At 35.5% G+C, this 72,089-nt stretch overlaps 3 protein-coding genes and 1 long non-coding RNA gene across 4 annotated transcripts; 1 reads left to right on the forward strand and 3 right to left on the reverse strand.

Moving 5' to 3' along the window:
• Positions 1–13,772: 13,772 nt before the first annotated feature.
• LOC149172838 (uncharacterized) lies at positions 13,773–14,502 on the forward strand. The gene is made up of 3 exons (XR_016259650.1): positions 13,773–13,881; positions 13,980–14,048; positions 14,131–14,502. It is a non-coding gene; the product is annotated as an uncharacterized LOC149172838 (long non-coding RNA).
• A 25,640-nt stretch (positions 14,503–40,142) lies between these two features.
• LOC149172839 (trans-Golgi network-localized SYP41-interacting protein 1-like) lies at positions 40,143–42,168 on the reverse strand. Its single transcript, XM_089426486.1, has 2 exons — positions 41,797–42,168; positions 40,143–41,712 (listed from the first exon to the last, which is right to left on the reverse strand). The coding sequence occupies exons 1-2, from the start codon at positions 42,166–42,168 to the stop codon at positions 40,672–40,674; spliced, it is 1,413 nt and encodes a 470-aa protein (XP_089282612.1). The 3' UTR covers positions 40,143–40,671.
• An 873-nt stretch (positions 42,169–43,041) lies between these two features.
• On the reverse strand, positions 43,042–44,988 carry LOC149172840 (uncharacterized). Its single transcript, XM_089426487.1, has 2 exons — positions 44,306–44,988; positions 43,042–44,130 (listed from the first exon to the last, which is right to left on the reverse strand). Exons 1-2 carry the CDS (start codon positions 44,912–44,914, stop codon positions 43,042–43,044), a joined length of 1,698 nt encoding a protein of 565 aa, XP_089282613.1. The 5' UTR covers positions 44,915–44,988.
• A 4,487-nt stretch (positions 44,989–49,475) lies between these two features.
• LOC149172841 (uncharacterized) lies at positions 49,476–52,772 on the reverse strand. The gene is made up of 2 exons (XM_089426488.1): positions 51,409–52,772; positions 49,476–51,093 (listed from the first exon to the last, which is right to left on the reverse strand). The coding sequence occupies exons 1-2, from the start codon at positions 52,770–52,772 to the stop codon at positions 49,476–49,478; spliced, it is 2,982 nt and encodes a 993-aa protein (XP_089282614.1).
• Between the last annotated feature and the right edge of the window lie 19,317 nt (positions 52,773–72,089).

Below are 72,089 nucleotides of genomic sequence, written 5' to 3' on the forward strand. Positions count from 1 at the left end.
CTTACACAGAAGGTTGTATAAAATACCATACAACACTTTGTGATTGATTAAGAAAAAGTGTCACGCAAGAAAGCTACTTTTAAAAAGCATGAAATTAATTTAAACTATTCCAAAAGAAACCTGTTTTGTTTACGAAAAAAATTATGTTGTTTCCTTTTTGGAACTTGAATGGTAAGTAAGTCCCAGGGTCATCCCACTTTTGATTTGCAGGAGTTTACAAAATCTTTTTTATTCCTACAAACGAGAAATATTGATATATGAAAACAACTGCTTTTGATATTTTAGAAAAAAGATTGGTTGAGAAGTTCCAAACAGTAGTAGGACGATCTTTTCTTTTTACATGTAGGAGGCTAAGGAGTTTAGAATCTGTTATTAATGTAGAGTGACAAGATAGATCGAAGACAGCGAAAAACATTAATATCTCAACCTCAATTATGTATTGGCCTCATGGATAATAGTGAGGAAGGACACTATCACCCACCTTGAGGTCAATTACCCATTCTCCAACACTCAACAATTTTGTGTTGAAAAACGACCAACAATTAATCACAAGGAAAAATTTCCCATAAAATGTTATATTTATGGTTGAATAATTAATTTTAAACAAACACAAAATTCTACCAGTTGAGATGGAAAACAAATCTTGTAATCCTATATGTATACTACCTCAAATAGATGAAAAAATGGCCAAATTGTAAAATATGATGAAGATGATCTCACCAACTATTAAAACCATTGACGTTTGTGCCAAAAACATGCCAAGTTAGCTTTAACGAATAGGCCAATAAGTGTAATACTCACTCAACTAAATATATAACATCAAAGAAGTTTGAGTGTATGTGTGAGTAACCAAATCTGATAGGAACATGTGCTTTGATCATTTTGTCTTGGATGTTGGATGTGGGATTTGCATTGTAATTTATGCAGAATAACCATGCTACCTTTGTTGTATCTTAGATTTGTCATTAATTTTTACCATTTCCTGGACTTGGAAGCTCTTCTTTATAACAAAATTAGGCTTTAATCCATTGACACAAAAGGTTTTCCTGAATAGGTCCCAACATTAATGTGATACCTATGTGCAAGCACTCAATTATATTTCCATTCGAGACTATAAGCAAGCTTACTAATACTAAGACCAGGGTTACATTATCATATGATCAAAGTGATCTTGTCATATGATTGCTTGGGAATGGTTTGCAAGATATATTTTCCTTTGCTATTGGTTATTACAATAATTTTCAACCTCTAGTGCCTTATAGTTTGACATATCTATTTGAAAGCCTGAAGCTACACTGGATACTACCTCTAGAACTCATCCTCATACCCTATCATCAATGCTTTTCATCTGGAAATGAAAGTAGAATTGGAACACAAAAGTAAACCTTGGATCTAGTGACAACTTTGTGTCTTAATTCCACCGAAATATAATCTTCATGAATTGAAATTTTGAAAGATGATAAGGTCACCTAGCATATGCCAAGTCAATCTTACATTGAAGGGGGATGGAATAATGTTTGAGAATATTTCTTGTGGCAACCTATCCTAAACCTGTTTATCATCAAACTCACCGATAACACAAGGCTAGAAGAACATGTACAAACAAAATCCACATGTTGCACCATATCTGCAGTAATTCCTTCACACTTGTCCTCATAGAGATGAAGCCAATGTTTAGAAATTCCTTGAATCATTATAAAAGTGGTGATATTTAATTCCCAACAAGATTTTCATAGAATTTAAAACCTTCATCCTCAACAAAATCCATGGAAGTTATGAACATTTTTTTCATTTAGATATCCTCTTGGACAACATTATGTTTTCAAAGAACAACAATAAAAGGACACAATATGAAACAAAGGTGAGTCTTTGAGTTCATGGAGATTTCATATATATTCTCTCCAATATTCATAATAATTTAGATACCCCAGGATTCATGAGAAATAGAAAGGATGAATAAAATATTCTAACAACCATTCCACCTCTAAAGATGTGTTGTATTCAACTCTTTCAACAAAATCACCCGCTCTGGTGTCATCAAAGTAGGTCTCAAGGGATTCTACTATAACAATTATGGTACCTTGATCTTATTCATCTCCACATTGAAAAATATAACCCACATCCTTGTACAATCACCTTGCTCCATAGGAAGAATCGAGATGCAAACACAAGTACGCCCTTCTTCGATTGATATGGCATTGATATCCAACATTTATTAGGCAAAAACAAGGTTTTCCAACTAGGATTTATGTTGAATCATCCTTTTCTCTACATATTCATCATACTCAACATGTAGAGCTCCCACATTATAGCCATGGAAGCCATTGTTGAGGGACGGGATAAATTACAAGTGGCACAAAAAATCTGATGGTTTCTTTAATGTCCCAAACATTCTTGCAACAAGCTACATTGTGATGATCTCCATTATTTAAAACACAACACAAATAATGAGGACTTGATATGTGAAAGAAACTCAAATTTTTGGACCTTTAGTTCATAATTGAGCCCAATCAAAGGAGTAGGTGCAAAACAGAGTCTCAAAAAAATATATAAGTGGATACCAATACCAAAATTGAGTAAATACTTCCATACCAATTATAAGAGTGATGTTGTAATTCTTAGTGGTGGATGACAACTTAATTGAGATATTCTGACCACATACATCTAAAATATTAGAAGCTAAAATTGCACCCATCTTACTCATGGTGTCTTCATGCTTGTCAAGAATGACCTTCTCAAGTTTATGCTTGAAATATGAAATAAAAATGATGTCAGGGTGATAAAAAGGTCTATTGGGGCAAAACCCAGAGTTTGAATGCAATATAATATCACCATCAGTCTGCATAGGATATAATTCTACATTTAAATTCCAACGTTTAGCGTTAGGATATTCTGACACATAGGAAATAGTTAAGTATAACTTGGTCTAGTATAGAGTTAGGTAAAGTGTGTTTCTTTACTATGTGCATTTTGTAACTTACAATCTGAGGGTCACGATATGTAGTGATCCAAGAATTCATTCTCTCCTCGGTATTACCGACACTTGATCCGTGGCTTAACACTCGATTGGTCCATGATCTCTATTTAAAGAGCATGGAGGGTCATTTGTAGGTTAACCGTTCATGAGAGAAGCTTATGTAAATTTTCATTCTTTTATTAATAAATTACCTAAAGTGGCCGCATTGGCTCAGGCCGTGGACTGTTTCCCTCTTTGAGGGTTTTAACCACGTCAAAAGTACTGGTGTATTGATCTGTGATCTGTTTGTGAGCGGTGTCCTTTCGTGTTCTGTCTGAGGAACTTACCGTGTAAATTCTTACATGGTATCAGAGCTATTTGAGGGCCGCGTCCATTGGTGATCCAAATCTGAAGCCGGTAGAACTTCATCCGACTGTCGTTTCCTAGATCTACTGTTTCTGACTGCTTTCGGGCCGAGATGACTGCTTTTTTGTGTTGGGAGCATCTGTTCCAGCGAGGAACCCCTTTCGTTTCACGCGAAAGGGTTTCCGGCAGCCCTAGCTGCGTCATTTTTAAGATCTGGAGGTATACAGTGTTTATTTGCAGTTTACAGTTATTTTCTCTCTGTTTATTTCAGTTTCGGTTTATTTAGCCTTTTTTTATTACCGGATCTATGCCTTTCATTTTTGTGTATGCTCTTTGCCCCGCGAATCTGTGCGATCTGGGCAAATCAGAAATAGAAAGGAAGGATTTTTCTCATGCGTATGCTCTTTTCCGATGTGCCTTAGTGTGATCTCGGAAAATCAGAAACATTGAGGAAAATATTTAGTTTCCGGCTAAAGCTAACTTCGAGCCATAAGGTTCGTTTTTTTTTTGTATGTCCGTGTTGGGTTTTGTGTTTTTTGTTTTGTAGGAAAAAAGAGCTTTCTCAAAGCAAGCACGCAACCCAAAGCTTGAACCTCTCTCTCTCTCTCTCTCTCTCTCTCTCTCTCTCTCTCTCTCTCAAAATTATTGTATAGCTCACTTGGTTCAAAGCTAATTTATGAGAGTAGAGGTCTTGAGTTCAAATCGGGGGCGGATTTTTCATTTCCGCACATTCCCGCACTTCGTCGGCGACTTCATCAAATTTTCTTCAAAAAGCCATAATTTCATTCGGAAGCCATTTTCAGAACCGTTTTTTTTTAAACAGCCTAATCTTTCGAGATCTTTCCATTGGAACACTTAGTTTCAGCATCTATAGCTTCAGAATCTATTAAAATGGAAATTCCATGCCAAGTTATTCTTGACAGAACCAACTATTTCCAATGGTGGTCCTACATTGTGGATTTACTTAGAAGTAAAGGTCTCTACAGAATAGCCACAGGCCAAGAAACCAAACTGAAAGATGAAGATAAGGCAGCTAAATGGGAAAATATGCAAGATCAAGCACGTGGGTTGATAGGGATGTCTATTTCTCCAGATCTTAGATTCCATATTGCAGAACTTGATACTCCTGATGAAGCATTGAAACAAATTACTAAAGTTTTTGGAATAAAAAATGAACTTAGAGCCCATCAACTTGAAAATGAGTTGCTTACATTAGACCCCAATACTTTTTCTTGCATTGAAGATTTTTTGTCCAACTTCAAGACCCTTAGACTTCTCTCGAAGGTGTTAAGGTTAAGAAAGAAGATAGTAACCTTATCTATTCCATTCTTACTAAGTTGGGACCAACCTACTCTTTGTTTGTTTCCACCTTCCATTCTACAAGAGAAGCCTTCATTTGTCAAGGACAAGACTACAAGTCCCCTTCCTTTGATTCTTTTTGTGATTCTTTAATAAGAGAACAAGAAAAACTCTTACACCTTGGTCTTCTTAATCTTGGAAACTCTTCTAAGAAAGCGTTAGCCACCCAGCAGCAACCAAATCCAAAGAATACTAAGGAGTTGTATCCTAAAAGGAATGGTCCTAAACCAAACAAGGGTCCTAAGCAATCTCGGCCTCAAAATGAAAAATCATTTCAACAAAATGATAAGACAAATAAAAACAAATGGAAGAAGACTGATAGACATTGCAACTTTTGTAATCAAGATTGCCACTTAGAATCTAAATGCTTTGAGAAGATGGAAGCCTTGGAAGCAACAATGAAGAAGCATCACATCCATTTGGAGCACTCTTCAACTTCAACTTCATCTTTAGGAATGGCACTTTCTGCATGTGGTTGTCAAGCATCTCGGTCCGGCTATGCACTAAATGTATCTTATTCTTCTCATTCTCATGAGTGGCTCATTGATTCTGGAGCTTCTTATCACATGGCCAAAAACAAAGCCATGTTTTCTTCTTTAAATGATTGTAACACCAAAAATATATATGTTGGTGACTATAGATCTCTTAGTGTTGTAGGGACTGGAACTATTCATATAGACAATAGTTAGTTTAATGATGTATTATGTGTTCCAACCTTATCCTGCAACCTTCTATCTGTATATCAGATAACCCATTCAGGTGAAGGTAAAACCATTGAATTTTCACCTCACGATGTTGTAATTAAGGACTTAAGAGATCCTAGACAGAATTTAGCTACCGGCATTGCTGATGATTCTACAAGGTTGTATAAGTTTCACAACTTTGGGTCATCAAATCTTCCCTCAGTATTTGTTGCTCATAATGATGAAGTGAGAAAACTTTGGCATGAGCGATTTGGTCACTTAAACTATCGCTCTCTTCAGAATCTATGTAAAGAAAATATGGTGACAGGTCTTCCAATGGTATCTTGCAGAGATGGTGTTTGTTCCGGATGTGTACTTGGAAAACACCATCGGGACAATTTTGAAAACCGTGCCTCTTGGCACGCCTCAGCCCCTTTATAGCTCGTGCATAGTGATTTAGGTGGTCCACTTCCACTTGTTTCATTCTCTAGCTACAAGTATTTCTTAACTTTCATTGATGATTTCTCCAGACGCACTTGGGTATACTTCTTAAAACTCAAGAGTGAAGTATTTAACATGTTCTTGGCCTTTAAGGCCTTTGTTGAAAAACAATCTGGACATCAAATTCTTAAGCTAAGATCTAATAATGGCGGAGAATATGTTAACAACAAATTCATCAACTTTTGCACCGAGAATGGAATTCAAATTCAACATACTATTCCATATACTCCACAAAAAAATGGTGTAGTTGAAAGGAAGAATCACACCTTAAAGGCAATGGCTAATTGTATGCTTCAATCTAAAGGACTTAGTCTTAATTATTGGGCAGAAGCAATTAACTGTGCAAATTACATAATAAATCGCACTCCTACTAAGGTTTTAAAGAATATCACTCCAGAAGAAGCATGGAGCTCAATCAAACCAGATGCAAGTCACTTTCGTGTTTTTGGAAGTGAAGCATGGGCCCATATTCCAGATGAGAAACATAAAGCTTTAGAACCTAAGAGTAAAAAATGTTATTTTGTTGGATATTCTAAAGATGTCAAAGGATATAGACTTATTCCACTTAAGTCCAAAAATGTTATGATTAGAAGAGATTAAAGTTTGTTGAAAATATATCAGTCTACGAGCCTAGTTCGGCGGATGTGCCACCTCTCCCTATCCTTTCTACTTTTGAAAATATTTCTTCTTCAGATGATGAAAGCGAGGATGAAGATCCTCTCCCACCTTCTCAGGATCCTCCTTCAGCTCCTCAGCTCCCAAAATGGGTCTGTGCTACTCGGGATGCAGCAGGTGATCTTGCCGGTGATCCTACAGATCAGTGACGTACACGTTCTCAGATTGATAGAGCCTCTTCTTTACTAGCTCAAGATTCAGTGAATTATGATCCTGACACCTTTGGAGAAGCTTCAAGCCATCCAGATTGGGAAGCAGCTATGAATGAAGAATATCATTCATTATTGGAAAATGATACATGGGATCTTGTTCCTCTACCAAAGGGACGAAAACTTGGTAGATGCAAATGGGTTTATAGAACCAAGTATGGACCAGATGGGAAAGTTGATAAACATAAAGCTCATCTTGTTGCTAAGTGTTTTTCACAAGTTGAAGGCATTGACTACACTGAAACCTTCTCCCCTGTTGCCAAAATGAACTCTATCCGCCTTGTTCTTTCCCTTGCCGCCTCTTTCAAATGGGAAGTCCATCAGATGGATGTTAAATCTGCCTTCCTGCATGGGGACTTGCATGAAGAAATCTATATGGAACAGCCTATTGGCTTTATACAAACAAACTCCAGCCTTGTATGTCAGCTTAAGAAATCCCTTTATGGTCTCAACCAAGCTCCTCGAGCTTGGTATGCCAAAATGGATAGCTTTATTTTAGAAAATGGCTTTTCTAGGTGTCATTCTGACAATACTGTCTACACCAAGAAAGTGGGAAAGTCTCTTATCATTCATGTTCTTTATGTTGATGATCTTATCATGACTGGTAGTGATCCCAACCTTATAAACCATGTGAAGACTAGCCTTAAAAGGAAGTTTGAAATGACATACTTAGGACACTTACATTATTTTCTTGGTCTTCAAGTCTTGCAATCCAAGGAAGGTATTTCCCTTTCCCAGTCCAAGTATGCCTGTGATATTCTATGCCATTTTCACATGGAAGACTATAAGCCAGCCCCTTCTCCCTTTTAGTCTGGAGTCAAACTTTCAGCCACTTGTACTTCTCCTGAAGTTGATGCTACCTTATACCGTCAACTTGTAGGAGAACTTTTCTATCTAACCCATACTCGTCCTGACCTTTCCTTTGTTGTTGGCCTTGTTGCTCAGTTTATGCAAAACCCATGTGAAATTCATTGGAAAGCAGCTAAAAGAATACTTCGTTATGTTTGAGGTACAGTTCAGTTTGGGATTCATTACAGTGCCGAAGCATCTCCTCTATTGGTTGGTTTCATAGATTCCGATTGGGTTGGTGACCCTGATGATCGGAAGTCTACTGCAGGATATGTGTTCACTCTTGGTTCAGGACCTATTACATGGGCTTGCAAGAAACAAGGTGCCATTTCTCTTTCTTCAGCAGAAGCAGAGTATCGTTGTGCTGTAGAAGCTAGTAAGGAAGCCTTGTGGCTTCGTCAGATCCTGTCAGAGTTTGGCTTTCAGTAGCAACATCCGACTACACTTTGGTGTGATAATCAAAGTTCCATTCATCTATGCAAAGATCCCGTCCAACATCAGCGCAGCAAACACATTGAACTGCACATGCACTTCATCAGAAAGCTCATTCACGACCATGTTCTTGAAGTGCAATATTGTTCAACAGATGATCAAGTTGCAGACATCTTTACAAAGGCTCTCATAGAGGTGAAGTTCACTAAACTTCGATTTATGGTTGGAGTTCAGGAAGTTGTCACTAAAGGGGGGATAGGCTATAGTGCCTCCTTCCTTCTCCTATTGTATCATATTTGTAAATCCTTCAATCCTATCCCAAGTTGTTCTTAAGGGGGGATGTTAAGATATTCCGACACATAGGAAATAGTTAAGTATAACTTGGTCTAGTATAGAGTTAGGTAAAGTGTGTTTCTTTACTATGTACATTTTGTAACTTACAATCCAACGGTCACGATATGTAGTGATCCAACGGTTCATTCTCTCCTTGGTATTACCGACACTTGATCTGTGGCTTGACACCCGATTGGTCCATGATCTCTATTTAAAGAGCATGGAGGGTCATTTGTAGGTTAACCGTTCATGAGAGAAGCTTATGTAAATTTTCATTCTTTTATTAATAAATTTCCTAAAGTGGCTGCATTGGCTCAGGCCGTGGACTGTTCCCCTCTTTGAGGGTTTTAACCACGTCAAAAGTACTGGTGTATTGATCTGCGATCTGTTTGTGAGCGGTGTTTTTTGGTGTTCTGTCTAAGGAACTTACCCTGTAAATTCCTACATTTAGAAGTTATTATTTCAATTTGAAACTTTGCATTAAAACATAATAATAGAATTGCAACTACAATGGAAACAATGAACATTTTGTTTGCTAAATAAAAGCTTAGAACATTGTATAATAACACACCTGAAGCTACCTACCACAAGGTTCACATGCCTCATTTGTTTGCATAGAACAATAGAAATAGCTATAAGCACACCTTGATGAAAATAATCTACCACATTTGATGTTAATGGTTCCAACAGCAAAATGGCCTCACTTATTGTCGTGTTTGTACAATAGACCCACTGCCAAGGTTACTCCATATGTGACATGTGGATTATATTACTTAGACAGTAAAGAAATTATTCATGGGGTCTGTTAAATTTGTAGAGTTTGATTTAGGACCAGCATAAAGGACCAAGAGATCATACATTGACCCGCTTGATATTATTCTTTAAATATTGAGCCAAATTCTCATTGTAGCCCAAAAGTTATAACAAATCAAGTCTAAAATTGATTTAATAATAAAAACATGGTACATTGTAATATAACACATAAACGTGCTCAGGTTCGGAGTATAAAAAAAAATCCAAGTGCTAGCACCGCAATTCTTCTCACATCATCGAAAACAACGAAGTGCAACAGATGACGAATGGATTTGTTATTGAATGTGCCCCATGAATCACACCATAGCATAGAATTGGATCCTAATCATGAATCATTTGTTCTTTAAGTGTATCGACCTCTTATTCTCTTCCATAGATGGTTAATGACATTTCAAGAGCTAGATCTATGTACACAATTGTTTACAAATATACACATTAAAATCTGGTGGAAAGTTTCAACTTGAGTAGAATTTGATAAGAAAAAATAAATCTTCAAATGATATTTTCACATGAAATACTTTTCAAAGTTCAAATGTAAGTAACCAATAATACCTGATAATCTTTTCATGTTGAGTACCATGTGCATATGCAAACATCTCACTGGCATTTGCACCCACAATTCAAACTATAACCAAGCCCATACTTATGCCAAAAGCCTCTATATCAATCACACTATCTAATTAAGAACATTCATGTGTGTTGAATGTATGCACCTCATTCTTAATCTCGATCGTGTTGTGTCCCATTTCCTTCTTCACCCCTTTTTCCTTCATCACCTTTCTAAAATTTCCTTTATCATCTCATCTACCAGTAACAACATATATGTTGGAAGACTGCACATATGGTCCACTTCAATGTGGTTCCAACTGTGCATGTTTTGCTAGCAACAACAAACACTGAAGGCATTAATTTCATGTGCACATATCTACTTCCTTTAAAAAGACATTAATATACTTTTCCTGCACTAGAACAACTCGAGCAAGAGTTGAGAGAATTTCACAAAATGGCTCGGCATAAACTTTCCTTTCAGATGCAACATCCACCCGCAAAAATGAAATTAACTTGAATAAGCATAGAGGAAGAGTGGGTTATGTAGATGGAAAAATTGAGAAGAAGCACAAGATCATAAAATTAAGGAGCAATAAACTTTAAATAATAGTGTTAAAATGACCCTAATTTTCTCAATACAACCATGATCATAAATAATGGTAGTGTGATACACTCCATTCCTAGATCTCAACTACAATATTCTCTATAGAATGTTTCGGCATATTTTCAGTGAAGAAAAAACCATTACCTATAAAAAGGTTGAAATAAGACAAAGATATCATAGATATGAAATGAGAAATAACCAATAAGCGTTGACAAGACTAAAATAGCTATGATATTAAATTTGACAAATAACCTTCTAACTATAATAACATTTCAATGAATGGTAAAGGAGCTCTACAAAAGCGAAAAAGAGTTACCATGAAGACTATTTAAAAAATGGAGGAAATTAATTGTGGAATGCAAGAGTATCAACTTAGATCCATTGGACTTGATACCTCTTACATCCATCAAACTTGTTCTTGTCTGAAGTTAAATATAAATTTGATATTTAACATTTAAAAACTATTTAGTAAAATATATTAACTTACTTGTTGATAATATAAATTTTTATATTAAAAAAACTAATATTGATTCTAAATAAAATATTACAGTATCTCTCTTAAATAGAATATTTTAATTTCAACTCTATATATACAAAGCAACAAAAAAAAGGAAAGTGAAAAAAAATAATTATTAATTTAGTGAATTCTTAATATGGAATTCATATATTTAATGCCACCAATAGTTAATAAGAAACATCACACTTAATACATTATACCGTTCACATTGCTCTACAATTCAATATAAAAAAATATAGTAAAATTTTCTTATATAAATACTTTAACTCAAAAAAATGACATCAAAATAAAAATAAATAAAATAAAATAATAATTATTAAAAATTAAATCTATTTTAATTTTAATTTTATTTAATACAAAAAATTTAATTATTAAATAGAGAAAAATTAAATAAATTTAAATTAAAAAAATTAATTCCTTTCCACAATTACCTGTCTTAATCTAAACTAAAAATTAAATTAAACATAGACATAAACTTAGCATTAAAATATACTTAACATTTGATATATCCAGAATTAAAATGACTCTAAGCTATATGTTACGCATTAAGAATAATAAGGATCGTGGTTTATTCTCGCCTCAAATTAAAAAAAAGCAAACCTTGTGGAAACTGATTCGCACAATTTGCTACAACATTAATTTATATGATGATGATGATGATGGTTAACGTCCGCTGAGACCAAATAATGATCTATCAGACCTAAAAAGAAAAATTATTTATTTTGATTTAAGATTTTATTCCTATGCTCAAAAAGCTTGGAGAGAAGCCTCCCGAGTTCACTATAATTTTGGCATTGTAAAAGGCTAGGAAGGTCAGTGTTGTAACAAAGGATGTGAAATTGAGATCTAATGTGGTTGTATGCAGGGCACTCTAAGAGGAAGTGGTTTTCATCCTCGATGCTCCTATTTTCACAAATATGGCAGATCCTTTCTATCCATGGCGTCCTGGGAACTGCCCAATTGTCAATTTTACTATGGAGCTCATGAGAATTCGTTTCCTTATTGTTGTCCTAAAATTTTTATAATGATTTGTTCTTCCCATATATGTACAGGGAAACCTGTACGGAGAGGCGCTTCGCGTTTGTGTTTTGCCACGTACCAGTTAATATACATTATCTTCTTTTGGCCATTTAGATTAGAATTAATAAAAACTGAAGTTTTAAAATTGAAGTATCTGACATCCTTTCATATACTTGTTATAAACAAACAGATCCCAGAGGTCTTTGGCATTTCCTTTTTTTCGCATTTTGGTTATATATATAATAATATAATATAACATATTTACACTATCATGATATATATAATTAAATGATAGATCTCAGTTATACATATATATAGATATAGATATAATGTAATGACAGATTCAGAGGTCTTTGGCATTTGCATTTTTTCACATCTAGGCTATATAATAATATATTATAACATATTTACACTTTAAATTAATTATATATATATATATATATATATAATTAAATGATGATCTCAATTATACCATATACTGATATAGATATAATTTAATGATGGCTTGTTATTATTATTATTACAATATAGGTGTATTTTATTTTATATTTTATAAAATTTGTATTTAATATTTAGTAAAAGATATTAATGTATTTTTTAATAATAATTTTTTTTATATTGTTTTTATTGGTCGTTGAATTGGTGATCAAAATAATATGAACTCTGTGAAAATTGAGAAAAATCAGAAATTCAAATACCTCTGTTTATTAGTAGAAGAAAAAAACAGAAACAAACCTTAAATCCCATCATTAATACTTCATTTTTCTTAATTTAAGTTATAAATAACTATTTAATTTTTCAAACCAAAAATTAAACTTATAACTATATTAGTAAACAACATAAAAAAATTAAAGTCAAACTTATAGCTATATTACAAAACAACTTTAAAAAAACATAAAAAATAAATTATAAGTAAAATTATTAATGTAATTGTTTTAGTTCAGAGAATTAGCGTATTTGAGTGTTTTCTACATAGAAGTCACAGTCAAGGCTGGAAGCCCTTAAAAACTAAAAAAAGAATTTCATATATATATATATATATATATATAATATAATAATTTTGAAGTCCCAAGGGGCCTCGCCAGATGGGAGGTCACAGGGTCAATTCCCGAAAGCTCTTTGGGGTCAGGTCGAAGGTGGTCACAGGGTCAATTCCCACAGGGTCAAAGGTGGTCACAGGGTCAATTCCTGAAAGCAGCCCAGAATTTTCTGGAAATTCTGGTGGATGTAGGGCTAGCCCAGATTGCCCACAGGGTAAATTCCTGAGAGCAACCCAGAATTTTCTGGACAGGGTCCATTCCTGAGAGCAGCCCAGGATTTTCTGGAAATTCTGGTGGATTGTCACGACCATTTCCATACTTTTCCAAATATCCATAAAAAATAAATTTTAAAAAGGTAACTATCACCTTTTTAAACATAACAATGTAAATCTATAATCTGATAATTGCACTTTACCTTTTCTTTACCATCATCAAACATATACATATAACCTATGCACAATTGTTCACGGCATGCATGTTTTGTTTAAAGTCAATGCCTTTATATTATATTTGACACAACGTTAACATAGCATAAGTATGGATCCACTCTACCATCTGACATACTAGCCGAGATATTTATCAAACGACAGAGCTAATGGTGTGGACTTGATGTCCCACCGCAGTACCGGATGACAGATCATCCTTACCATAAAGGCATCAGTACTTCCAGGGCAGGTGGCGTAACCTAGTTTCACCAGCCACGTGATGCGTTGGTATTGCAGAATTTGGGCTTACCGCCACAGTCTCCCGCCTTACTTCGACGGTTCAGATCATGTTTGGTGATCGAAGGGTTAAGAATTGTTCCGGGTTTTGCTATGACTATTAATGGATTCGTATTGGCATTTTGCTCATTTGCTGTCGCGGTCTTTGTGGACTTGGTGCAATGTTTCTCCTCCAGCTCGCATCTGAACACCTTTATGTCTCCGGCCTGCAACACTCCAGGGTTCCTCTCAGCCCAGAACCAAATCCTCACAGGTGACTTCGGTTGATAGTCTTTGTTTGCATTTGAAGCAATGTATTTATGAGAATTTCCCTTACAGGTTCTTATGTTTTCCCTGACAAATTTCATGCAGCTGCAACCTACTATATTGCAGCAAGATCATGGCGTTCCTTCAGCTGAGCCTACCTCCGGCACTACCCAGGTATGACTCGGCATTTGGGGTTTGGTTTTGAATTTAGAGATTTAAGTTTCGGTCTTGAGCCACCATCTGTGACTTGGTGCAGACCTTATTTTCCAGCTCGATTCTCTTAAATCCGTTGCCGGGTATTCCTTGTGGGAAGCCCCTACAGCGGCCTTCACTGCAATCGACGGGGTTCCTCTGTTGAGAGGCTTAAGTTTATGAAACCGTCTCCAAGTTCTGTTATATATTTTTATGCTTTACTGTTTAGTTTCCGGCCGTTGCTGTAGACTTGGTGTCGTTACATGATTTCGGTCTTTGGTCCTTAAACTCAGAACTTGTATTATTATTTAGGGGCGTGACCCCCTTCGTCAAATGTATAGTTTCATTTAAGCTTATCAGTTCGCTGTTGGTACTGCTCGTATTTTGCAGATGTATGTAAACCCTAAGCCCTCGGGCATTCCTGTGTTTTAATGGAATATTTCTTTTTTTTTCATCGCTGTTCAGTCAGAGATATGAGCGTGCATTCTGTTATTAACTGTCTTTTGGTCACATGCGGCCTCCGCCTCTGTGATTACTTGTGTAACTTGTCCATTCTTGATTCGCGACCCAGTGGTTCTAAGAGTTATAATATCTTTGCATGTTACGCCTCGGCGTTTGTTCACTGTCTGGATGCTTAGACATTTCCCTATGGACAGGGCGGCCCTTTGGTATAGTTATTATCTTTGCGACAGATTCATTACAGTCTCTTTGTTTTTAATATAAGGGTTTTACTTCTCTGTTGCATGCACAGCCTTTCGGCCTTAGCAAGTTTAGTAATTAATTTCGCATGCTCACACAGGTTCCATTACGGTTAGTATATAGACATATACTCCAGCTCTGAGACTGATATACATATCTTGTCGTTTACATGCATTTGTACCATCTATATTCCACTACTGTTGCATATGTTATTATAATACATCGTTCTTTCACTTGTTTGCGATACACTGTGCGCAGTATAGTCTCATACCATAGATTTCTCTGTTAAAAAGATTTATGCAACGAATACAAAGATTCGATAGCAAATTCCTTGGTGAATATAGCGCATCTCTGTACTTTATATTCTCTCAATGACCAGAACTCTCTGCGTAGAGTTAATGAATAGGTATACACAGATAATTGTTTACTTCTGTTATTAACTATTTCATTTCTTTCACTATGGATCTGCTTCCATCCATAGTCGGGTTTGTTTCTTAATGTTCTTAGCCAAAGATCCCTCACAGATCTATAATCAAGTATCAGTCGTACTTTTCTGCTATATATTGATTTAGTTTCAAGGCCTGTTCTTTCGAATGTAAAAATTCTGTTAATAGAGCTAGGACGAGACTGTTACTTGTAACCAGTTCTCGGATTCAGGCTTCCTTAATCATATGCAGTCTTATTTAATGACACTGTACCATTTCACTTGATCTGGGTACTAAACCCGACTCTGTCTATTAAATGACAGTTTCTCCTCAAGTTTGCACAGATACATTACACTAACAGTATCTAGGAACATCAGTCCTTTTCTACTTAAAGCACTGTAATTTTAATGCACATTCATTTTCTAACAGGGCCTACCAGTTTGGAACCGTACCTGATTACCAATGTGAGGAATGGTTTTTCAAACAAAAGGTCACCTGAGCTTTAATTCTGCTCTCCTCCCAGCCATGAGACCCATCCTTCAGACGGAGTTCTCCCCCTGAGCCATCCTACAGGCCTCCAGCCCTCAACACGATTTGTGCACTCACGTGCTAGGTTATCTGGTCCTAACCAGACTTAACCCTCCTCTTCTGCACTTTTTCTCTTCCTGGAAAAAGATTGTCTATTCTCTCTCTCTGTCCTCACGGCACAAAATTCCCTCAGTCAGGACTTTCTCCTGTTTTGGAGGGTAGTTCCATCAGTTATCACAACTGATCATTTTCTTTTAGATTCACCTCTTAGAGGCTGCCAGCAATTTCAAGAAAGTATTTAAATTACTTTAATCAAAATAGTTTACCACAGTTTTGTTTAAAACATAACAACAACTGTATTAGTCTTTTACCATAGTAACTTTTCGAATTTACACAAATCTGGGGTCATTACATGGATGTAGGGCCAGCCCAGATTGCCCAGATTTTTCTAGTCGACGTAGGGCCAGCCCAGATTGCCCATATTTTTCTAGTGGACGTAGAGCCAGCTGAGACCCAGATTTTTCTAGTGGACGTAGGGCCACCCGTTGACCGAAGGTGGATGTAGGGCCAGCCCAGACCCAGATTTTTCCAGTGGACGTAGGGCCACCCGTTGACTGAAGGTGGTCACAGGATCAAGAATTTTCTGGAAATTCTGGTGGACATAGGGCCAGCCCAGATTGCCCATATTTTTCAAGTGGACGTAGGGCCAGCCCAGATTGCCCAGATTTTTCTAGTGGACGTAGGGCCAACCCAGACCCTGATTTTTCCAGTGGACATAGGGCCACCCATTGACCGAAGGTGGTCATAGGATCAAGAATTTTCTGGAAATTCTGGTGGACGTAGGGCCAGTCGAGATTGCCCAAATTTTTCCATTGGACGTAGGGCCAGCCTAGATTGCCAGATTTTTCTAGTGGATGTAGGGCCAGCCCAGACCCAAATTTTTCCAGTGAAAATAAGGCCACCGACAAAAAATGTTCTCACAATATATATATATATATATATATATATATAAATTTTGAAATACACAGCAATGTCATAACAAAAAAGATGGGGATATATTTTTACTCATCTGAAATTGATGTAAAAAAAATGTATTAATAAAAAAAAAATTAATATTAATTTTAAATAATTTTTTTCAATATATATTTTAAATAAATTAATAAATTACTTTCCTGTTGAATTTATGTATGCCTAAACAAAAATAATAAAAGGTGAACAAAATTGGTGGTTACACCTTACACTCTTAACTTGATTCTCCTCTCAAAAGAGGGAATAAAATAAAAGATCATACTTCGTTAAATTGTTAACTCGATTCGCTTGAAAGAAAATAAAAAATCACACTTGACTAGCGCTGTTTTGCTACCACATTAATATATATACTCGTTATGTAATCGTTTTGTTATTATTGTAATAAAAGTTTATAATTATTTATTTTCATTATATACACACAATGCATGGTTCCACGGATAAACCTTACTGCAGCGGTGCTTCGCGTCTTTGTTTTCCTACCTATCAGTTAATATACGTTATTTTCGTTTGCGCCATTTACATATATATAATATGACCCTATTTAAATTACAACCAATTAAAAAATCGAACTGAAGGTTAATCCCAGTTGTAAGAATATTATTATTTCGATTAATAAATATATATGTTTTGCATCGCTCTTTTTCATATGCAAGAGATATTATAATGTGTTATATCATTGTAATGTTATATCATGTTATCTAAATATTTAATAAATTTATTAAAATTAAAATTAATATTTTAGTGAGGATTCCTTAAATTATAGTAAAAACAAAACTTATATAACTTGAATAGATGGAGTTTAATTTTGAATTTATCATGGACAGATTAAGTCAATTTTTTTTATCCGTAGAAAGGAGGCTGTTATCTGGAGAATTCTGAGTTAAAAATGGATAATGCTAAACTAAATTAAAAATAAATTTGAATTAAAATAATAAAACTAAAAGGTGGTGGTGAATTTGAATTAAAATAATAAAACTAAAAGGTGGTGGTGGTGGTGGTGAACACGGTCAAGTTATCCACTTTTTTTAGTAGTTGTTGTTAAGACGGTCAAGTTATCCACTTTTTTTAGTAGCAGGTTTATCCAAATTCCTCATATTGACTTGTGGTATTTATGATTAATATAGTCTATTTAAAGGGTGGTAGACTCCACCAAAATGTGCCCTTTGGTAACATTATGTGAAAAAACAAAATTTGGATTTTTTTTTTTTCTATTTTTATGTGCAATTATTTAAAAATACTATAATAACTTGTCCCATATCATATATTTAAGAAATTAAACTATATCCAAGCTTAAGATCTATTAAGCTGCAAAATTCTTTTTTGAGTGCAAAAGAGATATTAGCCATTTGGAGAGTGAAGATGGATCTAGGCTAGTTGAACCGAAAGGATCATTCTATAGTTTAGTATGACGGTTATGTGGAATTCTATCTTGCTCAAGTGTAATTGACACACATGCCTCTTAAAATAAAAATATAATATTTTATAAATGACAATTATAGCTTAAAAAAAAATTTTAAAATTATATCCTATACATGTTTAGTTAGTTGTCCATCGTAAGATGTCTAAACCTTATACATTTCAAAAATATTTCAACAATAAATTTAAATAAATTATTTGAAAATATATATTAAATTATGTGGATATGGACTTTCTATATATCTATATATATAGAAAAAAGTTGTTAAAAGGAAATATTTTAGTATTGTAAAATGGTAAGCATTATGTAATGTAATATTATTTGGACTTAGCTAAAATTAAAATTTAACATAATAATTATATATAACTTTGAGTTACTCTATAGTATTTTATAACCTATGATATTTGTTAGATGGAGCATCTTTAAAAGCTTGAGAAAATCAATTATAAAATACAAGTGTATTAGTTTAGTTTCATCATAATTCTATACTTGATACCTCTAAACCTTTAGTTAATTTGTATTTAAAATGAATCTAATTTTACTATTGTAGTGGAAATGTGATTCATTTCATATTTCATAAAATTGATATTTAGGATTAAAAAAATTTCAATACAATTTTTTATATTAAAAAAATTAGTTCAAATTAAAAATATATATATATATATATATATATATATATATATATATATAAATTGATTTTAAATAAAATATTCCAATATCTACGTTAAGTAAAATATTTTGATGTCAACTTTATATATACACAAAAGCATGTACACATGCACCTTCTTGAATGCTTGATACAGAGTTCATATATACACATGTAATTCGTAGAATTCTTAATATGGAGTTCATATGTAGCATGGCCATATAAATTAAATTCTTTGTAAGAAGCAACAAAACACTTAATACATTTTACATCAGAATTCTTAATATGGAAATACATTTTACATCAGAATTCTTAATATGGAGTTCATATGTAGCATGACCATATAAATTAAATTCTTTGTAAGAAGCAACAAAACACTTAATACATTTTACATCAGATATTGCTAAATCTAGAGGCTCCACAATACACAATATAGAAAAGTTGTTTTAAGTTTATGTTAAGTAAACATTTTGACATTCAAATTATATAAATATAAATGAATAAAATTAATAACTTAATGTGCATGACAATTTGTTGATTTTTTTCTAAAATTTAATTGAGGGTTTAGATTGAACTTTAATAAATTTAAAAAATTAGATTCGTGTTAGGTGTCTCCGGCCCACCAATTTCCTAAGGATTTGAGATTATTTCAATTCTACTAAGTTCCTCTTTATTATTTATAATATTCAGTTATATATAAACAATTTTTATTTAACAAAATAGTCCATCATTTTTAATAAATTTAAAAATTTAGATTCATGCCACGTGGCTCCCAACCCAGCAATTTCCTATAGATTTGACATTATTCAATTCCTAATAAATTTCTGAAGTGCCTCATAATTATTTATAACATTGATTTATAATTCAATTTTTTCTAAGTTAAAATTTACCTATAATCTTTTTATACATAATCTTAATAATAAGACATTAATAATAAGACATTTTTGTATTGCAACCATTTTTTTTATATTATATTTATGTGACTGTACTAATAATTAAAAGAGCAATTGAACGAGTTAGAAAAAGGTTTGTCGAAATCCTTAGCATCCTCCGTTAATTCAAATTCGAGGGCGTGTAGGGAACGGGAGCCGTATTCGAACGAGAATTTCAGAAGTGGAAATTAGGATCTGGAAGTAAAATTCCACGAATTTATTTAATATTTCTCATGCCAGCACCATGGCTTTGCTAGAGAGAAGGTCCAGTTGAGAAGAGGTGAGATAGAAACCCTAATTGATAATGAAATTTTCTATATTGAAAATGGGAGTTTCTCTGCTAGTATAGTAGGTGAGAAGCATGAAGTGGTTACTAAGGAGCCTCCAATTGAGATGGGGAATAACAGAATTGAATTTGAAGTGGTTACTAAGGAGCCTCCAATTGAGATGGGGAATGACAGAATTGAATTTGATGTCTTGGTTGGCTTAGAAGATGCTAAAACGAGAGGGTTGGAAAAGGTTTCCAGTCAGGACTGTGTTGTAAGTTGTATTTCCAGTTTTTCAAGGGATGGGATTTTTATTCTTTTGGGGGAATGATGCAGTTTTAAAGAATCCATGGATGCCGGGAGAGGTAGAGTAAGCCGGTTTTTGGACAGGGCTTCTGCGGGCTCCATTGATTTTCCCAACCTTGGTCAGTAGGAAAATTATTATTTTCTATTTATTATGATACGGGATGTTTGAAATTTGATATAAACGTTCCCTTCCCATTTTATGGACGTTGTAAAAGCATTAGGTAGATATTTACCTTACGGAATTTGAAGGAAGCCGCATCGAAGATGTGGTTTTGAAGGTACATTTTCTCCTTCAACAGGTTGTCCTCAATTATCAGGTAAATATTAACCTAGTGAATTTTTTTTGAGGGAATAGTTTTGGAAGCATTCGTGTACTTTAACGGGCTATATTCTATTATTATTTAATGTTCGTTTATTAGCTTCTGCCTGATAATATTGTTGTCCAAATATGTTCCAGTCGTTTTGACATTTCCTTATTAATCAAAAAGTTTGCAATTTTTAGTATTATTTGGTGTAAACTATTCCCAAATGTGTTTTTTTTTTTTTGTAGAGATTAACTTTTCTAATTGATAACTTTATTTTTTCTAGTCGCAGTGAATCTTATCCATCTATTTTATTTCAAATTATGCGATCTTGTTATTAGTTTGGTAATGATGCATATGGTGAAAATTGACATGATTCTAGCTAGAATATTCTTCAAACAAATAGCCAATGTCTCTATCTGATGGGAAGACACAAAAGATGTAAATCTATACCTGTATTTAAGTTGTAAGGAAATATTGGAAATGGATTTGGGTATTCTACAATCAGATATATTAGGACTCACATTTGTGACAAAATTTGAAGAATCCAGTTCTTAAAAGGTTATCAAAATTTTTCAAGCGAGCAGAGACTTGATTGTAAATAATAAGAATTGACATCGATAGGTTAAACTATCGAACCAATGTCATTTTGTGACACCAGTTACATAGCAAGTTAAATTGTTTCTTAGTATTGAAAAAATCAGTGACGGTACAAAAAAAATCTTCTTGAAAACATTCACAAAGAAATTGGGAAATTGTAACAAACATTAAACAATACAAAATATATTCTTTTTTTTCAAAATTGGAAAAAATTAGCAAAAACAAGAAAAAAAGTAAAAAAAAAAAAAAAAATTAGTAAAGGGTGAAGTATCCATATCTTAGCACATCATTAAAGAAATTAGAGATTTCCATATTGATGTTTAGCCATGCATTTCCCCCAAATGGGGGTGTGGGGAAATGTTTACTCATGCATTTCCCCAGGGGTATGGAGAAATGTTTCCCCATGCATTTCCCCAAAAGGTGGATGTGGAGAGTGTAAATCACCCACCCATTTTTTGCACTTGGTATGCATGTAAACTAAAAATTTCACATCCCAATCTTTATTGAAGACAAACCACTAATTAATTGATTAATATGTAGTATTGAGATCTATGCGGAAGAAGTTTCAAAGGGGGAATGTATACAAAAATATAGAGTATTGTAGATGAAAGTTTCAATGCCTTGTCCTTACACTCATTCTCCCGCACAAAAGACACTTCATTCAATTATGGAGACTAGCTTTCTACTTAAAGTTAAAATAAGACACTTCATTCAAAATTGGATATTAACTTTCTAATTAAAGTTAAAATAATTTGATGTCTACAGTAGAAATTTCCCTCTACACTCCTGCGTATTACCCCTCTTCCGGATACATTTGTTCTCCCATACAGCTAAATCTGTAAAAGTTTAAGATTAAAGAAATAAAAAATAAAATAAGAAGTAAATGCACTAGCAATTTTTGTCTTGGTATTGGTGTCAATGTTAATGTCACATCACTTCCTAAGGAAATGCATCCCCTCTTTCTCCTTACCCATCCCACCCTCGCTTAAGTAAAGGACTTTCTCATAGCAATGTCCCAATGCTAGTAACGACAACACTCACCGAACGAAAGTCAGATGGCAACGAAAGTCTCATAACCAAATAGAACTTTCCTCAGGCAACTTCTCGGCCTTGGAAACATGTTTCTTGTTGGGCTTGTGACCCACTGTTCCTATTAATAGGTAAGGAAAATATAACTATTTTGCTCTTATAAAGCTGCTCGTACGCTTGAGCTGTCCCTCAAATATATCCGAGAACTAAACAAACATTTTATAAAATCTGGATCCGAATATTAATTTTAATTAATGCCATAGTGCGAGATGGTGAGAGATGGCCAGAATCAGCATCAACGTTAACGTACTTCTTTCCCTCTTTTCTTTTCTTTCTCGTTTGTTTACGGCAGAGGATAATGGGATTTACTTTTTTAACATTTCTCAATTTTGATTTCAATTGAATAAATCATGTGAGTGATTTTCTGGCTTTCGTAGTTTTGTTTGGGATTAGTTCGATTTGAAATTTAATTCGTTACAATAAAAATTGAATGAAAAAATTTCAATTAGAAAGAAATACAATTTTAATTAAATACAATTTAAGTAATATATATCTAAAACATTTTCCTTCTTTAACAACTATGACTTTGTTTATCTTCTTTTTATTTTATTTTGAATTTTAAACGAGTCTCATATACAATTCTGCTACTTAATCTATATATATAATTTTTTTCGAAAAATACAGATTAATATTTTAAAATTATTTATTTATTTAAAAAATTTTAATACTAAAATGAATATATTTTTTATTTTAAAATTTATGTAATATTATAATAATTATATTATTTAATTTATAATTTTCAAAATTTATTTGATTAATTTACAAATTTGTAATATCAATTTAAATTTTCTCCGGATTGTCCATCTCATATAATAAATTTCCTCCACATTGTCCATCTCATATAATAAGATGACCTTTGAAATCTTTTAACATATGTATATCGTTTTTGAATCTTTAAAATTCTTAGATTAAAAATAATAATTATATCGACACTTGAAAATATTCATAATTTATTTATAAACACATGAGGTTGGATGTGGCTTTGAGTTATGGTTAATTTCAAACTTTTAGTAATTGCGTAAAATATTTTAGTTATATGTATTTTTATATTTTTGGGAAGATAAAAATACATGTATGGTAGGCCTGTCTACTTTTATATAGCTATTAAAACTATAATACCAAATGTAATTTTAATTTTTTTTCAATTTTTATTATTTAAAAAAAAAAATCTTATCATCCTGGGCTAGCAAGTATAATGCGTTGAACTTTAAATAATTTTATAATTTTTTTTTGTTATATTAAATTAAATTTTTTAAACTAGATTGGTCAGGAAAATTTAGATCTTATTTTGTAATCATGTTGCCGCTGTTGCCGTGTCATGTTGCTGCCGCAACCGTACACCAAATCTTGACTGCTTGCCTTCCATATGTGACGGTATGTTTAGCTTCCTCTCTGTATCACACTATCTCAAATATAAAAGATGTATTAAAACAAATATAGAAGCCATTACACTCCTCCAGCCTGTTACAAAACCCCACAACATTTATTTTCACTCAGGACATCTTCGAAAGCATGGAAATTTTGATTTTATTTAAACTATTTTGATTATTTTTTATCTTAGTTAAAAATAAATATAGTTCAAGTTAGTTGTTCTTTATGCAGAAAATATGATAACATGCAATATTCCCAAAAATAACAATGTATTGATATGTACCTATTTATAGTTGTTTCAAGGATCAAATGTGGAGTAGCCCAGGCCCCACATTGTTGAAAATAGACCGAGAGAGGGACAGGGAAAGAAATGGTATGTTTTAAATTCAACACACAACTCTACACTATCTCAATTTTAATTTAATTAAACAATTTTTTGATTATATAAATTAGTCATTATCTAAAAAGTAGAACAAAAATTGAGTATATATATAAATATATAAACATTTTAATAAAAAATTCTTACCCGTTATTTGATTAATAATAAATTTAATTTAATGAGTTTTATGAAGTTATTGTTTATTTTATTTATTTTGTTTTATGTTTAGAAAAATTCAATTATAAATTTTTTAATTCTATAACTTTTAACTTATTTTAAAAGGATTGAACTCATTAAAATTAAAAAAAGAAGAATTGACATTTCAAAAAAAGATAAAATAAAATAAAATTTATCTCAACTATTTTAAATAATAAAAAAGATTAAGTAAGAGTAAACATTTTGACCAATTCTAATTTAATTAAACAATCAATTCTAATTTAATTAAACAATCTTTAATCATGTAAATGAGTCACTACTTATAGGGTATAATTGATGTTGTTAAGTAGTTTGGTTTTTTTAACACTAAAATATTTATATATTAAGATATTAGTTATATTGTTTAATGATATATCTAGTGTAAGCTCTTGGTTATGTTGTCAATTTGGTGTCAACTTCAAGTGTCATTCTTCTTCTTCTTTTTCGCTAAATTTTTAGTTGTTTTGTTATATTGTTTATGATATTATTGATTAGTATTATAAATAATTTGTAGCTCATTGTCAGTAATGATTTTGTAACATATTATATTTAGTAAAAAATTGAGTCGTAGTTATTAATTAATTTGTTATAGATGTGTATATTTATATCGGAATATTATTTGTATATGTTGATTTATAAAATTTTATCAATAAATAATAGATCTAGGGAGTTCAAATTGAATATCTCATATACAAAAATACTTGCTAAGGTTTTACAAATGGGATAACAAGTTAAGTGGGATAACAAGTTAAGTAGGTTTGAGTATTGAGATGGATGTCTTGCCAGGAAGTCCTAGTTATCAGGTGCAAGTCCCAAAAGTGATTATCAATGCTACATTATTTATTTTTCTAGCTTGAATCTCACTTCTTCACCATTGTGAGCATCCCTTCATTGAATCTGTGCTAAGAGGACTATTCAAAATCATGAGAAATTAATCATTTGCAACAAATATTCATAGACATGAGTCTCAAATTAATGACTTACTCTATTTATATAATCCCAAAAATGATATCTCATTTTGTTATGAGTTAATATTCCTTTTTTCTAGTATTATTCAAGCTAGTGAACCATCTAGTATTGATTCCAAACTAGTGAACCATCTTTCACCTTGTTGTTTGCTATCATAAACCATATTTAATATGTTCTCTTGTAACAGGGCCATACAATGAATACTTCTTTATCTAAATCTATGATATAGAAAAATGGACCATTTTATATTATATCGTTATTGTTTTTTACTTTATTTTAACTATATTTAAACTATGTCCTTAATCTATAATATAGTCAACTTGTTTAAGTCTCGTCTATACTTTTCAAAGTTCAATATTTAAACTAAGTGGCAAAGAACATTAAGTATGCGACCTTATTTTTATATAAATCTTTTAAAAACATTATAAAATTTTTAGAAATTTTTTTGGTCATAATAAAAGTTAGAAATTTATTTTTACCAAAAACAATGTAAACGAAATATAATAACCTCTAACTATAGATAGTAAAAATATCTTTATGATCAAATTCACCAAAATAATATAAACTCACCCCTTCCTTTCAAAACCTGTGTTCTTTGCTTAATTTCAATCACTTTTATAGATCAGAAGACTTTCTTAAATTCTATTAATATTAATATTATTAATAATAATAATAATAATAATAATAATAAAAACAAAAAAACTGATTTTACACGTACTTACATTTCCTTCTCTTCTGCGCGAACGTAGGATTCGGCTTCACTGGTTTGGGTCATCCGAGAAAAAATCAATGAGGAGAATAAGATTTTGTCTCACCGTCAATCCTAGTTACCATGCCTTATGACTTGCCTTTGAGATTGTAATCGCTCATAGCGTGCATTTCACCCTGATAATATCAAAATCATTATTATTCATACATCCACCCACCTACTTGGTAGTCTAACGTATAAAATTTAAATAACGCACAAAGTCTCCAAAGGTTGAATATTCTGTTTTTTCTTTTTTTCTTACCCCGCAGGAATATATTTATGTTCAGGGAGGTGCTTCCATTAACTATGCCAGAGATTAGACGGGGTATGTGTACACCACATTTCAATAAAAAGAAATGTTTTTAAAACAATTTTTTCAGTATACAGAGTCTTTCCTAACCATGAAATTTGTGTCAACCAAACATCCACACCACAGCCACAACCTCACCCACATATTACATAAACTCATTTGCTTTTGGCCCAACGTGTTGGCCGGTAATATTTTTTCATCTGACCTCCATATCGACCAACCGATCTTTTACTGCTGAGAATTGGGTTTTATTCTGATACAGGGTAACTCACTGAATATTTCAAGGAATCCTCAACTGAGGACTGCGACAACGGTAATGTTTGCAACGGATAGAAATGAGAGGATTGTTGTCCCAAACAATAGTGAGCGTTATTGAGAATTGAGTTTAAAATTTAGTTTTTATAAGGGGATTTTTTTAAAGTTTTTTTGGTGGGTTTTTCCAGTTTAATTTCTCTAAAATCTGGTAGAAATTTTTTTAGGCTTTAATTCATTGACACAAAAGGTTTTCCTGAATAGTTCCCAATATTAATGTGATACCTATGTGCAAGCACTCAATTATATTTCCATTGGAGACTATAAGCAAGCTTACTAATACTAAGACCAGGCTTACATTATCATATGATCAAAGTGATCTTCTCGTATGATTTCTTGGGAAAGGTTTGCAAAATAGATTTTCCTCTGCTGTTGGTTATTACAATAATTTTCAACCTCTAGTGCCTTATAGTTTTACATCTTTATTTGAAAGCTTGAAGCTACAATGGGTACTACCTCCAGAGGTCATTCTCATACCCTATCATCAATGCTTTATATATGGAAATTAAAGTAGAATTGGAACACAAAAATAAACCTTGTATCTCGTGACAACTTTGTGTCTTAATTCCACTGAAATATGATCTTCATGAATTGAAATTTTGAAAGATGATAAGATCACCTAGCATATGCCAAGTCAATGTTATGTTGAAGGGGGCTGGAATAATGTTTGAGAATATTTCTTGTGGCAACCTATCCTAAACCTGTTTATCATCAAACTCAGTGATAACACAAGGCTAAAAGAACATGTACAAACAAAATCCACATGTGGCACCATATATGCAATAATTCCTTCACACTTATCCTCATAGAGATGAAGCCAATGTTTAGAAATTCCTTGAATCATTATGAAAGTGGTGATATTTAATTCCCAACAAGATTTTCATAGAATTTAAAACCTTTATCCTCAACAAAATCCAAGGAAGTTATGAACATTTTTTTCATTTTGATATCCTCTTGGACAACATTATGTTTTCAAGGAACAACAATAAATGGACACAATATGAAACAAAGGTGAGTCTTTGAGTTCATGGAGATTTCATATATATTCTCTCCAATATATATAATCATTTAGATACCCCAGGATTCATGAGAAATAGAAAGGATGAATAAATTATTCTAACAACCATTCAACCTCTAAAGATGTGTTGTATTCAACTCTTTCAACAAAATCACCCGCTCTGTTGTCACCGAAGTAGGTCTCAAGGGATTCTACTGTAACAATTCTGGTACCTTGATCTTATTCATCTCCACACTTGAAAAATATAATCCACATCCTTGTACAATCACCTTGCTCCATAGGAAGAATCGAGATGCAAACACAAGTAGGCCCTTCTTCGATTGATATGGCATTGATATCCAACATTTCTTAGGCAGAAACAAGGTTTTCCAACTAGGATTTATGCTCAACCATCCTTTTCTCTACATATTCATTGTAATCAACATGTAGAGCTCCCACATTATAGCCATGGAAGCCATTGTTAAGGGAGGGTATCAGTTGCAAGTGGCACAAAAAATCTGATGGTTTCTTCAATGTCCCGAACATTCTTGCAACAAGCTACATTGTGATGATCTCCATTATTTAAAACACAACACAAATAATGAGGACTTGATATGTGAAAGAAACTCAACTTTTTGGACCTTTATTTCATAATTGAGCCCAATCAAAGGAGTAGGTGCAAAAGGGAGTCTCAAAAAAGTATATAAGTGGATACCAATAAAAAAATTGACTAAATACTTCCATACCAAAAATAAGAGTGATGTTGTAATGCTTAGTGGTGGATGACAACTTAATTGAGATATTCTGACCACCTACATCTAAAATATCAAAAGCTAAAATTGCACCCATCTTAGTCATGGTGTCTTCATGCTTGTCAAGGATGACCTTCTCAAGTTTATAAATAAAAATGATGTCAGGGTGATAAAAAGATCTATTGGGGCAAAACCCGAAGTTTGAAGGCAATATAATAGCACCATCAGCCTGCATAGGATATAATTCTACATTTAAACTCCAACATTTAGAAGTTATTATTTCAATTGGAAACTTTGCATTAAAACTTAATAATAGAATTTCAACTACAATGGAAACAATGAACATTTTGTTTGCTAAATAAAAGATTAGAACATTGTATAATAGCACACCTGAAGCTACCTACCCAAGGTTCACATGCCTCATTTGTTTGCATAGAACCATGGAAATGGCTATAAGCGCACCTTAATGAAAATAATCTACCACATTTGATGTTAATGGTTCCAGCAACAAAATGGCCTCACTTAATGTCCTGTTTGTACAATAGACCCACTGCCAAGGTTACTCCATATGTGACATGTGGATTATACTAGCATTTGCACCTAATGTTGCAAAGAAAACGCCGTAAGGCATAGTGTGTGGAAGATTATTCAAATGTGAATGGGCTTTTATGGGCTTTTTTGAAAGCAAGGGTCGATGTATTTGAGTTTTAATTTGAGGAAGCCATGTCAAAAAGCGTATTTGGGGGTTGTATTTGGGGGTTAAAGTGGCTACGAAAAGGAATGCAAGTAGTCTTAAATGTCCATTGAACTTGTCTAGACCCCTCATATTTGGATTGAAATTGCGTAGTTGAAGGTGAAGGTAAAGGAATAAATTCACGCGAAACGCGAACAAGAACTGGGTTGGGTATCCATATCGATTTGAATAGGGTTATTTAAGAAATCATTAATCAAACAGGAAATTTAATTAATATGAAGACATATTGAAAACATGTATTATATTCATTGAAATAAATTGATTTTGTTAACAAAATATGTTAAAACCCATTGATAATGAATCAGTTGTGAAGACATAAACTATCAAAATGGTATTTGATCTTGAAACATCCTTTTTCAAGTTTCAAATGGAAAATAAAAATAGTGAATATAATATTCTAAAGAACTTTGTGCTTGTCATTCCATATTTGACATTGTATCAAAACTTGTTGGAGGCATCGAAGACCTGAAGTCATGATTGGCCAACCCAAGTATAAATGCCCCAAAACAGCCCTGCCTACAAATGCCCTACTTACATTTTTGCGCTTGCCGAGTTTTTACCAAGCTTCTCCTGAGATGAGTCAAACTATCGACACTCTTCTGCCTCGTCAAGTCTTTCCTAAGCCAAGTCTACTAATCTAAGTCACATCACAAAGGACATTAAACACGTAGAACACGAAAAACAAGAGTCTAATACAAGATACTTTAACCCTAAAAACAAGACACTGTCGAATACAAAACACTTTAACCCTAAAACTAAACATCAAGTACATGTCAAGCGTCCTAGAATGTCAATGTCCCGGGGACTGCCCTATTTAGTTGCTAGTTGTTAACATTGCAGAGATCCATCTTAATCGTAGACTTATTAGCGATTGAAATGGATCTCACTGCTTAAAAATTCAAAGTTAAAATAGCTTCATGTTAATTCAAATCTACATTTTATCCTTCACCTGCATAATAAGAAAGAACAAGAGACCGTAAGAACTCTTAAGAGTCACAAAACAACAATGCAAAATACTTTTAAAGTCGAACATATAGGACATTTCTACGGCATGTGTCCTAGAATGTCAATGTCCCGGGGACTATTGCCTATTTATTTACTGGTTGTTAACATTGCAGAGATCCATCTTAATCGTAGACTCATTAACCATTGAAATGGATCTCACTGCTTAAAAATTCAAAGTTAGGATAGCTTTATGTTAATTCATTTCTTCTTTTATGCACGTATCTTTCTGTTTTCCTCTTTCCCATCTTCTTCCTTTTTTTCCTTTTTTATTACATTACAAAACTGAAATCCATTTCCATTTTAGTTTATTATCATTACCCACACGCATTGCATGTGATATCACATCCATCCAACGGTGTAGAGTGCACCTCCAATATTACAAGTGAGATTCGGTGTAGAGTGCACCTACTATATTACATGTGATTCGGTGTAGAGTGCACCTAGCTTCTCTGGGAGCAAAAAGACTAGAAGGCCAACAGCTGATCTATATTGAATCTCTGTACAATAATAGCAACTCATTTTGTTTCCCAAAAAAGGGGCTTAAAATCATCCGCATCCGAGACAATCTAGACCTGACCTCAACTGTCGTCCTGGTCACAAAGGTCTTATGAACTTCCCATGTCTGGTAACCGAATCAATAAAAATTCAAACCCTGTACTAACCTCCAAACTGCAAAAACACAAATTTCATAATTTTATAGGAAATTTTCTATGAATTCGCAGCAGGAAGGCTAGATGTCTGCCAAATTTGGCAGGCACCTTGACAGCCAAAATCCAGGTCAAAACATTAATTGGCCTCCTAAATAATTAATTATCGAGTTGCTCCCTTGCAATGCTAGATTTCAAAATCTCAGGCATCAATGCTTTAAATTATGCGCAAGCTTCTCTGCTTTTCGAAGATCAGACCCCACGGATTTCACAATTTTGAAACCTTCAATAGGATTTGTACAAAATCTGTTGAATTAGCAAGAAAAGAAAAGAGGTAGAACACAGTAAATACATACATCTGGAAGCGAGGATTGAAGATGAGCGTGAAAAGCCCAATTTAATGCCCTACCGAGGAATGCATAATCCACAAATTGCAGCATCCCATTAAAGCCATGATCAGGCAAACCCCAAATCAATGATGGATGAATCAGAAAGATACCTTCTATGGGCATCTCAACGTGGACCATTTATTTTTCACTATTTTATGTTTCCCTACGTAATGAATAATGTTGGTTATTTGTGAGAATGGTTATTATTGATTATGATACGTAACGAATAATGCTGGTTACTTGTGAGAATGGTTATTATTGATTATTATTGGAGCTGTTTAAACGAAAAATCATATCATCTTCAATATTTATTCAAAGGAAAATTATATTATTTATAATAATAGGTAAATATAAGATATTAGTGATCCATAAAGACATAAATTTTTACTAATATGCATTTATATGTATATTACATTTTAAATTATGTTTTTCAGATAAACTTTTAAAATTATTATATAAATTTTATTTTTAATTTATCAGATATAATGTTTATTTCAAGATCATTTTAACTTATAAAATATTGGGAAAAAAATATATTAAAATAATAACCTAAATTTTATGTTAATATTACAAATAATTAATATAAAAATGAAATGCAAACATAAAAATACTTTTTTTTTTCAGAATTTAAATCATAATCAAATTCATATGAAAACTCCTTATTATATATCGTATCAAACTGATTTAAACAGATTTAGAAAACACATATTTTTAACTCTCAACCCATTTATTACCATTACCAATCTACATTAAATGCCGCAAATCTCATACATCCCACTGAGTGCAGGGTGCACCAGCAAGGGCTAAAAAGCCGGTGGCTGAGCTCTATTGGTGTCCTTTTTTCACTCAGAGGGAGCTCTATTGATGTCAAATATCTTTCTACGGTAATAACAACCCATTTTATTCAAGATAAAACCGATAAAACTGATCCGTATCCTCCAAAATCGTGATCTGACTTCAGCTGTTATCCTGATCACAAAGGCTTTATGAATTTCCTGGCTGGAAACCTAATCAATACAAAAAATTCAAATCCAAACCCTGTACTAACCTTCCAACTCCTAAAACATGAATCTCGTAATTTATACGAAATCTTCTATGAATTCACGGCGGGAAGCCTTCATGTATGCCAAATTTGGCAGGCACTCTGACAGACAAAATCCAGGCCGGAGATAGAGGCGAAACTGTCAAATATTAACCAGCCCGGAAACTAATTAATTATCGAGACGCTGATTGGAATGCTAAATTTTAAAATATTTGTATCAATTATTTAAATTATACGCGACTTTCTTTGATTTTCGAAAGATCAGACATTCGGATTTCACAATTTTGTAACCTTGAACAGAAATTGTCCAGAATCTGTTGAATCGGGAAGGAAACAAAAGAGGCAGAATACAGTACATACAGATCTCTGTGAGCGACGATGGAAGACGGGGACCCAGCAATAATTGTTGGCTCCTGCGTGAGAAGCCCAATTTAATGTCCTGCCGAGGAATGCATAATCCACCACTTGCAGCGCCGATTATGAATTCCTGCCTACGTGAAAAGCCCAGCCTGATCTAATATCCTACCAAGGAATGCATAATCCACCAATTCCAGCGAACCCTTTCCTTGAGAATTCATGCCTTCTGCTACAAGTACTCAGACTCAGAGAAAATAATTAACGGAGAAAAATTTTCAAAACACAGTACGCCTCGTATCCCGTACGCCTATCTCAAACCCCTGATATTTCGAGAAGATGAAACTATCTGATGCCAAAGGAAATGCCCAAACCGTTTGGGCAACCCTTTTGAATCAACGATCAACGGTTGAAATTGTTGCAATCGTCTAACATATAATCGTGTGGTAGTTGATGGTCTTTCCAGGATGACTAGAATTGATTCCAGAAACAATCATGATCGTACGAGAGAAGAAGTTAAGAGGGTGAACAATCCCAGAATATCTTATTAGATGGATGTGTCTACTAGAGGAGGACACCACGTGGGAAGGAAAATGAAGTTTACAGAACCCAAATCTGCAATTGCTTGAGTGCAAGCAATTTTGGGTAGAAGGGACTATAATTTCCTCTTCAAATTGAAGGGATGATGAGGGACAAAATAGCCTATCTGACCCAGTAGGCTATAGCCTTGATAAAGGGGTAAAAAACCCAATTTTTCCCAAATTGGGGCAAAAGTTGGATTGGCTGGAGCAAAAGAACCCAAAATTAGGGGTTGCACCCACAACCCCCACATCTTGAAGCCCGTGGAGAAATCTATAAATAGAGAGAAGTTGAGATCAAATGATCATCATGATTTTGTAGAGCAATTCATTTGTGTTCTTGAGCTTAGCTCTGAGGGTTTTAACTTTTAAGAGTCAAGACCCCTTCTCCTATACTAATTTTGGTGCTGAAAAATTCCACCCTAGTTAGTTCTTTTTTTTATTTTCTCTATTTGTTCTAGAACAGGGTATCTTCTATCTGAGAAGTAGTATAGTATGGTGGCAAAGAAAGAAAAATCTGGGTGGATCTCTCTGTGATTAACCTTTGAACAGCATCTAAGTTCTGTGGAAAGCACCTAAACAGTAGGTGTTACTACTGGAAGTTGAGGCCTGAACAGAAAGAAGGTCCTGAGGCTTGAAAAATCTTATAAGGGCAGTCTGTAGCAGGTCGAAGTTATATTGAAACATTCAATTTGAGTGGGAAGTTTGGTGAACAGTAAATCATTTTGTGTATTTTTTGAGGATGCCAAAGCAAGAGTAAACCTGCACAGGTAGACCAAGACCTCCATTCTAAAACAACATCAGGGCCACGGTGGGGTTTGTGTTACCCAAGACTTCTGTGATAGAAGTGATGTGTTCCTGAGGCAACCGAGGTCTTTTCAAACAGAGGTATGAGGCACCGAAACTTACCTGAGGCAAAGATTCTGAGCGGACCAGAGACATTTGGAGAACAAATTATTTCCTGTTTTGGGTAGATCTGAAGTTCTGGAAAGGAATCAGTACCTGTACACAGCAGAGAGGGTTACGGTTGCAAAAGTCTGAGATTTGTGGAAGAGGTCTGAGCTTTCCAAAGACAATACAGAGGCAGGAAATAAGTACGGTTTGGTGACACTTTAGGAATTTTGTCCAGACAAGAGCTCACATAGGGTTTTTGCTGTTAGGAAACTGTACTTGGATAATTTGATGTTTCTGGTTAGGGTACTTCTGTATTGTTGAATTTACTCTGATCTATTGAAACTATATTGTGGAACTTGGATTATATTGTTTGGTGGATTTGTTGAATGATATATTCACTATTGGGTTTATTGAACTTTTATTGAATACGTATTAATTCTATTGAACTCAGCTATTGTGCAAGAAGAAGAAATATGTTGAAGCCCAAGTGCCCTAAGAAATTCTAGGGAAAAATTACCCTAGACCATTACATCATGGGTTGATGGACCAAAAATCTGGAGGGGAGGGGGAGGGGGGGCAGGCATCTCCCTTTTGAAAAAATGTGTCCCCCACACTAGGGAAATGTTTTGCCATGCATTTCCCAGAGTTTCCCCCAAAGGGGGATGTGGGGAAACATTTCCCCAAGCAACCCCCTATCCCTGGAGGGTGGAAAACATGGGAGGTGCAGCCCCCACCCTAAGGAACACGTCCCCATGGAACACTGATTGCTATTAGCAACTCTGTACATGGATAATCTAATTATAACAGGCAATTGCGAGAAGGCAATGAAGCAGAATTTGATGAAGATATTTAACATGATGGACATGGGAGTTCTACATTACTACTTGGGCAAGGAGGTTTAGCAAAATCCTAAAAGAACCTTTTTTATCTCAAACAAGGCATGCATAAAACCCATTGAAAAAGTTTTAGATGACAAAGTGCATGCCTAAGGATATTCTTATGGAAGCTAAACACAGATGAAAAAAAGTAAGCCTGTCAATAGGACACTACACTGACAGCTCGTCAAAAGCCTGATTTAGTTTACAACACAACCTAACATCAATTATGCAGTTAAAAGTAGTTTCAAGATATATGGATGATCCTAAAGCAAGCCATTTGAGGGCAGAAGAGAGAATTCTATGTCACATAAAAGGAACGTTGATGCCTGATTCTGAAAAGCCATTTGAGAGCGGAAAAGAAGATTCTACGTCATATATAAGGAACACTGAGATATGGCCTGTGGTATACCTGGAATGAGATAATTGAGCTGGTCAGATTTACATATTCTCACTAGGCCAAATGTGCAGATGGCAGAAGATCATCATCTGGTTTGCATTTTAGGTGGGATCATCGAATAGAAAAAAGTCAGTTGGCAACTGCATTGTCCTCTGCAAAAGAAGAACATAAGGGTGAATATAAGAATATAAGTGCCAATAGATGGCATCAGCGCATATAGAAGAAGTACCAAAGGTTGAGACTGCCAGCAAGCAGGATATGAATGGTGAAGCCCTAATAATGTCAGGGGCCAAACCAGAGGGTGGGAAAAGGTGCTGAATATCCCAGAAACCTGCCCACCTGGAAAGAGAAAAGAAGAACATGGGCAACCACCATAGCACACAATCAAGCTGGAATTTGGAACAGAAACTGAAATCAAGATTTGAAAACTCAAACGACCAAACCCTAGAATAATATGCTCTGAGATTTGACGTAGGATATAAGTGTCTATAAGTGGCCTTACAGGCAAAAATGATTGCAGGGTTCTATAAGCCTTACATATTGTAACAGGGATATTAGAGCTGTAAGTTCTGAGTTGGCCTGTGAGCTGTAAATCATTTTGAGGGTCATTAGTGCCATATAGCACAGCATCACACTATTGTACTCTTCCGTATTCTGCATTATTAAATTAAAGCAAGTTCATGTTGTTCTGCTATATGTGAATTCCTGTAAATCAATGGTAACAGTTTTCTCTAAATGGTGACAGAAGATAAAATTCTAAAAGTATAAATTCTTCCGCTGCAAGATATATGCTAATTTCTAACATGGCGTCAGAATCCTTTGATATCTGACCCTGAAATTTCTAACAGTTTTTAGTTTTGAGCTCTAATTTAACTACAAGTTTGACAGATCATAGCTAAGTATTTTAATAGTTAGATCCAAACATTAGTCCATTAATATTGGTCGGTCAAGAGATCCACCAAATAAAGCATCATTTGAAGTTAAGTATACCAATTCTCGTGTAGGCACCCCTTTGAAAACTATATTCAAATCAAAGAATTTCTTGACCTGGACATTTAATGGGTAAGTATTAGACGAAAACCAATAGGGCATGGCCAACTACAAAGATTGCAGAGTTGTCAATCGTAATAGTTGACCTCTAAATATTACTATGGGCATATTTTGAATCTCGTTTGTATTCTGCATATCTATGGATGTCTCTCATTTCCTTAATGGTCTACTACTGAATAGTGAATCCTATGGATGAAGGAGTTTATTTTGGTCAGACTGCAGGTTCATGAAGCATAACCCATCTAGTGTTACTCTAAAGTGATATGATAAAACCCGCAACAAACAAAATAATAAACTTTATAAAACAGGTTTTATATGATATATCACACCAATTTCAACAATCAATGGCACTCTGGCATTACCTCCTTGGGTTGTTTAATTTTAGGATAAGTCCATCCACTCATAAGATCAATACTAGGCAACTCTAACCCTTTTGAAGCATCAAGTTGACTTAATATATCTTGAAAAGAGAGCTCCACACTTCTCAAGACCTCTTGCGTCCTGGAAGAATCATGTGCTAAAAGAGAGAGCAAGCAGCCATATTCTTCCTTTAAGTGCTTCAACTGAGCGTGTTGTTTCAACAATTTGGAAATCTGGTCATCTGCCCTTGAATGAGCTTCTCTTAACTCTTCAGTGCGTGCAGCCAGATCATCCTTGATTTTTTGTATCTCATGGTCACTTTCTGTTTCTACTGCCTTTTTTGCATTTGAAAGTGCTGAGATTTTGTTTTCTGCATCTGCTAGCTCACTCTCAAGGGAGTGCACCCTTTCAAAAACCTTATCCAACTTAGTGGCTAGTATGTTAGCTTCTCCTTTGAATTTTGTAGCTTCTTGTTCAGCAAAACCTATCTTTTGCTGTAGTTCATTCACTGATTTACCAAGCCAATCAATTTTCTTGACCGGATCCTGGTATAAAACTTCACCTGTAAAGTCAATAGCCTAGTTACCAGAAACGGGACGATGTCCCCCGTTTCTGGCAGAAACCTTAGAGAGAAACCGGACCATACTAGAAACGCCGTCTGCAACGGCCGTTTTCGTTTTCACTGGAAAGAAACGGTTTCCCGCGAAACGAAACAGTTTCTTCTGGCCATTTCCGGATAGACTTGCAGTTTCTTCTGGCCGTTTCTGGATAGACGTGCAGTTAAATTTATTTTTTCAGACTCAGATTAAATTTAATTTTTTCAAACGTGGGTTAAATCAAGTTTAATTAGCAATTGATTACACATACAAAGAGTTTAATTGGCAGTTCACTGTTAGTCTGCTGCGCTGGACTGTTAGTTTCTGAGCTGGACTGTTAGTTTCTGGAAATTAAACATAAGAACTCCAGAGTCCAGAGTATTTGTGAGCGAGCAGTTGAAGAAAGAACTAGCTGAGAACGCAGGGTATTGTGAGAGCGTTGCTAAAGAAAAACACCAGTTGCCACTCCAGTTGCTCATGTTCTTTCAAGGATTTAAGCAGAAGAATAGAGCAAACCCATCACTACTCACATGCAAGCCAGGCACAATTCAGAGCCAAGCAGCTTCACGCCCGCATCTTCAACAGCATTGTCAAAAGGTACTACCTACACACTTCAATCTCTGGTTTTCTTTTATGAATGCTCGTTCTAGAGTCTAGACCACATAATTCTCTCAAAATTTGGGTAGGTAAGGTTCGCTGGGATCAACTGTTCATATCATAATGCGCTATCCCTGTGTTCAGTCCCGTAATATCCTTGTATGCTTGCCAAGTTGTATCATGTATGCGGATTTTGAACTCTCTGCTATACGGTCTTGTCATTCTCCTGTTGTAAGCACTGTACTATGACTATAAATCAATCTGCAGAGGATGAGCAGTTCTCTGTTCAGTTCCATATGGATCAAGAGGGGTGCTTGAACCTGAAACTTGCATTGCCAAGCGGTCAAAAACAAGTATCTCCTTCTCTTCCTACTAACATCCTGACAGAAAAGGCCAATCTGATGGTGAATCCATGCTCTTATGCTTTGTTAATACCAATACTCTTCAGAGAATGATCCCTTTAATATAGAAATTTGACCTTCTTTCTCCATGACTTCATCTTCTAAAACCTGTACTCTGTGCCACAAGTCAGTTGCCTCATTCCGGATGTTTAGAATAACCTGGTCTTTAGCTTCTGCTGCTTGCTTAAGCAATATATTCTGCTTGATCATATCACTCTTTTCGGCCCTTAGTCTGCAGTGGGAAATATTTCAACAACAGGTGACAGAAATCCATGCCCACAGAACAGGAGCTCCAGCAAGTCGACAACCTGGAGAATTTCCTAAAACTGTCGAGTACTTCTATGCAAATCCCTTTCCGGGTTGCATTTGTGAAAAAAAACAATTGCCTAGGAGAGTGTTAAAGGGAAATTTATGAGTATCTTATTGGTTTAGGTAAATCTGTGCGTTTTAATTATTCCTCAATGAATTCCTCTTTACACTTAAATGAATTTGCAGTGTAACTTGGAATTCTTCGCAATATAGTCCAAGAATCATTCTTTTTTCCCGTGACCAATAAGATGCAGTCTGTGTTCCATCTATGCAGACAGAAATTTAACTAATTGTGCCAAAATTCACGGTGTACTTTCATATGCATTCCAAAGGCTTGGTAGCAATCAGGGAAGATTTTTGATGCAGCAGTCTATAAATGTTTTTCGCTGCTGCCTATTCAAATGAAGGCGCGTTCTTGTTGATATGCCACTTCCCTTTGCTTTGCTATGACAATCCATTGATGTAAATAGACATGATTCATGAGGCAGTATTGTAATTCTGCTACTGCTTCCTTGATCTCTATGAAAATATCTGGTTCCTTTGTTTTTTCACCTAAATTGAATGGCAATCTATATGTGTGAAAATTCTATATATTGTTTTGCCTCTGACATTGGGGCTTCATGGCTTATACTGATATAACCAGTACTTGCTGGTCAGTGGAAATGGTTTTAATATGTTCCTGGATAAAAGTATATGGAAGCCTGAAACAGGTGCTGCGAGACTTTGCACATTTCATCATGCATATGACATATTTTCCCTTTCAAATCATTCATCAGATTTTTGGAATGTATCAATTCAGCCTCAGTTTCAACCTTTTTGTAGTTGGCATTTTGCAATTTACAATTTCATGAGCAAAAAACATTGCAGGTTTATGATTAATGCTTTGTTTATATTGTTCACCTTTAATATGGTGTTTTTCTCTCTCCTCGTTTCTTATATGTGAAACCTCCAAACTTCGTTTCTCGTACCGTTCTCGTTTCCCGTTCCGTTTCCCGTTTCTCGTTTCTGGTAACATAGGTCAATAGTGTTTAATGTCTTCATTATACTCTGTCTTGTATTGTTGCTATCAAGTAACTTCTTCTCTAGCTCGGCACAATGACTTTTTAAGGAAAATACATCTGTTTCTAGACTTTCAAAGCGCTCTAGCTCACTTGACAACTCGCTGATTCTCTGCTTTTGTTCATTAATCACAGAGTCACGTAATTGCAACTCCGTTTTTAGCTGCTCATGTTCTACTATTTTTTCATCCAGAGATTGTTTCAAATTTTCTCGTTGTTGAGCTAACCCTTTTCCCTTTTTCACTGCCATAGTCAGTTTCTCCCTTATTACTGATGATCTCTCTTCTGCCTCCTCGAGCCGTACCTGTAAAGCATCCTTTTGTTTTTTCACTGTCTCTAGCTCTTCAACCATTATTCTATTTTGTTGTATATGACTTTCTATCTCTATTCTATGTGATGCCACTGCTAAATAGACTTCTTCTTGCTTTTTATTCATTTCCTCAAGTTCTGTAGTTTTTGTGGTCATTGCAGCTTGAAGACCCTGAAGCTCCATCATCTTTGCATCACCACTTTCCTTGAGCTTTTCAACTTCTTCAGATAATTCATTTAGCTTTTCTATGAGTTTCTTGATACATCCTTCGAGATGCTCCCCATTATTGCAGAATAAAGATAGCTCCTGTAGATCTTGATCTTTCAATGTTTCAATAACCATATCCAATAGTCTCTTCATACAGTCTTCTGCAATTAAATTCCTATCAGCAATGCTTGATTCCACAGGGGACTCACTCATAGGTTGATCAACAAGATCATTGCATAAAATCTCTTTCCGGGATGCATCTTGAACTGCTTGCTCGTTTAGAGATTCAAATTTAGAATTAAGCTCCTCGAGGCTTTTCACATATTCCTGTTTTTCATAGTTTACTTTCAAGAGATTTTCCTCTATGCTTTCTATTCTCCTCTTCGAGTCCTCCACTTCAAAGGCAGATAAGTCAGCAATTCTTTGAGCATTCTCAATTTCATGCTTAAAACAAGCTGCATCTTGTTGGGCCTGCGTTAGTGCTCTGCTGAGCCATTCAATCTGAAATTATGGATCAGTATTTCGCATAGATTTTGGCATATCAACATTCTCAAGGATTTGTTCCCATCTTTGAATAAGATGGTTCCTTTCCAACAAAGTCTTCTCCAGTATATCTGACTGCTCAACTACACTACGGTATTTATTTTGTAGTTCCTCGTACTCTTCTTTTAGATCTTCAAGATGACTCTTCCCAGTTTTGTCATCATCCACACTTGTTTCAGACATAGTGTTATTTACTCCAAGAGATGATTTTACAAGCCACTCAACTTTATCAATTATTTCTTTGGAGTGGATTGCCTCTGGCAAATTCATCTCCCCAAAGACATTTTCAATTTTCTGAAGAAGTGAGTCCTTGTTAGAAACTGATTCCCGAAAAGCACTTGCAGAATTCTGAATATCTTCTAGCTCTAATTCCAGTGCTTTAACACGCTTAGAAGCTTTCATTTCAGTTTCATGCAATGTATCATTTTTCTTCTGCAATTCCTGCAAACATTTTTCTAGCTCGTTGGACTTGTCCACTAATGATTGTCTTAGTGTATTGCGTTCCTGAACCAATCCTTTTCCTTTAGCGATGGCCAGACTAAGCTTTTCTCTCACTGATGACAATTTGCTTTCTGTCTGCTCAAGCTCAGTTCTCATTTTGCTGTTATCCATGCTCATTTCTTTAAGATTCTCGTCAAATTTACATAAACGGTCCTTCAATTCCTTAATTTCTTCTTCATGCTGAGTTTTAATTGAATTCATTACGCTTACTTCTTCATTTAACTGGTCTACTTCCTTTTCTTTGTAACTGAAGACTTCTTTGAGGAACACATCCAAAGAAAGTGTAGGTTTTTCTTCCAACAAGTTTCCATAATTAGAAGCAAGCTCAAGTAAGCATTTATGAACCAGGTTCACTTGTGAAAAAGCTACCTTATACTCCTCAATAAGAAAAAGGAGGCTTGTCTCCAGATAAGACATTCTCTCCGAGCAAGGAACAGATGCCAAAGTCTCATCTTGAATGACTTCCTCAATGGCAGCTATTAACTTCTCTATGGTAGTGTCAAACTAGTGTTTCAAGTCAGAATAAAATTCTGAAGAAGCTTTCATTAATGTTTCCTTTTTTGAAAGAGATTTTCTAAGGGAATCTACCTCCAAATGTAAGGAATCTCTTTCATTTTCATTTTGGGCTGCTTGAAAAGCCATTTCAGTGCATTTTTCATCCAGTACTGTGCACTTACCACTAATCTCTTCAAGTTGGGCACATTTCTGAGATAGCTCAACTAACTTAACATTCATATCTTGAATATCTTGGTCCTTTGAAAACAAAACAGACTCAAGTTCTCTTATAGTGGGTTCAAACTGTGATCTTTCATCCAATGCTTTCTGCAAATGTTTCATGAACTTGCTACAGTCAGCGACCAAGATGTCCAATGCCACAAAAGATTGCATGTTTTCTTCTCCAACTTCACTGGACTCTGCATGCCGCAGACGATCAACTAGCTCTTCACTATGCTCAGTCATCCTCTCTTGCTGCTAGACCAACTTTCTAAGCTGATCATGGATAATAGCAAGTTGTTGTATAGCTGAATCTCTCTCCCCCTGCATCACAGAAACTCCTTAGTTTTTCAAATGAATTCTACATTTCTGAAATCTCTAAACTATGGAATTCAAATATTACCTGCAAGATTGTACATTTTGCAAGCCTTTTTACTGTAAAACTCACAGCAGTAGCAAGCTGCAAATCAATATTTGAAATTTCTGATTCATTAATAGATTTAGATGGTTGAATGGTTTCCTCAATGTTTTCTGCCTTATGAACTGTTGAATTTTGACAATCAGTTTTCTGAACACCCAATGATGTTTCTTGGTCAGTATACTCTCCATGCAATGGTTCTGTTTGAATCTGCAACAAAGCTGAGTCGCATCTTGCCTCAGGGATAGGTAGAAAGAATTCACCCTCTACCTCTGTTAACATATGTCTATGCTTGCACACATTGCTTGCAAAATTCATATTTTCTGATGTAGCTTTATGAAGCTCAAGTACCATATCTCTCAATTTCTTATCACGTTCTGATTTTTCATCTTGCCTCCTTGATAAATATTCCTTGCAATCATATAGCTCTGCAGAAATTTTGGCATTCTCCTCAGAGAATCGATTCCTTTCTTCTTCATGTTTTTGGTGGAAATCAGCTTCTTTTTTCATTTGCTCCAGCTCAGCTCTCACTACATGAAGATCTTCAGATAGCTCTGCTCTCTCATTTTCTAATTTTTTGACCAAGACCTTGAATTCATCAAGATCATTCATCGCTTTAACCTTTTCAGCCTTTATTTCATGCATTTCATCACTAAGTTGAGATATTTGACCATTAAGTTCATTAGTCAGCTGCCTTGTTCTCATAGCTTCTGTCTCAAGTTGTTCTTTTTCAACCATTGTAGAACATGTCTCCAGCTTATAACATTCAAATCTCTTGTAATCTTTTCTTTAGCTTTAATAGCTTCATCTAGAACAGGTCTCATTTCAGCCAATTCATTTCTTACAAGCTGATTTTCTTGTTCTGCCTTTGCCATATTCTTTGCATGCTCATCAAGCTTCGTTAAAAGATTGTGATTTTCATCGTTGAGACTTTGTTCTTGAGTTCTGAGTTTTTCTAACATTTCAATATAATTTTCTTCTCTGTCCTTGGCTCTCTTGATAAATCTTTCAACTTCAACTTCAAGACAAGCCTTACCTTCTTTGATTTCACCCACTGATTCCACTCGTACATTTTGTTCAGCTTCCTTGATTTTAGAAAAAGCGGCTGCTTTCTCTGCTTCAAGATCCTCTAATTTCTGTCGCAGAGTCTCAAAATCAAGTGGACATTGATTCCCATTCTTTGTCAAATGTTCCACATCTGTTTGAGATATCTGGGGTTTCTCTTCCAACAAACCAGTTGCTTTTTCCAAGTCTTCAATGTAAGTCACTTTTGTCTCAGAATCACTGGCAACTGCAAGTGTACCTTTCTGTTCAATGGAATCATGAAGATTCTGTTGTGTAATTTCCAGGGTTTTGCTTTGCAGCTGGGATCTCAAGTCATCCCAGGTATTTGCCATTTCTAATTTCTCCTGTTCCAAGTCATGAGCCATCTGTCTCAATTGCTCTTGTTCTACAAGTAGTGAAGCGGGTTTTTCAGCTTCTTCACCGCATGCATAAAGTTTTGATAACTGACCTTCCTTCTCAAGAAAATTACCCTTCAGAAGAAAACTAGACTCTTCCAGACTTGCACTTCTACTTTCCGTCAGATGGTCAAGCGCATCCACAAAGGACTCGTCCATGCTCATATTCCTGTTCTTGTCACCTTTGAAGTGATGTAGGGTATCAACATGAGAAGGCTGTGAACTGCAATTTTTTAAAAATGCAACAGGTATATCCTCACTACACTGTCCAGCTCCCCGTAGCTCTCCATGTTCATCATTTTTCAAGTCCAGAACTGGAGACCTGACTTCCTGCAAAACCCTAACCAAAACAAGGTGAGCTTATAAATGAATAAAGACATCCTCAGTGCCGAATATATAAGAAAATCAAAACAGCAAACGAGTTTATTTCATCCCCTGCACCAACTTTGTCCTCCAAATGAGCTTTTTGGCTCTCTTAAGAGCCTTCAGAAAAATTTAGATTTACCTGTTCTAATTCATTTGCATTATCAAACTCAAGAATTGCAAGCTCAACATCGGTGCTCTCCAGAGCGTGTACTTGCTCTTGCAATTTAGGATCTCTGTATGGCATGCTATCTTCATCTTTTCCCAATTCAGAAAGTGAATTCCCTATACCACTGTGTTCAGGTGCAAGATCTCTAACAACATAAACACTAGTTGATTCCCCTTGTAAGGAAGGAGAGTCCATATCATTGGTGAAGCTTGAAGGAGAACTATGTACGGCTACATAAGCTTCCAATCCCTGCTCTACCAGCACTTCTCTACCTTTGGAACCTTCCTCCTCTTCCCATGAAGCAGACACAATTGAACCATCAGGCCTAGAGGGACAACTGTCATCCCTGGAAAGACCATCAACTACCAAATTAATATTCTCTGCTCCCCCAGACTGATCAACCACCAAATTAATATTCTCTGCACCCCCACGCTGATCAACTACCAAATTAATATTCTGTGCACCCCCAGACTGATCAACTACCAAATTATTATTCTCTGCACCCCCAGACTGCTCTCCCATGGCAATTTCTGTCTCCACAGCACTACAGGACTTCAAATTATCACTGGTGTCTGATAACATTGGTAATACTATATCACCTGGCTCAGAATTGGGTGTCTTCCCTGGATCTGAAGCATTTTGCCCAGATAACACATCGTCCCAAATTTAATGTCCTGCCGAGGAATGCATAATCCACCGCTTGCAGCGCCGATTATGAATTCTTGCCTGCGTGAAAAGCCCAGCCCAATCTAATATCCTACCAAGGAATGCATAATCCACCGATTCCAGCGAACACTTTCCTTGAGAATTCATGCCTTCTGCTACAAGTACTCAGACTCAGAGAAAATAATTAACGGAGAAAATTTTTCAAAATACAGTATGCCTCGTATCTCGTACGCCTATCTCAAACCCTTGATATTTGGAGAAGATGAAACTATTCGATACCAAATGAAACGCCCAAATCTTTTGGGCAACCCTTTTGAATCAACGATCAATGGCTGAAATTTTTGCAATCGTCTAACATATAATCGTGTGGCTTATAAGATGACAGATAAGCAGAGAGGGGAATTGATCTCAGAGGGAACGCCTTACGGCGTAATTACTTAGACAGTAATGAAATTATTCATGGGGTCTGTTAAATTTGTAGAGTTTGATTTAGCACCAACATAAAGGACCAAGAGATCATACACTGACCCGCTTGATATTATTCTTTAAATATTGAGCCAAATTCTCATTGTAGCACAAAAGTTATAAAAAATCAAGTCTAAAATTGATTTAATAATAGAAACATGGTACATTGTAATATAACACATAAACGTGCTCAGGTTCAGAGTATAAAAAAAAATCGAAGTGCTAGCACTGCAATTATTCTCACAACATCGAAAACAACGAAGTGCAACAGAAGACAAATGGATTTGTTATTGAATGTGCCCCATAAATCACACCATTGCATAGAATTGGATCCTAATCAAGAATCATTTGTTCTTTAAGTGTATCAACCTCTTATTCTCTTCCATAGACAGTTAATGACATTTCAAGAGCTAGATCTATGTACACAATTGTTTTCAAATATACATATTAAAATGTGGGGGAAAGTTTCAACTTGAGTATAATTTGATAAGCAAAAATAAATCTTCGAATGATATTTTCACATGAATTACTTTTCAATGTTCAAACGTAAGTAACCAATAATACCTAATAATCTTTTCATGTTGAGTACCATGTGCATATGCAAACATCTCACTGGCATTTTCACTCACAGTTCAAACTATAACCAAGCCCATACTTATGCCAAAATCCTCTATATCAATCACACTATCTAATTAAGAACATTCATGTGTGTTGAATGTATGCACCTCATTCTTAATCTCGATTGTGTTATGTCCCATTTCCTTCTTCACCCGTTTTTCGTTCATCACCTTTCTAAAATTTCCTTTATCATCTCATCTACCAGTAACAACATATATGTTGGACGACTACACATATGGTCTACTTCGATGTGTTCCAATTGTGCATGTTTTGCTAGCAACAAAAAACACCGAAGGCATTAATTTCATGTGCACATATCTACTTTCTTAAAAAAAATTAATATTCTTTTCCTGCACTAGAACAACTCCAGCAAGAGTTGAGAGAATTTCACAAAATGGCTCGGCATAAACTTTCCTTTCAGATGCAATATCCACCCGCAAAAATGAAATTAACCTGAATAAGCATAAAGGAAGAGTGGGTTATGTAGATGGAAAAATTGAGAAGCACAAGATCATAAAATTAAGGAGCAATAAACTTTAAATAATAGTGTTAAAATGACCTTAATTTTCCCAATACAACCATGATCATAAATAACAGCAGTGTGATACACTCCATTCCTAGATCTCAACTACAATATTCTCTATTTCAGTGAAGAAAAAACCATTACCTATAATAAGGTGGAAATAACCATTACCTATAATAAGGTGGAAATAAGACAAAGATATCATAGATATGAAATGAGAAATAACCAATAAGCATTGACAAGACTAAAATAGCTATGATATTAAATTTGATAAATAACCTTCTAACTATAATAACATTTCAATGAATGCTAAAGGAGCTCTACAAAAGCCAAAAAGAGTTACCATGAAGACTATTTAAAAAATGGAGGAAATTAATTTGGAATGCAAGAGTATCAACTTAGATCCATTGGACTTGATACCTCTTACATCCATCAAACTTGTTCTTGTCTGAAGTTAAATATAAATTTGATATTTAACATTTAAAAAATATTTAGTAAAATATATTAACTTACTTGATAATATAATTTTTTATATTAAAAAAAATAATATTGATTCTACATAAAATATTTCAATATCTCTCTTAAATAAAATATTTTAAGGTCAACTCTATATATACAAAGAAACAAAAAAGAAAGAAAGTGAAAAAAATTAATTATTAATTTATTGAATTCTTAATATGGAATTCATATATTTAATGCCACCAATAATTAATAAGAAGCATCACACTTAATACATTATACAGTGCACATTGCTCTACAATTCAATATAAAAAAAATATAGTAAAATTTTCTTATGTAAATACATTAACTCAAAAAAAATGACATTAAAATAAAAATAAATAAAATAAAATAATAATTATTAAAAATTAAATCGATTTTAATTTTAAATTTATTAAATATAAAAATTTAATTACAGAAAAATTAAATAAATTTAAATTAAAAAAATTAATTCCTTTCAACAATTACCTGGCTTAATCTAAACTAAAAATTAAATTAAACATACACTTAACATTAAAATATACTTGACAGCTGATATATCCAGAATTAAAATGACTCTAAGCTATATGTTACGCATTAAGAATAATAAGGATCGTGGTTTATTCTCGCCTCAAATTAAAAAAAGCAAACCTTGTGGAAACTGACTCGCACAATTTGCTACCACATTAATTTATATACTCGCTATGTAATCGTTTTCTTATTGTTGTCCTAAAAGTTTTATAATGATTTGTTCTTCCCATATATGTACAGGCAAAACTGATCGGAGAGCCGCTTCGCGTTTGTGTTTTGCCACGTACCAGTTAATATACATTATCTTCTTTTGGCCATTTAGATTAGAATTAATAAAAACTGAAGTTTTAAAATATCAGTATCTGACATTCATTCATATACTTGTTATATATTATAGAAAAAACAGATTCCAGAGGTCTTTGGCATTTCCGTTTTTTAGCATTTTGGTTATATATATATAATAATATATTATAACATATTTACACTATCGTGTATATATATATAAATAATTAAATGATAGATCTCAGTTATACAACTATATAGATATAATGTAATGACAGATTCCGGAGGTCTTTGGCATTTGCGTTTTTTCACATCTAGGATATATAATAATATATTATAACATATTTACACTTGAAATCATATATATATATAGATAAATGATGATCTCAGTTATACCATATATAGATATAGATATAATCTAATAGTGGCTTATTATTATTTTTTTTCTTCTGGGAAAAAGTCGTAATTTTCATTAAAGAAGAAAATTACATTTTGCAGATGCCGAAGCATATTCAAAAGCAGGCTTATGCCTGTCGAGTTCATTTGTAGCTGCTATATATAAAAGTCTCCACGTAGGGAGCATGAAAATAAGTCAGTTCTATGTTCAAAATTTGTGCTTGGCTCTTCGCAGAGAGCATTATAAACTGTAATATAAACAAAAAGATGTACTGTTCTGCTGTATCTACATACTGAAAAAGAAAAAATATCTGCATATGTATATGGGCTTATAGTCCATCATTCCAATTGTTCATCAAATGGCCGATGATAGTACTGATAAAAGGTGTCATCGTTTTCCTCCTGGATCCACCAGCCCTCCCCTATTCTGTGCGCTGCCTCTTTGGAGAGCTGATCTGCAGTGGTGTTCTGTTCCCTGTAGATGTGATGACAGACAAAAGATTCAAATGACGTAATCAATCTCTTAGCTTCATCAAGAATATGTCTTAAAGCAAATGCATGACAATGAGATGCATTATTGAGCCAATTGCAAACAACTTTGGAGTCACCAAAAATCTGTAAGTGTCTGCATTGTTTTAGGATAGCAAAATGAATGATATGCTTGGCTGTGATGAGTTCTGCGAAGTTGTTTGTGCCTCTGCCAAGGTTAATTTGAATCTTGTAGCGGTGTCTGTCGTTTAGGTGAAGTATGGCGCCCCCCCCGCACCCATCATCTTGGGCTGAGCCATCAAAAAAAGCCCAGGGCTTTGTGTTATCAATGGGGATAGGAGTGAGAGTTCTAGGTGCAGTGGCAGGGTCCTCTTCAGGTAATAAATTGTAATCTGCCACAGTGTGAAGTATGATCGAAGGCCAGTGTGGCATCTTCAATTGGAAGATGGATTGGTTACGAGCTATCCATATAGCCCAACAAATTAGCAGAGGTAGGTTCTTGGCCTTGCCTGTATGCTCTAAGCACCAGTTAGACCAAGCCTCCTGTAGGGTGTTCCCATGCCATTGCTTCAGCTGCGGGATATGTGATGATATGGACTGCCAGAAGATAATGGTCGAGCTGCAAGTTAGAAACAAGTGCTCTGTGCTCTCCTCAGCATTAAGACAAAGATGACAGCGAAATGGTCCATAGAAGGATCATTTCATGAGATTAGAACCTGTGGGAATCTTATCAAAGATGATATTCCACATCAGTAGTCTTGTCCTGGGCGCAACCTTGAGTTTCCATATCGACTTCCAAGTGGGAAGGATGTCAGGTGGTTTATGTGGCTCCATAAGCTTGAGGTATCCCAGCTTGGGAGAGTACACACCATGTTTAGCATGTGCCCAGATAATCTCATCTGGTCCCTCCATAAGTCTGATATTTGCTTGAGTGAGAGCAGAAGTATAATCCTTCCAATCATCAAACCATTGGTGAGGCAGATTTAGAGTTCTGGCAGATAACCAAGCCTGCTGGAGGAATGAGGAATTAGCTTGGTCACCAATGTGTTTGATAAATATGATTCCTCTGTCATGGAGATAGCGAATAAGATCAGCCGGCAGTCTGTGGGCATTCCCGCATCCAACCCAAGGGTCCACTCCAATACGAACTGCATTCCCTTCTTTGATCCGCCAAGTGATGCCTTCTCGCAATAGGGGAATTGAATCAATGACAGCTTTCCAGATGTTGGAGAAGTGATAATTGTGTCCATGTCTGGTACAGAACCAATCTAATATGGGCATTGGCTTAATGTACTTGGAATAAGCCACCCTGGTCCAGAGACTGTCTGCAGTGAGTAAACTCCATCCGAGTTTGGCTGCCAGAGCTTTTGAGAAGATAGCCAGTCTCTTAATGCCCCATCCTCCCCAGCTCTTAGGCTTAGTAATGGTCTCCCATTTTACCCATGCAAAAATGCGCCCTGGCTGTTGCCCTTTCCAAAGGAATCTGCAGCATATGCTCTGGAGTCGGTTTAGTATGCCCCTTGGTATCCAAGCCAGGGCCATCCAGTACACAGGTGTAGCCTCAATGACCGCTTTAATGAGAACAAGTCTTCCGGCTCTCGAAAGATATTTGTGGTACCAAACTTGAAGCCTCTTCTCTACTTTGGAGATGAGCCATAACCAGTCTGCAATTTTATAGCCCGATGGCTTCAATCTAAACCCCAGATACTTAATTCCATCCGATAATTCCATGGTGACAAATGGGAATCGCTGTGAGGCATAGTTGATTTCATGTGCCGAGCATCCAACTGATGTAATAGTGGATTTGTTATTGTTAATCTGCATCCCCGTGGCCTGCTGGAAAAGTAGGAAGGAGTTATGAAGAGCGGAGGAGTCACCAATACTGCCATTAAGGAAGATGAGAATATCATCAACGAATAAGAGATGAGTAAGGAAGAAATTATCCACTATCTTGATTCCTGTGATTAGGTGTCGATCTCTGGTGGATGAGATTATCCTACTCAGCCCTTCCATAATCAGGAGGAAGAGCAACGGTGAGAGAGGGCATCCCTGCCTGAGCCCTCTCTCAGCAGTGAAGAAGGGGGTAGCTTCTCCATTGAGGAGGACACTATAAGTAACATCAGTGATGCAGCTCATCATCCATTTGATAAAATCATATGGGAAACCAAGATGAGTGAGCAGCAATCTAAGGTACAACCAGTTTGTTCTGTCAAATGCCTTAGAGAGGTCTACTTTGAGAATCATGCCTTTCTGCTTCTTGATTTGTAGAGTATGCATGAGCTCCTGTGCTGTAGCTATGGCTTCATGGATTTGCCTGTGGTGAAGGAATGCAAACTGTTCTGATGATATATGCTGAGAGAGGATGGGCTTGAGACGGTTTGCTATAATCTTGGCAATAATCTTGTAAAGGCAGTTACAGAGTGAGATGGGTCGGAAATCATCAAAGGAGGTCGGATCATCAGTCTTAGGAATGAGGGCGATGAAAGTGGATTTGATGGCTGATGATATCCAACCTCTTTTTCTGCTATCCTCCACTATACTCAATAAATCTTGGCCCAGAATGTCAAAGAAAGAGATGTAGAATTCAATGGTCCATCCGTCTGGACCAGGGCTTTTGTCCTTTTTAAACCATTTCAGAGTTGCTTCCAGCTCATCCATGGTCACCTCCTTCAGAATCTCTTCCAAATTGTCCTGGTCCACATATCTGGGAAAAATCTCAGCCACTCTCATGATCTCCAGTATATTAACATTCCCAAGCGCCTTATAGATACCTCTAAAGTGTTCGGTAGCCAGCTTGGCCAAATTCTGCTGATTGGAGATGGTGAGGCCATGCTCATCCTTTAATTCCCATATAGTATTGATGGCTTTCCGACCATTGGCAAATTTATGATAGAACTTTGTGTTATTGTCTCCCTCAGTGAGCCAAATAGCCCTGCTTCTCAATCTCATGCTCTCTTCTCTTTCCTTCAATATTTGAGATCGTTTAGCAAGCAGATGGTTATACTGCTCCTTACTCTCCGGGGAGTTGAAAGTTCCTGATGAAGAGTTTTCATACTCAGTGATGATCCTTTCGGCCTCCATGAGAGTGTGGTTATCCTGGATCCTCTTCTGATGTGCCCACTTTTTAGTAATCAGCTTGAGTTCAGTTAACTTCCTGACAAAGCCAGTAGACAGATCCTCTTCTTCCCGGATTGGGTTGTTTTGCCAGTATTCATGGACCAGCTGAATGTATGATGGATCTTGTAGCCATGCAGCATTGAATTTGAAGGGGCTCTTAATTTTGCGAGTGAGGCCATCTACCTCCAGAAAGATAGGTCTGTGATCCGATAAGCCACCCGATCCTACCCATTGTCGAGCTCTGGGTAGATCATTGTATAACCGTTCTTTAATGAGGAAGCGGTCGAGTCTTCTGGCCAAACTCTGATCTCCACTCCTATTATTTGTCCAGGTATACTGAAGTCTAGCAGAGGGTATGTCAACCCAGTGGTGGTCCTCCAGGAGGGAGGAGATGGAATCAGAGAGAGTATCCACTTGGGCCATATGCCCCCAGGATTCACAATAGCCCAGGGAGAAATTAAGGTCCCCCCCCAAAATAATGTTATCAGCTTGAAAGAGCCCCCTTTCAAGAAGGGATCTCCAGAAAGTAAGTCGATCAGAACAGGGTCCATAGACATTTATAATGCGAAGATCCCTTTCGAGAGTATGTTCATGTATGTCGAGGCCTATGAACCCCTTACCTCCCCAAAAATTGCAGATGTCCATAGTCTTGTTACAGACCCCAATAGCCAGGCCCCCAGATCTGCCTGATGCATCAAGTGCATGGAAAGTCCAATTCGGGAGCCAAGTAGAAAGAGAGCGAATGAGGTGGTCCGCTTGGCAGAGGGTCTCCTGTAGAAAAATAATATCCAGACGATCCGAGGTTAACAACCTCCTGAGTGCTAGTTTTTTGGCTGAACTAGCAAACCCTCTACAGTTGTAAGAGAGGATTTTCATGAGGAAGGAGGGGGAGGGCCATCCTTCGCTCTAAGGGCCCCAAAAATGGTGTGCTGTCGCCCAAGGGCGACCTCCTCATCCGCAGTCTGCCTTGCTTTAGTGATACGGGATGGACGACCACGAGTGGTCTTGTGGGAGGTGGGGGGACTAACAGGGTCAAGACCAATAACATCCGGTCCTCTGTCTTTGATCCGAGGACGAAGGGAATATCGGGGAGATGGCTTGGATAGTGCTGAGGTCGAAGTAATCAGAGGGGGGGGAGCCAAGGGAGGAGGGGGCGGGATCGAACAAGTGAGTGATGAATGAGCGTGAGTGAGAGAAATTAATGTAATAGAGGGAACAGAGTGTGCAGAGACCGATGAAATGCAAGATGCATAAGATGTCAAAGAGTTAGGAGGAGATGTCATACCCGTAACCGCTGTGTCCGTCGGAGGGGTCAGTGTGTGCTCCTGAGCCTCTGAGGACGATGGCGGTGCCGGGGGAGGTGCAGCAGTCTCTATACTTGCAGGTCCAGGTCCATCCTGAGGTGCATCTTCCCCTGGTGAGCGCTGATGAGTCTCAGGAGGCTGAACCGGATGCTGATCCAGAGGTGTCGACCGGTTGATATCAGCGACCTCTTCTTGCTCATTCCTTTGTGCTTTCCTTAGAAGCGGGCAGTCTCTGTAGAGATGCCCTACCTTGTGGCATCTGCGGCAGCGATATGGGATGCCCTCATAGTCAATGATCTGCCTTCGCGCCGAGTCTCTCCACTGTATAGTTATGTACTCATAAAGTCCTCCCCGAGTATCCATGTATATGAGAATCCTGGCATAAGCCATCATGCCCGTCTGTAGATAGGACTTGTCATAGCCCATATAAGTTCCGAGTGCATTGCCTATGCGCTTGAAAATTTCTTCAGACCAGTATTGAAGAGGGAGTCCAGGTAGTCGAATCCAGATAGGACCAACCCCAATCTGCTCTGTCTCAGGATCAAATAAGGGTGTCCATCGCTTGAGGAGCACAGGCGCGTGGTCAAAGTGCCAATGTGAGGACAGAACCCAGTTAGTGTGATCGGCACGCGCGAACCTAAGTGCAAACCATCCCCTCACAAATGTCTGCACAAACGGGGTATCAACCAAATGGTGCCCCCAAATATCAGTAGCCCAAACCTTCAAGCGTGGCGCCATATAGTTGCGACCCCTGATGCGCCCGACCAAAACCCGGTCCGCAAAATCCATCGCTTCGCCCCACTGAATGTCCTCTTCCAGTCTGAGAAAATAATCAACTTCTCTAGATTTGAAACACTTAGTTTTCCTTCTAGGGCCGCCGGGGGGGATAGGGTTCCGCGGAATGCTAGAAGCCGGTGGAGGGAAATGAGCTGGTGCCGAAGGTTGAAAGGTTGCAGGGATACCAGCAGGAGAAACGTGAGAGAAACCGGAAATGGGGCCCGAGAGCGGGGGAACGGAAGAAAAACTGCCTGACGAGGGACCAAGGTAACCCACGGGACCGGATGAGGCAAGAACCAGGTTAGGGTTGAGGGGATGGCGGTGAGATGAACCGACAGTCTGAGGGGTTAACCCTAGGGTAGGGTTTAGGCTGCCAGCAACAAACCCCAGGGTCGCCGGAGAGTGGGGGGGCGTCGAGAGAGCCGGCCAGGTGGGGGGTTCATCCGGGAGGACCACCGGCAGGGATCTGGAAGATTCACCATGCGAGTACTGAGTGTAAACCCCAGAGAAATCATCGAAAAACATACCTTCTGAGCTGGCATTGGGGGTTCGCCAGATGGAAACCCCTTCCAAGGGGTCAGCAGAGTAGTCCACGGTCTCCAGGTCCTCCATAGTTAACAGCTCCTCGGAACCGTGAGCGCTTTGCGGTGCAGTGAATCCCAGCGAAAACGACATGTAGCAGTTGAAGAGAAACCGCCGCTGTGGTAAGCGATAAACAACAACAGGTAAACGAAAAGACCCCCGAAAGTCATGATCCCGGATAGTGAAAGCGTTAAACAGCTTCAGGATAACGTGAACCCCCGAGTGTCGAGAAACCGGACGGCGACAGGAACGGTAGGGTAGATGACGGAGGATGTGCAAAGGTTAAGGTAAACAGAGCGAGTTACCAGCGTCTGCAGGGTTACAGAAACCCTAACCAAGCCCTGTACTCACGGTCCCCACCATTCATGTTGTAGGGACCCTATCTGATTTTCCATGGTGGCTTATTATTATTACAATATAGGGGTAATTTATTATATATTTTATAAAATTTATATTTAATATTTAGTAAAATATATTAATTTATTTTTTAATAATATTTTTTTTTATGTTTCTTTTATTGGTAGTTGAATTGGTGATTAAAATAATATGAGTTTTGTGAAAACTGAGAAAGATCAGAGATTCAAATACCTCTGTTTATCAGTAGAAGAAAAAAACAGAAACAAACATTAAATCCCATCATTAATACTTTATTTTTTTAAATTTAAGTTATAAATAACTATTTAATTTTTCAAACCAAAAAATAAACTTATAACTATATTACAAAACAACATAAAAAAAAAAAATTAAAGTCAAACTTATAGCTATATTACAAAACAACTTTAAAAAAACATAACAAATAAATTATCAATAAAATTATTAATGTAATTGTTTTAGTTCAGAGAATTAGCATATTTGAGCGTTTGCTACTGAGAAGTGACACTCAAGTATGGAAGCCCTTAAAAACCAAAAAAAGAATTTCATATATATATATATATATATATATATATATATATAATATAATAGTTTTGAAGTCCCAACGGTTAGCTCAATCGGTCAAGTTGGGGCCTCGCCAGATGGGAGGTCACACGATCAATTCCCGAAAGCTTTTTGGGGTCAGGTTGAAGGTGGTTACAGGATCAATTCTCGAAAGCAGCCCAGAATTTTCTGGAAATTTTGGTGGATGTAGGACCAGCCCAGATTGCCTAGATTTTTCCAATTGACATAGGGCCAGCCCACAGTGGACGTAGGGCCAGCCGAGATTGCCTAGATTTTTCTAGTGGACATAGGGCCAGCCCAGATTGCCCAGATTTTTCCAGTGGATGTAGGGCCAACCCCTACCCAGATTGCCCAGATTTTTCCAATGGACGTAGGGCCAGCCCGGACCCAGATTTTTCCAGTGGACGTAGGGCCATCCGTTGACCAAAGGTGGTCACAGGATCAAGATTTTTTTGGAAATTCTGGTGGACATAGGGCCAGCCCAGATTGCCCCTATTTTTCAAGTGGAAGTAGGGCCAAGCCAACCCAGACCCAGATTTTTCCAGTGGACGTAGGGCCACCCATTGACCGAAGGTGGTCATAGAATCAAGAATTTTCTGGAAATTCTGGTGGACATAGGGCCAACCCAGATTGCCCATATTTTTCAAGTGGACGTAGGGCCAGCCCAGATTGCCCAGATTTTTCTATTGGACGTAGGGCCAGCCGAGATTGCCCAGATTTTTCCATTGGACGTCAGTCCAGCCTAGATTGCCCATATTTTTCCAGTGGACGTAGGGTCACTCGTTGACCAAAAGTGTTCATGAACCACTCGCAATATATATATATATATATATATATATATATATTGAAATACATAGCAATATCATAACAAAAAGGATGGGGATATATTTTTACTCATCTGAAATTGATGTTTGACCTAAAAAAAGTATTAATAACAAAAAAAAAAAATATTAATTTGAAATAATTTTTTTCAATATATATATTTTTTTCTCGGCAAAAACTATTATCTATTAACTGAAAACAAAAATATTTTTACATATAAGCGAGACCTCAGAAGAGTCATGAGGCCTCTGTACACAGCAAGTTCACCTCAGAATGTAAGGATTCTGAGCATAGGTGCTACAAAAGACTTCATTACAGAAAAACATTTCAGATAAAGACCAGAAGATGAGAGAGGTTGTGCACGAGAGCATAGAAGCGAGAAGCCATTGCAAGTCTGCCTGTAAAGCATTGCTTCTGCCCTGAAACTGAGCAAAAACTTCAAGCTGACTGAGATAAGCCATGTGTTTTATCAAAGAAACCTGAAAAGAGTCGTCTACTTGACAGACAAAAAACAAAAAGATACCGAACGGTGCTGCGTGTGCTTAATATTCCTTGCTTCCGCTAGAGGTCTTCTCGTCTGCTGGACGTTCACAAGCCACCCCCAGAACTTCATCGCCGGCCTTATCGTCCTCAAGGATTAAAATTGGGCGGTTGGAATCATTCATAGCTTCAACCCCTTCAGCAGGGAGAGTATCGACATGGGGCAGAGTGATTCTCGGGCTCTCAATGTTGCCTGTTTGATCCACCAATGCTTTCTCCGGACTGTCCAAGGTCAGAGGCTGCTCACTGCTCTGAGAGGGTTTCGGCGCGATGCAAGCCAAAGGATGGATGTGATTTTCTTCCTCAGAGATAATTAAGGTGATGTGGGTAGAGACCAGAGGTCGGTTGAGGTTACTTTGGAATTTAAAATGGGTGGTCTAAAAGGCATTGTTAGGGAGAGGCCGACGAACAGAGCTAGTGGGCTGTACATTAGCCTGAGGTGGAGGGGGACTAGCAGGGGAGTGATCAGGGTTATCGGAGCTGCTGGGAGAGAGCCGAGAGCCTTCACCAAGATTACCTCTGGGTCTCTTCCTGCCCCCTCGTCGACCCATGATGAATTGCAGGAAAAGGGCAACAGAAACCACAGAACCAACAAAGAGCGTAATAAACAAGCGAAATGCGTGAACCAGAGAAGGATAAGTGTTCTGCTTACCCCTGAGTCGTGTTTGAAACATGCAAGGCGTGCCTCTGAGGAGGAGAACTCTCTTGCTTCCAGGAGAGTTCGCAAACCAGAATTCAGAACCAGAGTAATTGGAACACATCGTGAAAAGGAAGAGCTGGGTGGTGAGGAATATAACCATCCTCGCCATGCCTTGAACCATGTAAACCATAAATGCGCAGACACCACCGTTGTCATCGTAACGCTGAACATTCATATTACCTGAGGTGAAGATCTGGGGAGCCCCGCCGCTCTGCTGCATGCAGTACGCGGTAATTACACTTGCCATCAGGGCCATTTATGACCGCTCTAACACTCGCATCCGGGGAATTTTTTTCAATATATACTTTAAATAAATTAGTAAACAAAAATAATAAAAGGTGAAGAAAATTGGTAGTTACACCTTACACTCTTAACTTGATTCTCCTCTCAAAAGAGGAAAGAAAATAAAAGATCATACTTCGTTAAATTGTTAACTCGATTAGCCTCTCACAAGCGGAAAGAAAATAAAAAATCACACTTGACTCGCGCTGTTTTGCTACCACATTAATATATATACTGGTTATGTAATCGTTTTGTTATTATTGTAATAAAAGTTTAGAATTATTTATTTTCTTTATATACACACAATGCATGGTTCCACGGATAAACCGTACTGCAGCGGTGCTTCGCATCTGTGTTTTCCTACCTATCAGTTAATATACGTTATTTTCGTTTGGCCATTTACATATATAATGACCCTATTTAAATTACAACTAATTAAAAAAATTGAACTGAAGGTTAATGCCAGTTGTAAGAATATTATTATTTCGATTAATAAATATATATGTTTTGCATCGCTCTTTTCATATGCAAGAGATATTATAATGTGATATATCATGGTAATGTTACATCATGTTATCTAATATTTAATAAATTTATTAAAATAAAAATTAATATTTTAGTCAGGATTCCTTAAATTATAGTAAAAACAAAACTTATATAACTTGAATAGATGGAGTATAATTTTGAATTTATCATGGAGAGATTAAGTCAATTTTTTTTTATCCTTAGAAAGGAGGTTGTTATCCGGAGAATTCTGAGTAAAAAGTGGATAACTCTAAACTAAATTAAAAATAAATTTGAATTAAAATAATAAAACTAAAAGGTGGTGGTGGTGAACACGGTCAAGCTATCCACCTTTTTTTTTTAGTAGTTGTCGTTGTCGTTAACACGGTCAAGTTATCCACTTTTTTTAGTAGCAGGTTTATCCAAATTCCTCATATTGACTTGTGGGATTTATGATTAATATTGTCTATTTAAAGGGTGGCAAGGGTGGCAGACTCCACCAAAATGTGCCCTTTGGTAACAGTATGTGAAAAACAAAATTTGGATTTTTTTTTTTTAAATGGGTAATTATTTAAAAATATTATAATAACTTGTCCCATATCATATATTTAAGAAATTAAACTATATCCAAGTTTAAGATCATATATTTTGAGTGCAAAAGAGATATTAGCCTTTTGGAGAGTGAAAATGGATCTAGGCTAGTTGAACCGAAAAGATCATTCTGTAGTTTAGTATGACGGCCATGTGGAATTCTATCTTGCTCAAGTGTAATTGACACACATCCCTCTTAAAATAAAAATATGATATTTTATAAATTACAATTATAGCTAAAATAAAAAAATAAAAATAAAAATTTAAAATATATATCCTATACATGTTTAGTTAGTTGTCCATAGTAAGATGTTTAAACCTTATACATTTCAAAAATATTTCAACAATAAATTTAAATAAATTATTTGAAAATATATATTAAATTATGTGGATATGGACTTTCTATATATTTATATATATAGAAAAAAGTTGTTAAAAGGAAATATTTTAGCATTGTAAAATGGTAAGCATTATGTAATGTAATATTATTTGGACTTAGCTAAAATTAAAATTTAACATAATAATTATATATAACTTTGAGTTACTCCATAGTATTTCATAACCCATGATATTTGTTAGATGGAGCATCTTTAAAAGCTTGAGAAAATCAATTATACAATACAAGTGTATTAGTTTAGTTTCATCATAATTCTATACTTGATACCTCTAAACTTTTAGTTAATTTGTATTTAAAATGAATCTAATTTTACTATTGTACTTGAAATGTGATTGGATATTTAAGATTAAAAAAATTTAAATACAATTTTTTATATTAGAAAAATGAGTTGAAATTAAAAAATTGAATATATATATATATATATATATATATATATATATATATATATGAAGAATATGTGTATGTATTTTGTACTTGTGAAGTTGATGTATGATATTAAAATTTTATGCATAACAAAAAAAACAAAATTGATTTTAAATCAAATATTCTAATATCTACGTTAAGTAAATTATTTTGATGTCAACTTTATATGTACACAGAAACATGTACACATGCAATTTCTTGAATGCTTGATACAGAGTTTATATATACACATGTAATTCATTGAATTCTTAATATGGAGTTCATATATAGCATGACCATATAAATTAAATTCTTTGTAAGAAGCAACAAAACACTTAATACATGATACATTAGACATTACTAAATCTAGAGGCTCTATAATACACAAAATAGAAAAGTTGTTGTAAGTTTATGTTAAGTAAACATTTTGACATTCAAATTATATAAATATAAATGATAAAATTAATAACTTAATGTGCATGACAATTTGTTGATTTTTTTTAATTTAATTGAGGGTTTAGATTGAACTTTAGTAAATTTAAAAAATTAGATTCGTGTTAGGTGGCTCCCGCCCACCAATTTCCTAGGGATTTGAGATTATTCCAATTCTAATACGTTCCTCTTTATATTTATAACATTCAGTTATATATAAACAATTTTTATTTAACAAAATGGTCCATTATTTTTAATAAATTTAAAAACTTAGATTCGTGCCACATGGCTCCCCACCCACCAATTTCCTATAGATTTAACATTATTCAATTTCTAATAAATTTCTCTATAATAAATTCCTCATAATTATGTATAACATTGATTTATAATTCAATTTTTTCTAAATTAAAATTTACCTCTAATTTTTTTATTAATAATAAAACATTTTTATATTGCAACAATTTTTTTGGTTATATTTATGAAACCTTAACCTATTTATGAAACCTTAATCTATATAAGAAAAATGTGGATGTACTAATAATTAAAAGAGCAATTGAACGAGTTAGAAAAAGGTTGGTCGAAATCCTTAGCATCCTCCGTCAATTCAAATACGAGGGCGTGTAGGGAACGGGAGCCGTATTCGAACGAGAATTTAAGTGGAAATTAGGATCTGGAAGTAAAATTCCACGAATTTATTCAATATTTCTCATGCCAGCACCATGGCTTTGCTCGAGAGAAGGTCCATGGCTTTGCTCGAGAGAAGGTCCAGTTGAGAAGAGGTGAGATAGAAACCCTAATTGATAATGAAAATATTGAAAATGGGAGTTTCTCTGCTAGTATAGTAAGTGAGAAGCATGAAGTGGTTACTAAGGAGCCTCCAATTGAGATGGGGAATAACAGAATTGAATTTGATGTCTTGGTTGGCTTAGAAGATGCTAAAACGAGAGGGTTGGAGAAGGTTTTCAGTCAGAAGGACTGTGTTGTAAGTTGTCTTTCCAGTTTTTCGAGGGATGGGATTTCTATTTTTTTGGGGGAAATGATGCAGTTTTGAAGAATCCATGGATGCCGGGAGAGGTAGAGTAAGCCGGTTTTTGGACAGGGCTTCTGCGGGCTCCATTAATTTTCCCAACCTTGGTGAGTAGGAAAATTATTATCATGTGTTGTGTTTTATTTAACCCGCTAAATTTTTCTATTTATTATGATACGGGATGTTTGAAATTTGATATAAACGTTCCCTTCCCATCTTATGGACGTTGTAAAAGCATTAGGTAGATATTTGCCTTACGGAATTTGAAGGAAGCCACATCGAAGATGTGGTTTTGAAGGCACATTCTTCTCCTTCAACAGTTTGTCCTCAATTATTAGGTAAATATTAACCTAGCCAATTTTTTTTGAGGGCATAGTTTTGGAAGCATTCCTGTACTTTAACAGCCTATATTCTATTATTATTTAATGTTCGTCTATTAGCTTCCGCCTGATAATATTGTTGCACAAATATGTTCCAGTCTTTTTGACATTTCCTTATTAATCAAAAAGTTTGCAATTTGTAGTATTATTCGGTGAAAAATGGTCTATTATGTAAAATATAAATAAACCATTTCCAAATGTGTTTTTCTTTAGAGATTAACTTTTCCAATTATTCAAATATTTGATAACTTTATTTCTTCTCGTTATAGTATATATAATGAATCCTATCTATCTATCTTATTTCAAATTAGTTTGGTAATGATGCATTGGGTGAAAATTGACATGATTCTAGTTAGAATATTCTTCAAACAAATAGCCAATCTCTCTATAGGATGGGAAGACAGAAAAGATGTAAATTCATACTTGTATTTAAGTTGTAAGGAAATATTGGAAATGGATTTAGGTATTCTAGAATGAGATATACTAGGACTCACATTTGTGACAAAATTTGAAGAGTCCGGTTTCGGAAAGGTTAACAAAATTTTTTAAGTGAGTAGGGACTTGATTGTAAATAATAAGAATTGACATAGATAAGTTAAACTATCGAACTGATGTCATTTTGTGACACTAGTTACATAGCAAGTTAAATTGTTTCTTAGTATTGAAAAAATCAGTGAGGGTACAAAAAACATCTTCTTGAAAACATTCACAAAGAAATGGGCAAATTGTAGCAAAAATTAAACAATAAAAAATATGTTTTTTTTTCAAAATTGGAAAAAATTAGCAAAAACAAGAAAAAAAGTAAAAAAAAAAATTAGTAAAGGGTGAAGTCTTGATATCTTAGTACATCATTAAAGAAATTAGAGATTTCCATATTGATGTTTAGCCATGCATTTCCCCAAAATGGGGGTGTGGGGAAATGTTTACTCATGCATTTCCACTAAATGGGGGCATGTAGAAATGTTTCCCCATGCATTTCCCCCAAAGGCGGATGTGGAAAGTGTTAATAACCCACCCATTTTTTGCACTTGATATGCATGTAAACTAAAAATTTCACATCCCAATCTTTAATAAGACAAACCACTAATTAATTGATTAATATGTAGTATTGAGATCTATGCGGAATAAGTTTCAAAGGGGGAATGTATACAAAGATATAGAGTCTTGTAGATGAAAGTTTCAGTGCCTTGTCCTCAGACTCATTCTCCCACAAAAAAGAAACTTCATTCAATTATGGAGATTGGCTTTCTACTTAATGTTAAAATAAGACACTTCATTCAATATTGGATATTAACTTTCTACTCAAGGTTAAAATAATTTGATGTCTACAGTAGAAATTTCCCTGTTCTCTTGCATATTACCCCTCTTTCGGATACATTTGTTCTCCCATACAGCTAAATCTGTAAAAATGTAAGATTAAAAAAATAAAAAACAAAATAAGAGGTAAATGCACTTGCAATTTTTGTCTTGGTATTAGTGTCAATGTTAGTGTCACATCACTCACTGAGGAAATGCCTCCTCTCTTTCTCCTTACCCATCCCACCCTCGCTTACCTAAAGGACGTTCTCATGGCAATGTCCCAATGTTAGTAACGACAACACTCATTGAACGAAATGCCTCCTCTTTCTCCCGAATCATCTCAGCCTCGCTTACCTAAAGGACTTGCTCATAGAAATGTATCAACCTTAGTAAGGACTTGCAAACAAGGATAATTTTAGGGGCGAATGTTCGCCCTTTGGCGAAATTAAGGGGTTTTAAATTTTTAGTGGGCAAATATTTTGTATCATAGTACATTTTTACAAATCACCTCAAATAGCCCACCTTATTTTAAAGGAGATGGTAAAAAAGGTAAATTTAGCCCTTGAAATTAGGACTTACAACCTTCCATTCGCCCATTTTCAAGAATAGGTTTTATTTAAGTGAATCCATTCGCCCATTTTCAAGAATATGTTTTATTTAAGTGAATCCTATGGGCCAAATACCATATTTATAAAGGAGGTATGGTAAATTAATAAAAATATAAATAAATGAGAGGTATGGTAAATAAATAAAACTTTTTTTATATTTACTCCATAAGTCACCTTATATACATGTAAGGGTGTAAACAGATAAAAATATAAGTAAAGTGGAGGTATGGTAAATAAATAAAACGTCTTTTTATACTTACTCAAAAGGTATGGTAAATAAATAAAAATATAAATAAACTATCCGTATCGTAAATAAATAAAACATTTTTTTATATTTAGTCCATAACCCTCATTCTATTTATGAAGGCTCAAGAAAGAAGTTTTATTTAAGTGAATCCTATGGGCCAAATACCATATTTGTAAAAGAGGTATGGTAAATTAATAAAAATATAAATAAACGAGAGGTATGGTAAACAAATAAAACATTTTTTTTATATTTACTCCATAAGTCACTTTATATTTACGAACACTCAAAAAATGGGTTATATTTAGGTGAAACCTATGGCCAAAATACTATACCATGGACTAGATTTTTATTAATACCATGCAAAAAACCATTATATATTAGAATTGATAAAAATAAAAATGGCACATGGTATTGACCCATGGTATTCACCAAAATGGCACATGGTATTGACCCATGGTATTCACCTGGAATGTAGCCTATTTAAATGGGGGAATTAAACCAGCATGTAGCCTATGCTAAGATTCACTAGGAGTTTACAAAGTTTTATTATTTAGTGAAAGACTCGCCAAGATCTTACAAGATTTTATAATTGAGTAAAATATTCGCCATGCCTGGTGAGAGATTCGCCAAAAAATTATATATACATATTATATTATTGATAAAATCGCCTTCCATTTTTCCTATATACCATGGAGATTCGCCCATTTATTATATTTATAAATTTAGGGGGGGGTTCTTAAAATTTTCCCTGCTTGCAAATAGCAATGTGTCAATGTTAGTCTAGGAGCACTCACCAACATAATGGCTACAAAATTAGTTTTATTTATTTATTTTAAAATAATTTGTTAGGCATTTAAAAATATAAAAAATAAAACTCCTTAAGGAGATTATGTCAAATCAATGCTCACTCAACTAATAGAAAATTAAAAATAAGATTCGTATTAATTAAAAAATTGGTTTTGAATCTTAAAAAACACAAAAGTATTCAGCATTTTGCTAAAACTTTAGCTAAAATTACAATAATTTGGAAAAATAATAAAAAATAGAGGACTTTGAACGTAAAACAGGGCTATAGTCCTTACCATAGTCTTCGACTGTAAGACAGTGCTATCGTCCTTACCACAGTCACTAGCGAAGAGGGGCTAATAATATAATAAGATTGTAATGTCATTAGCTTTTCATCTTGTTTTCATACGCTGTGTTTCTTATCCGCAAAGCTGCTTACTGCCTGGTTTTCAACCGTGGTTGCAGTCATGATGGGCCGCACTGGTGATCTCAGATGTCAAATCCGTAGTTTGAGATCTTTAGAGAAGTTGCATGTAAACAACGATGCAAATTTGCATACCTATTTTATACAGAATATTAAATGCAAACAAATGTCATCTTACAACTGGGAGATTTCAACTCAGTCTACATTTATTTATCAATAGTCAGACTATTATAGGACAGTCGCATATTATCTTTAGGTCGTTACAAAGAGGGAGTGAAATTTTGTTGGTCGATTTTAAATTTTTAATCTCACAAATGCTAATGTATATTTTGTGGTTAGCATCCAACAATCGAAGGAACACTTTGCGAAATTGGAAAATCCCCGAAGGCATTGGGATACTATATTATGTCAGATGGCAACCAAAGTCTCATAACATGTTTCTTGTTGGGCTTGTGACCCATGTTGGAAATTTCTGTTCATTTCAAACACAAAAAAAAAAATAACACACAGAGAACAACGCTCTGTTTCTACTACGGGATATTTATTATATAAAACAATAATAATAAAAACTATTACAGAATTTATCTTCCTCGACTCAGAGGGATTTACAACAGGAACTTCAGTTCCAAAATCTGATTTCACTATCTCAGAAAATTATATCTTCAGCACTGCTGTGCGTTGCAGAGAAGAAAAAAAACTTCTTGGCTAATACTCTCTCTCTCTCTACGCGTCTCTGCTCTTGCATTCTTTTTATATCGAACAACACAAAAATATCTTTTACAATACGTGTTGCTTTTCCCTTACTTCTGTGAAATAAAAAATAATAAAATTTAAGATTTCACCTACATTTACCAACCCTAGTAAATATCATTAATTACACGGCTCAAAATATCTTACTGGAATTTAATGCATGGCTTATCACACCATCGCATCGCAAGAAGAGAAAGAATGTGCCACCGCCTCTATAACCTTTAAATCATGCGATCTGCGATCGCATCGCAAATATCGCATCGCAGATAATACAAGCATGCAACGAAGGGTGACGAGGGAAAGTGCGATATGCGATCTGCGATCGCATCGCAGAGAAAAAATCTGCAAGTTGAAATTACCATTCCAACACTCCCCTTTAATTTTAACTGCTGGGTTTTTCCTGCATACCCAGGCATTTCCTGAAATGATCAAAGCTTTTCTTTGCCAATGGTTTTGTCAAGATGTCATCTACCTGTTCCTCTGTTCTGCAGTGCTGCAAAACAATCTCACCAATGTTAACCAATTCACGTATGAAGTGAAATTTGGTGTCTATGTGCTTTGTCCTTTTATGAAAAACAAAATTTTTAGACAATGCTATTGCTGAGCTATGACACAAATCTTTGAGAACTCTTCTCAGCCACACTGCTTGGCATGCTGCTGCTATTGCTACCACATATTCTGCCTCTGCTGTTGACAAAGCCTCAACTGGTTGCTTCTTGGAAGCCCATGAGATGGCTCCCAATCCCATATGAAACACATATCCTAATGTCCTTTTCCTATCATCAACACTTCCTGCCCAGTCACTGTCAGTGTACCCTGTCAATATGAAACTTTCAGAAGAGGAGTATAAAATAATAAACCCCTTCGTTCCATTCACATACCTTAGAATCCTCTTGGCTGCCTGCCAATGAGTCTCTTTCGGTCTTTCCATAAATCTGGAAATTAAACTCACAGCATGCATAATGTCCGGCCTAGTTGCAGTCAAGTACATAAGGCTGCCAACTATGCTCTTGTATAATTTTGGATCAAAATCCTTGCTGCTGTCTTCTTTGGTCAATTTCAACCCTATTACAGTTGGAGTCACAGCTGCTTTGTTGTTCTGCATGTTAAATCTCTTTAACACTGCTTCTACATATTTAGCTTGAGAAATGAAAACGCCATTTTCACTTTGGTCTACTTCAATTCCAAGAAAATATCTTAGGAAGCCCAAGTCAGTGATTTCAAATTCACTTTTCATGACTGCTTTAAAATCAGCAATGAGAGAAGCATCATTGCTTGTAAAAATCAAATCATCTACATATAGAACAACGATAAGAATCTTACCGTCATTCTCATTTATGTAGAGTGTGGGTTCACCATCACACTTGTCAAACCCATTCTCAATCAGGTAAGCATCTATTCTGTTGTACCATGCTCTTGGGGCTTGCTTCAGCCCATAAAGAGCCTTCTTCAGTTTACAAACTTTATGCACTTGGCCTTCAACTTCATAGCCCAGAGGTTGATCAACATAAACCTCTTCTTTTAACACTCCATTTAGGAATGCAGATTTAACATTCATCTGATAAATCTTCCATTTGTGTTGTGCCGCAATAGACAACACTGTTCTGATTGTTTCCATCCTTGCTACTGGTGCAAAGGTTTCATCATAGTCTTTGCCTTGTTGCTGCTTGTAGCCTTTCACAACAAGTCTTTCTTTGTGCATGTCAATCTTGCCTTCAGCGTTGCTTTTGGTCTTATAGACCCACTTAACTCCAATGGCATCTTTGCCTTCAGGGAGGTCCACTAACTCCCATGTTTTACTCTTCTCAATTGCACCAATTTCTTCATTCATTGCTTCAATCCATTTATCTTCATTTACAACATCTTCAAAATGGACTGGGTCATCAACATGACAATATAAAGCGAATAATGAATTCAGACCGGTATTGTTACATACCTCTCCTTGTTCATAAATCTCATTCAGATTTTTGAATCTTGGTCTTCTTGGTGTACTTGGAGTTCCATCCGAACTTGAGGGTATATCTGATCCCTATGGTGTGCTTGGAGAAGCACTTCCTTGACTTCTTGAGGCTGTTCGAATTCCAGATTATGGTGTGGTTTGTTGTACTTGCTGTGGTGTAGGAGGAGCCACTAAGGAAGGATTATTTGCCTCTGTCCCTTCCTCTTCTTCTTCGTGAGACACAATTGTCTTCACATTCACTGTCTTCTCTAAGCTTCCATCCCAAGCTTCATCTTCAATGAACTGCACATCTCTGCTTACTATCAATTTCCTGGTGGAAGGATTATAGAGTTTGTATGCTTTTGACTCATCACAATAGCCAATAAAGACACACTTCTCCCCCTTACTATCAAGCTTCTTTCTTAGCTGATCCGTTACATGTGCATATGCCACACAACCGAATACTCTCATGTGGGTGACTGTTTGCTTTTGACCACTCCATGCTTCTTCTGGTATTCTGTTCATGACAGCTTTAGTTGGGCATCTATTCAAGATGTAAACTGCGCAAGTAACAGCTTCTGCCCAATACTCATGCGGCAAATGTTTTGCCTTCAACATACTTCTGACCATGTCAAGAATGGTCCTATTCTTTCTTTCAGCAACACCGTTCTGCTGAGGTGTATACCTTGCGGTGAACTGCTTTTGTATGCCATTCTCTCTGCAAAAACGCAGAAAGTCTTGGGAGATGTACTCTCCTCCTCTATCTGTTCTGAGCACTTTGATATAATGCCCACCCTGCTTCTCAACAAGAGTTTTGAAGTGGCAGAGTTTCTCAAACACTTCACTCTTCTGTTTCAGCATATACACCCATGTCTTTCTGGTGTAATCATCAATGAAAGTTAAAACATATTTATTTTCGGCAAATGATGGTGTTTGCATCGGTCCACACACATCGGAGTGAACAATTTCCAATGGTGCTTTTGCCCTTATACTTTTTCCTGCTGGAAAGCTTTCTTTGGGTTGCTTGCCCAAGATGCAGCCTTCACAAAGGCTATCTGGTTTTTCGATCAATGGTAATCCATTTACCATTCCCTTTCTGTGCAACAAATTCAGGCCTCCGAAATTGAGATGTCCAAATCTCAAATGCCACAACCAATTCACATCTTTCACTTGTTCCTGAAAGACTTCTTATGTTACAGCTGCAATAGTTCTGCCTTCCTTCAAATCTGCCCTGAGTTTGAGAGGAAACATTCTATTGCTGGTCATCTGCACCTGTGCAATGATCTTCTTACTTGGAGGTATGTCTCTGATAGTACACAAATCATCTTTGAAGAACACGTTGTAACCTTTGTTAATGAGCTGTCCAATGCTCAAAAGATTACATTTCAGACCAGGTACATAGTATACATCTGGCACAATCATCTGTTCTCCATTTTTTGCTCGGATACTGACTCTTCCCTTACCCTTGACAGATATCGTATCATCAGTCCCTGTTGTTACCTCAGATTTCACATTTTCATCCAGATTGGCAAACATTGCAATATTTCCAGTCATGTGAGTACTACAACCTGAGTCTAAGAACCAAAAATCTTCTTGTTTGTCTTGTGCTATGTTACATGTTAACAGCACGTTCTTTGGGTTCTTATCTTCTTCATTTGCAAAATTAACATTCTGCCTATTATTCATGTCACTTTGCTTTTTCCTACATTCATTGGCATAGTGCCCATATTTCTTGCAATAATGACATTGGACTTGGGATTTGCCATACCTTTGTCCATGAGCTTGTTGTTTGCTTGAACCTTCATCTTGGTTCTGATTGCAGCTCCTTCCGCTTGTGCTTGTAGGATAATTGCTACCTCTGTTTTGGCTTCTTCCACGACCTCTGTAATTTGCTCTGCCTCGACCTCTTCTTTGGCCAAAAGACATCTGAGTCTTGAGTGCTTGCTCAAGTGAGGAATCTGTTCCTCTACTCAGTCTATGTTCATGAGACAACAGAGAAGCACTCAGCTCATCTACCGTGCACTGTGAGAGATCTTTTGTTTCTTCTATTGCTACCACAATATATTCAAACCTTGAGGGTAAACATCTCAAGATTTTCTCTACAATCCTTCTTTATTCAAGAATCTCACCATGAGATCTTACCTGGGTTATTAGGCCAATAATCTGAGTGAAGAATGAATCTATTGTTTCAGATTCCTTCATGCTGAGATTTTCAAAGTCTTTTCTCAACATCTGCAACTTTGCAGTCTTCACCTTCTCCATGCCTTGATAGGCAGTTTTGAGAATATCCCATGCCTCTTTGGATTTTGTTGTTGCTGCAATCCGTGGAAAAACACTTTCATGCACTGATTGGAAGAGGAAAAAGAGGGTTTTAGCATCCTTCTTCTTGTCGCTCTTCAACTGGTCTCTTTCTGCTGCTGTCAAAGCAGCCAGTGCTGTTGCATCTGCAGGTTCAGCATAGCCAGTTTCAACCAGCTCCCATATTCCTTGAGAAGCAAACAATGCTTTCATTGTTATGGACCAATAACTGTAGTTTTTCCCATTAAACTGTGGCAGTTGGGGATTTGTCAAACCAGTTCCAGCATCTGCCATTTTAACTTGTGAAAAATAAAGAAGAGATACTGAACTGTATAAATAAAAAAAAACAAGCAAAAACTTTCTCTGCTGGAGAAAATCTGCTCAGTAAGCTTCTTACAGCTCCTACAGTGAAAAAACCACCTCTGTTTTTTTATTCACTGAGTGCCTAGACTAGCGCCGATACCATGTTGGAAATTTCTGTTCATTTCAAACACAAAAAAAAAATAACACACAGAGAACAACGCTCTGTTTCTACTACAGGATCTTTATTATATAAAACAATAATAATAAAAACTATTACAGAATTTATCTTCCTCGACTCAGAGGGATTTACAACAGGAACTTCAATTCCAAAATCTGATTTCACTATCTCAGAAAATTATATCTTCAGCATTGTTGTGTGTTGCAGAGAAGAAAAAAAACTTCTTGGCTAATACTCTCTCTCTCTCTCTACGCGTCTCTGCTCTTGCATTCTTTTTATATCGAACAACACAAAAATATCTTTTACAATACGTGTTGCTTTTCCCTTACTTCCGTGAAATAAAAAATAATAAAATTTAAGGTTTCACCTATATTTCCCAACCCTAGTAAATATGATTAATTACACGGCTCAAAATATCTTACTGGAATTTAATGCATGGCTTATCAAACTATCGCATCGCAAAAAGAGAAAGGATGTGCCACCGCCTCTATAACCTTTAAATCATGTGATCTGCGATCCAAATATCGCATCGCAGATAATACAAGCATGCAACGAAGGGTGACGAGGGAAAGTGCGATATGCGATCTGCGATCGCATCGCAGAAAAAAAATCTGCAAGTTGAAATTACCATTCCAACAACGCACTATTCCTATTAATAGGAAAGTAAAATATAATTATTTTGATCTTATAAAGCTGCTTGTACGCTTCAGCTCTCCCTTAAATATATCTGAGAACTAAACAAACATTTTATAAAATCTAGATTCGGATATTAATTTTAATTAATGCCATAGTGCGAGATAGTGGGAGATGGCCAGAATCAGCATCAACGTTAACGTACTTCTTTCCCTCTTTTCTTTTCTTTCTCGTTTGTTTACGGCAGAGGATTTCTTCTCCGAGGATAATGGGATTTACTTTTTTAACATTTCTCAATTTTGATTTCAATTGAGTAAATCACGTGAGTGATTTTCTGGCTTTCATAGTTTTGTTTGGGATTAGACTCTAAGATTGTGAGTCTCATTTCAATCAAGTTAGTTCGATTTGAAATTTAATTCGTTACAATAAAAATTGAATGAAAAAATTTCAATTCTAAAGAAATACAATTTTAATTAAATACAATTTAAGTAATATATATCTAAAACATTTTCCTTCTTTAACAGCCATGACTTTGTCTATCTTTTTTGTATTTTATTTTGAATTTTAAACAAGTCTAATATACTATTCTGCTATTTAATATATATATATCTATAATTTTTTCGAAAAATACAGATTAATATTTTAAAATTATTTATTTATTTAAAGTTTTTAATAATAAAATAATATATTTTTTATTTTAAAATTTTTGTATTATTATAATAATTATATTATTTAATTTATAATTTTCAAAATTTATTTGATTAATTTACAAATTTGTAATATCAATTTAAATTTTCTCCGGATTGTCCATCTCATATAATAAATTTTCTCCACATTGTCCATCTCATATAATAAGATGACCTTTGAAATCTTTTAATATATGTATATTGTTTTTGAATCTTTAAAATTCTTAGATTAAAAATAAAAATTATATCGACACTTGAAAATATTCATAATTTATTTATAAACACATGAGGTTGGATGTGGCTTTGAGTTATGGTTAATTTCAAACTTTTAGTAATTGCTAAATCAATTAGTGTAAAATATTTTAG

This window comes from Pinus tabuliformis, chromosome 4_2 (assembly GCF_031772625.1).
Source record: "Pinus tabuliformis cultivar Carrire ecotype Pingquan chromosome 4_2, CPIR1, whole genome shotgun sequence".
Taxonomy (NCBI): domain Eukaryota; kingdom Viridiplantae; phylum Streptophyta; class Pinopsida; order Pinales; family Pinaceae; genus Pinus; species Pinus tabuliformis.

Bases quoted from the DNA above. Each gene is read 5' to 3' on its own strand.
- LOC149172839 (XM_089426486.1), bottom strand. From the start codon at position 42,168: ATGACTGAGCATAGTGAAGAGCTAGTTGATCGTCTGCGGCATGCAGAG. The intron at 41,713-41,796 runs GTAGATTCCCTT...TTGAAACACTAG, and splicing joins GAGATTCCTTACATTTGGAG to TTTGACACTACCATAGAGAA.
- LOC149172840 (XM_089426487.1), bottom strand. From the start codon at position 44,914: ATGTTATCAGACACCAGTGATAATTTGAAGTCCTGTAGTGCTGTGGAG. The intron at 44,131-44,305 runs GTAAATCTAAAT...AGGGTTTTGCAG, and splicing joins ATGCAAATGAATTAGAACAG to GAAGTCAGGTCTCCAGTTCT.
- LOC149172841 (XM_089426488.1), bottom strand. From the start codon at position 52,772: ATGAAAATCCTCTCTTACAACTGTAGAGGGTTTGCTAGTTCAGCCAAA. The intron at 51,094-51,408 runs GTTTAAAAAGGA...CCTTCACCACAG, and splicing joins CTGGAAGCAACTCTGAAATG to GCAAATCCATGAAGCCATAG.